Source organism: Sapajus apella, unplaced genomic scaffold, assembly GCF_009761245.1.
Source record: "Sapajus apella isolate SASKATOON/1434 unplaced genomic scaffold, GSC_monkey_1.0 scaffold20, whole genome shotgun sequence".
Classification (NCBI taxonomy): domain Eukaryota; kingdom Metazoa; phylum Chordata; class Mammalia; order Primates; family Cebidae; genus Sapajus; species Sapajus apella.
This window is the reverse complement of record NW_022436960.1, coordinates 11,146,285-11,199,291: the sequence shown is the minus strand read 5'-3', so window position 1 is coordinate 11,199,291 and position 53,007 is coordinate 11,146,285. Positions and strand designations below refer to the sequence as shown.

The following is a 53,007-nucleotide window of genomic DNA, read 5'->3' as shown; positions in this document are numbered from 1 at the left end:
ATAGGTTTGGGGTGGGCAGTGGAAGTTAGAGTAAGATCAGGTACAGTGGTGGGGTCAGGGGCAAGGAGTATACATTACCCTAAGCTCAGTTACAATGGTGGGTGGGGTAAGGCGTAAGGGTAAAGATGGTAGGGTAGCCGGGTGCAGTGGCTCACACCTGTAATCCCAGCACTTTGGGAGGCTGAGGTGGGTGGATCACCTGAGGTCAGGAGTTCGAGACTGGCCTGGCCAACATGGAGAAACCCCATCTCTATTAAAAAAAAAAAAGATGGTAGGGTAGGGCGGAGGGATATTCACATAGCAAGAACAGTTAAGATGGTGTGGTGGGGTGAGGAGTATTAATGTAAGAACAGTTAAGATGGCAGGGTGGGGTGAGGAGTAGTCACATTATTATAATAACAGTGAAAATCGCAGGGTAGGAAGGGAAGCTTAACGTCCCGGGGAAGCTCCGCTGGGTGATCAGGGATCATGCATGACGAATTCAGGTGGGGTTGGGGGGCGGTGTGGGGCGATCAGCAGGCAGGCAGGACTTCAGACTTTCTGGGTCCAGGCTTGCACATGGAGGCCTGACAGTAGTCAGTGTCAGCTGCTGCCAAGAAATCAAGCAATATAAGGACTTATAAGAGCCCACTACATTTTGTTGCTATGGAGACCATTGGTGACTTTGGGGACTGCAGGGTCAGAGGAGCAGAGTGGCCATGAAAGGTAAGGGAATGGAGACTGCCAGAGAGGACCAGATGAGGAAGCAAAGGCTTTGCTGCAGTTTGTTGAGCATCTCAGTACAGTTCATAGACTACTGGGGAAAGTCCATGTTCTTAAGGAATTGTGTGGCCTAACCAGGGAAATAAATCACAGTCTCACGAAGTGAAAATTGCAAGCCACCATTTCTGTTTCTTTTTTTAAGAAAAATGTAGTTGCCGGGCGCGGTGGCTCAAGCCTGTAATCCCAGCACTTTGGGAGGCCGAGGCAGGTGGATCACGAGGTCAAGAGATCAAGACCATCCTGGTCAACATGGTGAAACCCCGTCTCTACTAAAAATACAAAAAATTAGCTGGGCATGGTGGTGCGTGCCTGTAATCCCAGCTACTCAGGAGGCTGAGACAGGAGAATTGCCTGAACCCAGCAGGCGGAGGTTGCGGTGAGCCGAGATCGTGCCATTGCACTCCAGCCTGGGTAACATGAGTGAAACTCCGTCTCCAAAAAAAAAAAAAAAAAACCTACCATCTCCAGAAAAAAAAAAAAAAAAAAGTGAACAATGCTAATCCTTGGTTTTATGGGTTTTAAAGTCTATATGGAATAAAGAGGGAGAAAAAAAGTCTACAATGTGATAAATCTTGACACACGCATACATATAACAGATGGCATGTATACTACACCTGTGAAACCACCACCTCAATCAAGAAGATAAATATACCCAAGTTTCCTTTTTTTTTTTTTTTTTTGAGACAGTCGAACTCTTGTTGCCCAGTCTGGAGTGCAAGGGCATAATCTCAGCTCATTGCAGCGTCTGCCTCCCGAGTTGGAGTGACTCTCCTGTCTTAGCCTCCCAAGTAGCTGGGATTACAGGCGTGGGCCACCATGCCCTGCCTAATTTTGTATTTTTAGTAGTTTCACCATGTTGATCAGGCTGGTCTTGAACTCCTGACTTCAAGTGATCCATCTGCTTCACTGCTTTAGCCTCTCAAAGTGCTGGGATTACAGGTATCAGCCACTGCACCTGGCCCTTTTTTTTTTTTTTTGAGACATAGTCTTGCTCTGTCGCTCAGGCTGGAGAGCAGTGGCATGATCTCACCTCCCTACAACCTGTGCCTCTGCAACCTCGACCTCCCGGGTTCAGGGAATTCTCCTGCCCAGTAACTGGAACTATATGTGCAGGCCACCATGCCCTGCTAAGTTTTTTAGTAGAGACAGGGTTTCATCATGTTGGCCAGGCTGGTCTCAAACTCCTGATCTCAAATGATCCCACTGCCTCAGCCTCTTAAAGTGCTGGGATTACAGGCATGAGCCAGCCACCTTCTGGACTCTGATCTCTGAGGCAACCACTGAACTGCTTCGTTACTACAGATTGCTATTTATAACATTTTATATTTACATAAATGGAATCCTATAGCATGTATTCTTTATCTGGCTTCTTTCATTCAGCACTGTTTGAAATTCATCCATATTATGTATCAATAGATCATTCCTTTTCATTGCTGGGTGGTAGTTCACGATATGGATTCAACACAATTTACCCATTCATTTGTTGATAGACATTTGAGTAACCTCGTTTTTGGCTGTCATGAATCAAGCTGCTATGAATATTCAGGTAAGTCTTTGTGCAGACATATGCTTTCATTTCTCCTGGGTAAATAACTCAGACTGGGATGGCTGGGTCAAGTGATAGGTGTATGTTTAACCTGAAACTGCTAAACTTATTTCCAAGGTGTTAAAACCACTGGCAGCTACATTTTATATTCCTGCCAGCAGGGTGTGCCTTCTAGCTGCTCTACCTCCTTGCTAACAATTAGTAGTCAGTCTTTTAGATTTTAACCATTTCATTTTTTTAAATTTAATTTTTTTTAACACAGAGTCTTGCTTTGTAACCCAGGCTGGAGTGCAGCAGCATGATCTCCACTCACTGCAACCTCTGCCTCCTGGGTTCAAGCAATTCTCCTGCCTCAGCCTCCCAGGTGCGGGGTGAACGAATAGAGCAATGATGGCTGCCGCAGCCTTGGATAAGGGGGAAAGGGTACTTATGCCTGGAGCAGGGGAGGGTCGCCCCTGTTGGTGTGTCGTCCCTTATTGGCTAGGGTTAGACAGCACAAGCTAGACTAATCCTGACTGGCTATTTTAAAAAGAGCAAGAGTCCGAGCTGGAGTGGCAGGGTGGGTGTTTCCACGAGCAGGAAAGTGACTGGGATGAATCAGGATGGTGGGGAGGAGGAGCGGATGTGAACTACTGATTAGAACCTGGGGAGAAGGTTGTTAACTAGAATTATGAGGAAGTTAAACATTAAAATAGAGAATTAAAGAATAAGAGAGCTGAACATACTGACATACTGATTCTTTGAAGAGAAACTTGAGATTCACTATAACAACTACCTTCGTATGAGAGGAAAGACATTTCACGTTTTTATTTCTCTCAGAACTTTAAAATGTTAACACTGCATCCATCAGCCAGTCTTTACTTCCAGGTATATTCTTCATTGGGTCGCAATTCCCTGTGCGGAAAGCAAAAAAGGAAGAAATGGAAAAAGTGAAAATAAAATTTTGATAAGAAATTAAAGGGGAAGTCAGTCAAAATTTTTATTTTATTTTTTTGAGACGGAGTCTTGCTCTGTCGCCCAGGCTGGAGTATAGTCGCACAATCTTGGCTCACTGCAAACCCCACCTCCTGGGTTCAAGCTATTCTCCTGTCTCACCCTCCTGAGTAGCTGGGATTATAGTCCTGCGACACCACATCTAATTTTCCATTTTTAGTAGAGATGGAGTTTCACCATGTTAGCCAGGCTGGTCTTGAACTCCTGACCTCAAGTGATCTGCCTGCCTCGGCCCCCAGGGTGCTAGGATTACAGGTATGAGCCACCATGCCCGGCCAATATTTTATTTTCTATTAAACTGATCCATTTAAAAAATTTACATATTCAATTCATCATACTCATTCTTTTCTCTCATGATTTTAACCATATCAGCTTCATTTTTCTGGGTTAAAGAATTGTAATTACTGGCTGGGCGTGCACTGTGCCCAGCCTATATCATGTCTTTTTTTTTTTTTCTTTCTTTCTTTTTTTTTTTTTAAACCTCTGCTTTGCAAACTTCCTCTTCAATATCATGTCTTAAGTAAGATAATATATATGACAATGTATGTGGAAGCTGTATCTAAGTTAGGCTTTGGTCAACTGCTTTTAAACTGTTTCATATTAAAATGCACTTTGAATTAAAATAAGAGGATACTTTCAAAGACCTCAAATAGCCTATTCATAAAATGGAGACTGTTTACATTCTAGAGGGAATCATGTTGTTTTATCCAAGGATTCAATAATGAACAAGACTAAAAAACAGTATAATTTGAATCTAAGTCCTCAGGGGGGAAAATTACCCCTTCTATTTATTTTTGGCACCTATTAAAAAGAATATTCCCCAAATCTGGCCAATTGCCGATTTAAAAAAATGCAGACTAACCTTTTATATAACATACTCTTGTTCCGGAAGGCAGTTAGCTTTTCATCATTCTTTCTGTCAAGGTAACATCCAAGGACAAATCCCATAGGGACAAAAAGAATAACCCACTGGTCCCGCACAAGTTGAAGGAAGCTCACCATGATCGCTAAAAGAAAAAAAGAAAATATCAGAAATACAACCCCCGCTGCTTTTTTTGAGAGGGAGTCTTGGCTCTGTCACCCAGGCTGGAATGCCGTGATACTATCTCAGCTCACTGCAAACTCTGCCTCCCCAGTTCAAGCAATTCTCATGCCTCAGCTTCCTGAGTAGCTGGGATTAAAGGTGCCTGTCACCACACTGGGCTAATTTTTAATATTTTTAGTAGAGACGGGGGTTTTACTACATTGGCCAGGCTGGTCTTGAACTCCTGACCTTGTAATCTGCCTGCCTAGGCCTCCCAAAGTGCTGGGATTACAGGCGTGAGCCACTGCACCTGGACTTTTTTTTTTTTTTTTGAAATAGCTTTTAAATTGCACCCGGGCTGGGCGTGGTGGTTCATGCCTGTAATCCCAGCACTTTGGGAGGCTAAAGTGGGTGGATCACTTGAGGTCAGGAGTTCGAGACCAGGCTGGCCAACATGGCAAAATGCTGTCTCTATTAAAAGTACAGAAATTAGCCAACTGTGGTGGTACATGTCTGTTATCCCAGCTATTGGAGAGGCTGAGGCAGAATTGCTTGAACCCAGGAGGCAGAGACTTCACTGAGCCAAGATTGTGCCACCACACTCCAGCCTGGGCGACAGAGCAAGACTGTCTCAATAAAATAAATAAATAAATTGTACCTGAAACAGGAAGATGATAGACATAGATGTAAGAGACAGGTGTTAAAAGCATAATAAGCCTCTCTGCTTGCCTGGCATCAGAATGTAGTGTAATGCTTAAAAATCTAATTGAAGATTATATACGGGACAATGATTAATATAAAAATTACACTGTACCAAGTCTATTTATTAAATTTTACTTATAGCTTCACTAGTGATGTGATAAGATACAAAAACTGTACTTGCCAACAGTTGATTGTTTGCACCCTCCTCATGCTGTTTTGGAACCTTTTTTTTTGTAAAAGAGACAAGGTCTTACTATGTTGCCCAGGCTGGAGTGCAGTGCTATTCACAGGCACTACAGCTCTCAACTCCTGGGCTCACGTATTCTTCCTGCCTCAGCCTCCCAAGTAGCTGGGATTACAGGCATGCACCAGTACACCTGGCTCTGGTTACGAACTTTTACATGTGTAAAACATTTAGAATTTCTTGCAATGCAAAAACAAATTGAGTAATACAATTTTGCCAGAAGTGGAATTCTTTAGGTAAAGCTATAATTACTGAAAACTAATTTTAGAAGGAAAATTAAGATATGAGAGGAAAAAAAAAAATCTATATTCAATAATGTCACAGTAGATCTGAATATCAATTACTCTATAAAAGGTAAAGGGGCTGGGTGTGGAGGCTCACACCTGTAATCCTAGCACTTTGGGAGGCTGAGGCAGGCAGATCATGAGGTTAGGTGTTTGAGACCAGCCTGGCCAACATGGTAAAACCCCATCTCTACTAAAAATACAAAAGGTAGCTAGGAGTGGTGGTGCATGCCTATAATCCTAGCTACTCAGGAGGCTGAGGCAGAATTGCTTGAATTCAGGAGGCAGAGGTTGCAGTGAGCTGAGATGGTGCCACTGCACTCCAGCCTGGGGGAAGAGACTCCATCTCAAAAAAGAAAAACAAAAGGTAAAGGAAGAAAACTTCCTTTTACAGAATGACTACTAGGTGGCTCATGCCTGTAACCCCAGCACTTTGGGAGGCTAAGGCGAATGGACTGCTTGAGCCTAGAAGTTTGAGACAAGCCTGGGCAACACGGCAAAACCTTGTCTCTACACAAAGTCAAAAAATTATCTGGGTGTGGTGGTAGATGCTCGTAGTCCCAGCTACTCAGGAGGCTGAGGCGAGAGGACTGCTTGACCCCAGGAGGTGGAGGTTGCAGTGAGCTGAGATCACAGATCACCTGGGTAACAGAGAAAGACGCTGTCTCAAAAAAAAAAAAAAAAAAAAAAAAAGAATGACTGCTAGGTACCAGAGCCATCATACATTTCTATATGTAATGTGAAATAACTATTATCTACATTTTACAGATAAGAAAATAGCTTAATCCTTCAGACATAGACTCATGCCATAAAAAAAAAAAAAAAAAAAGAAAGAAAATAGCTTAATCCAAATAGCTATTCAAATTCAGCTTCACTCTACAGCTTTGGTTCCTATTATATTATAGCTCGTGCCTAAAAAACCCCTCCCTGAATTGATGTTTATGGTACTTAAAAGCTTTTAAATGCTGAGTTCGCAGGAGGTGGACGAGGCGGAATAGAACTATAGGGTTCTAAACTATAGAGTTTTCTGTATCTGAAATGCTTGGGACCTGAAGTATTTTGGATTTGTTCAGATTTTGAAATATCTGCATATACATGAGCTATCTTGAGGATAGGACCAAATTTAAACGTAAAATTCATTTGTGCTTTATATAGATACCTTATACACATAGCCTGAAGGTAATCTTTTTTTTTTTTTTTTTTTTTGTTTTTTTTGAGACGGAGTTTCGCTCTTGTTACCCAGGTTGGAGTGCAATGGTGCGATCTCGGCTCACCGCAACCTCCGCCTCCTGGGTTCAGGCAATTCTCCTGTCTCAGCCTCCTGAGTAGCTGGCATTACAGGCAAGCACCACCATGCCCAGCTAATTTTTTGTAGTTTTAGTAGAGACAGGGTTTCACCATGTTGACCAGGATGGTCTTGATCTCTTGACCTCGTGATCCACCCGTCTCGGCCTCCCAAAGTGCTGGGATTACAGGCTTGAGCCACCGCGCCCGGCGCCTGAAGGTAATCTTATATGCATTTTTTTGTGTGTGAAAGTTTCACTCTGTCACCTAGGATGGAGTGCAGTGGAGTTATCATAGTCCACTGCAGTCTTGAACTCCTGAGCTCAAGTGATTTTCCCACTTCAACCTCCTGAGTAGCTGGAGCTATACATGCTAATTAAAAAAAAATTCTTAAAAAAAATTTTTTTTTGTAGCTCTTGCTATGTTGCCCAGGCTGGTCTCAAACTTGTGACCTCAAGTTTCAGATCTGGGGGCATTTTGGATTTTCAATATTCTGATCAGGGATGCTGAACCTTTAATAATTATCATGTGGAAAATAAATTGCACTAATTCAATAAAAACATAGTTGGATTGCCAATTTTCTGTAAAAATTTGTATATACAGAGGAAGTCAAAACACACCTGTGTGCATTTGGACCTAAATTAATAAATCATGTACACTGACTGAGAAGACCTATCATCGTACAAAGACAATCAATACATTATTGTTGTCAACACTTGCTCAGCACTAAGCTGTGCTAGGACTATGTAGACTAAATTTCTGCCTCTCCTCCAACACTGGGTGGCATAGTTATCCAATTCATACTTCTTTCTCTCTTTTTTATTTTTTGAGACAGAGTCTCACTCTGTGGTGCAGGCTGGAGTGCAGTTGTGCAAATTCAGCTCGATGCAACCTCCGCCTCCTGGGTTCAAGCAATTCTCTTGTCTCGGCCACCATGCCCAGCAAATTCTCAGCCGCGCCACCATGCCCAGCTAATTTTTGTATTTTTAGTAGAGATGGGGTTTCACTGTTGGCCAGGCTAGTTTCGAACTCCTTACCTCGTGGTCTGGCCACCTTGGCCTCCCAAAGTGCTGTGATTACAGGCATGAGCCACCGCACACCTGCCTGGCCATACTTTTCTTTTAAAAGGAAAGGTCTTGCTCTGTTTCCCAGACTGGAATGCAGTAGCATGATCATACCTCACTGGAACCTCAAATTCCTGGGCTAAAGTGATCCTCCTGCCTCAGCATACTAAAGCTCTGGGATTACAGGATTGAGCCACAGCACCTGACCTCACAATTCAAATTATTTCTCAGACTTCCAAAGTGTCTGGTTTAGGAAGTGGTCATGAACTTAAAAGTCACATAATTATTATATACTGTATTTTATGAAGTGTAATGCTACACATGTTCCAGTATATCACTGGTCTAGAAAATTATGATAGCGGTTAAGGATATTTAAATAGTTAATTTACAACGGCCATCAATTTGTTTTATGTTCTAGTCTATTATTTACAGCTGGAGTTCTTAAACTTGACTGTACATCAAAATCACCGGAGGAGCCCTTTTCAGTCTAGGGATTTCTTGGCCTTACCTCCAGGTGAGGCTGCAAAATCTGTACTTAAAAGAACTCCCCCATAGATTTTGATGCAAATGGTTCTTGGACATATAAATGTAAGTGTAATCAACCTGACTTTATTTCCTAAAAGATGGTGCCTTCATTAAGCAACATTATTTGTATTTATATCTTTAGGTACTTTTTGTGATACAGACCAAGTGGCCACGTTAGCCGCTTATTTGCTTTATAATCTTGAGCCAGGCAAGTGTGGGAATAATGAGTGCCTCAAATAAGATAAAGTTGGAAGTACTAAACTGCAAAACACTAGACAATACATGTCTCTGTGTTCACAGATAATTTTTTGTATTTTTAGTAGAGACGGGGTTTCTCCGTATTGGTCAGGCTGGTCTCAAACTCCAGACCTCAGGTTGTCCACCCACCTCCGCCTCCCAAAGTGTTGGGTTTACAGGCGTGAGCCATCAGGCCTGGCAAGAGCTGAATCTTAAAGCACTGCCAGGCATCCTTCTTGATGCTTTTCATAATTACCAACTTATATAATCCTCACAATAACACTACATACATCTTAGCTAATACAATGTCCCCAAAGCAATAGGCTTATTTTTTTCATATGAAGAAATCCGGGGACAATCCTGATAAAGTAATTTGCCTATATTCACAGACGCAGGTAAGTGGCAGAGCTGTGATTAGTACCCAGGCAGTCTGGCTCCATGGTCTCAAACTCCTGGGCTCAAGATACTCCCATCTTGACCTCCCAAGGTGTTTGGATTACAGGCCTGAGCCACTGTGGCCCAAGCTCTTGTATATTACTGTCTCTCGTACTAAGCACAGAGATAAACATTCATATCAATCTCACTTTTTTCTTATTTTTCCTAATATTCTTCTTCAACCCCATGTTTTCCCTCACTCAACCACTAGAAAGAAAAACGCATCTGGTGTATACCTTTTTTATAAGTCACTCCAAATTCACATTGGAAACAAGGAGACACTGTCTAACCAGTCCCCGCAGCACTTTAGATGTATTGCTTAAAAACTGTCGATTTAACCTGTGAAAACTTTGCAAGATGCACGGAAGGAATAAAATTATTTGACGCCTGGAACTCCTTGAGGTCTTGGAAACCAAGATCGATTTTAAATACTACGTTTTAAAAAAAGCAAAAGGTTGGTCGGACGCGGTGGCTCACGCCTGTAATCCAGCACTTTGGGAGGCCGAGGCGGGCAGATCACCTGAGGTCAGAGGTTCGAGACCAGCCTAGTCAACATGGTGAAACCCTGTCTCTAGTAAAAATATAAAAATTAGCCGGGCGTGGTGTTCGCCTGTAATCCCAGCTACTCGGGAGGCCGAGACAGGAGAATCACTTGGATTCGGCAGGCGGGGGTTGCAGTGAGACGAGATTGCGCCATTGCACTCCAGCCTGGGTGACAAAAGTGAATTTCTGACTCAAAAATAAAAATTAAAAAGCAAAGCAAAAGGGTAAGCACATCATTTTGGTGCGACGAGTCGGTTCAAGAGGATTGCGGGGGAAGACAGCGAGGTTAGCGAGGAGACAGAAGGCTGGGACTTGGACGAAATTACGCTGCTCGCTTCAGGCCAGATGGTAGGATCGCCGCCGGTCTCCTCTCCAGTCCGGCTAGCGAGCGGTCACTGGGTCACATCTCTCCGGACGTTTTCTGCTATGAAAGCCTCAGAAAACCCTTTCCAAAAGCTCCGGCCTGGAAACCCCATCCCCCACCCGGAGAAAACCTTTCCCTTTCTACTCATCTTAGCTAGGAAGGCCCAGGGAAGCGCAGACTACCCCTCCACACACGCACAGCACCGAGGAACTGTCTAGAACCCTCCTCTCCACCCTCGCCAGGACCCCTCCACCCTCGCCGTCGTCGGTGGTACCGCGGCCGCCCAGGCTCCCCAGACCCACCTGCAGATCCAGTGGCAACAGCGAGCGGACACCCCAAGGACAACGGAGAACTCAGCCACCGGCTCCAGTAGAAGCTGCGACCTCGGGACTTGCCATTCGCCGCGTCCGCAGGGAGCAGAGGGGTGGCGCCGGCAAATCACACTACTTCTTCCTCCTCAGGGTTGACTCCTCTCATTTTTTCTTAGCTACTAAACATTACCAATAATTTCTGAATAAAACTTGGCTCAACGCCGAAGAGGCATGCAGGCCTGAGCGCCGTCTTCTTCCGACAGCCCTGTGCCCACCCCCCGGAGATGGTCTCGTCCTGGGTGCTCTTTGCTTCCGCCGCTCGCCTCCAGCTCCAAAATGGCGGCCGCCACTGCGGGGTTTCTGCCGGTCGGTGGTCCCCGGCGCTGCTGAGTCAGCATCGGCTTTTCTCCCTCTTGAACCTGGATTCGCCTAGGGGTTGGGAAGGGAAGTGGACGGCACTAGGGGAGGCCAGACGAGGCAAGTGAGGGCGGGAGAAAGGAGCGAGCCTCTGGCTGGGGGAGGCGGCGTCATCGGCTCTCCGGGAGTGGCGGGCCCTGTCTCCGACCCGGTCTCCCCAGAGTACGCGTCCCCCGGCTGCGACTGTCCCGGCCGTTTCCGGCAGAAGTGGTCAGCGAGGGAAAGAGAAGTGACTTCTCCATGGGTCTCAAGCTTCTGGCTGTTTTGCGGCAGCCCATGCGGTTCCCTCCCGGGATCTCCTTCCCTCCTTTCTGTTTCCCTGTGCTTTCCCCTTTCATCTCGCGGCGCTGGAGGAGTTAAACCGACGCCAGCTTTGGGTCCTTGGCCTCGTGGCTGCGGCGTTCTCAGCCTCCAGCGCTCGGACTCTTTCCGTCGTTTTGGGTTGAGAGACCATACCACGGAGGCGTCCTTTTTGTTCTTCGATTCCAGAGACCTTTCGGATATTTGTACCATGCTGTACTAAAAGGGTCTTGGCCCTCCCAGCCCTCCCACCATCGCCCTCAAGCGTTTCCACTATCACTGTGTAGTCCCAAGTCCTAATTATTTTGACTTCGTGCTATTTTACGTGCTTTTTAGAAAACAAGAGGTCAGATTAGCTCCAAGCCCGGCAAGTCTGGCCTCCTGTGACCAGGTGAACCTGAGCTATCATTTATACCCATTCCCATATTTATTTATTTATTTTTATTTTTAAAAAGTTTTAAAGAGAGATGGGGTTTCATCATGTTGGTCAGGCTGGCCTTGAACTCCTGACCTCGTGATCCGCCAGCCTCGGTCTCCAAGAGTGCTGGGATTACAGGTGTGAGCCTCCGCGCCCAGCCCCATCCCCTAATATTTAGTTTTGCAATCCTGTTAATCTCTCTCTCTCTCTCTCTCGCTCGCTCTCTTTCTTCTCTCTCCCCCAACCCTTCTTTTCTTTGAAACGGCGTTTCACTATGTTGCCCAGGCTGGTGTCGAACTCCTGGGCCAAGAGATCCTCCCATTTTGGCCTGTGCCGGGATTACAGGCATGAGCCACCATACCCGGCCTTGCAACCCTCAACTGACCGGGAAGAGACTTCCTGCTAAGTGAGCTCCGAGGCTAACCCAAACTCTTCTGTTTTCCCTTGGATTTTGCTTAGTTCACCTTAGTTGTCATCAACATGCTCAGTCATGATTTTTTTTTTTTCCTTTTCTTTTTTGAGACTGACTTTCGCTCTTGTTGCCCAGATGAAGTACTATCTGTCAAAACCAGGACCCTGAGGGAATTTATGATATGAGGCTGGAGTGCAATGGCGCGATCTCGGCTCACCGCAACCTCCGCCTCCTGGGTTCAAGTGATTCTGCTGCCTCAGCCTCCGGAGTAGCTGGGATTACAGGCATGCACCACCACACCCAGCTAATTTTGTATTTTTAGTAGAGGCAGAGTTTCTCCATGTTGCTCAGGCTGGTCTTGAACTCCCAGCCTCAGGTGATCTGCCTGCCACGGCCGGGATCCCAATGTTGGGATTACAGGCTTGAGCCATCTCGCCAGGCCACGGTCATGATTTTTTATTCTTTGAGATGGGGTCTCGCTTGTCTTCCAGGCTGGAGTGCAGTGGTGCCATCTCAGCTCACTGCAACTTCCACGTCTTGGGCTCAAGCAGTCCTCCCACCTCAGCCTCCCAAGTAGCTGGGGTCACCAGAGCAGCCACCGCGCCTGGCTACTTTTTTGTGTCTTTAGTAGAGATGGGGTTTTACCATGTTGCCCAGGCTGGTCTGGAACTCGAGTTCCCAAGGTGTTGAGATTACAGGTGTGAGCCACTGCACCCAGCAACATGCACGATCATTTGATCATTATTGAGAGGGCAAGTTAACTGTGATAGATATTTGCGATGAAGTACTATCTGTCAAAACCAGGGCCCTGAAGGAATTTATTATATGATGAGGTTTCATTCCTTCCTGCAATACCCATTTATGCCATCTTGACCACTGAGCTTGGCATTGGATATACAAAGATGATCACTTTTACTCCTTTATACATTGGACATCCATTCAACAAATATTGTTCGTGCCCCCTTTATAACAAAATAACTTTGCCTAGGGCAACAAAAAAGCTTTGTAAAGGAGTAAATATTTGAGCTGGTTCATTAGGATGAAAAGGAATTTGCTGAGCTCAAAAGGAGAAGGTAATTCTGGGATTCAGTGCAGAATACAGAGCTTTGAGAAGCTTTAGCATACCTAGGGAGAATGGGATAACAATCTGCTTGAGCGTTTAGTGCAAGAGTGATTGGTGAAGGAAGAGGTAGGTTAAGATCAGCTTTGGAGGATCTTGTTTTCCAGTAGGGAGTTGAGATTTTATTCAGTAGTTAGCAGGAATCCAGTGGATATTTTGTGCAAGGAGTGGGCAGGAGGATACTTGTTTTTTTAGGATGGTCTCTGACAGCTGTATGAAGGATCAACTGGGAACAGGAAATCTAGATGAAAGGAAATTTTCAATCATTCAGGTAAGGCAATGAGTGTCTCTGTGGAGGCACGACAGTGAAGGAGGTCAGAGAGACATGAAGTAAATGTCACATGGGATTCACCTGGTCACTGCCAAGTTGATGATAAGAAGGTGACTTGAGTTTTTAATCTGGGAGAGTAAATGTTTGGCAATACCCTTAAAATCCAGTCAGAGACGTACACAAAAATAGGATGGTGCCAACCTGCACCTGAGGGGTGACAGAACACGATGTTCTATCTAGTGGAAGGCATTGATTTTTATGTCTTGGAGTCTAGATCTGCACTATTACAGTAGCCACTAGCCACGTGTAGCTACTGAGCACTTCAGATGTGGTTATTAGTCTAATTCAAATGGGCTGTCAATATAAAATACACACTGGATTTTGAAGATTTAATATGAACATGACTTCATATTTATGTAAAATATTCAACATGATTACATGTTGAAATAATATTTTGGACCTATTGGGTTAAATACAATACGTTAAAATTAATTCCATCTGTTTCTTTTTCACTTTTCCATGTGGCCATGAAGAAATTTAAAAGTACATTTGTGGCATGTATTATATGTCTGTTGACAGAGCTGTTCTAGTCTATACTAGATGTGGGAATTTGTAAGGAGGTGGAATATGAGCTGGGCCTGAAGACATTGAGCAGTGATGTCAGGATGACTTCCTCCATTGCCAGTTAAGGCATTCGGTTTGTCTTTTCTTAAGCAGTACTTCAAAGATTTCTGAGCAAGGGGTGATATGTGCAGGGTGTTTCTGAAGATGAATCTGGTAGCAATGTTTAGGTTGGTTGAAGGGAGGAAAGACTGGAGGCAGAGAAACTGAGAAACCCAAATGTAAGGTAATGAGGCCCTTCCTGCATTAGGGTGCTGGCAGTAGAAATAGAAAAGGAACGATAGGCAAAGCGTTCCTGAGGGAAGAATGATCAGGAGCTGGTAATCGACTCTCAGAAGTGAAGAATCAGCATGTAGCATTTCAAGCCTTCATTATTTAGATAGCAACTAATGTATTGATGTCACAGAGCTATAAAATACATTTGAGACTGAAGAAATTTGGTCCCAGGATAGAATCAGCAAAGTTAGGAGGGAGTGGTCCATTAAATACTTTCTGTTTTTTTCTCCCTGCTTTCTGTATCATCTTATCAATCATACACACCAGCTAATTTCCCCAAAATACAGAATTACCTGTATCATACCATCTTTCTAGTTGGCAATGAATCTTAAAATGTTTCTGTTTCCTGTAGGACTAGGTTCAAAATTTCCAAGGCCCTTTATTATATGGCCCCTTACTGTTCATTAGGCCTTTTATTTTTTGCTTTTGTGAATGTGTGCAGGCTAGTTTTTCCACTGGTACTTTAAAAGTTTTTACTCAAAAGTGCAGAGATCTGAGGTTTCTGGTACTCTTAAGCTTTCGTTTTGTGGCTTTACTCCTGTTATTCCTGTTTTGAGTACCTTCTCTTTGTTTCTACCATGTCTTACCAATCCTTAGTGAGTAATCTTAAATCCCACCTCTTCTGTGATTCTCAATAACATAAGGTTATGTCAGCTTAACCTTCCTAAATATTTTTATGTCTTTTATTATTTTATCTGTTTATGTAAGCTTAAGCTTCCTAAAATTATGACAAATCTCTTTTTCAAAAAAGGACCATACGTTATACCACTTGCTGCTGCTCCTGATGTCTTAGGGCAAGATACAAGTTAAACACCATAATTATAAACAGTGAAATCATAATACCACATTCATAAGGCTCTTATTTATTTTTTAGATTTGTAAAGAACTCTGCAGAATTCCTGGTGTTTCATCATACATACGACTGATATCAGGTATCAGTAAGTAATGAATGTTTAATAAAGATACAGCTTTTTTAATGAACATTTGTAGTAAAAATATCGCTGTGTCTGTTGAAGTCTTGATCTGTCTGCAAATAAGTTTTAACATGAACTTACTCAGTTCTAGCTGCAAGATACTTTGCATGTTACTTCATAACCTAAATGAAGGAAGTAGGAATTAAGGAAGATTTAAGTAGAAAAGAGTTTCCTTTAGGCCATTAATATAATTGTGGCACAGTAAGCTTTTTGGCAAGGAGAATTTCCAAGGCCCTTCCCCAAATTTTATTTATGAACGTTTTTCATCAAATAGAGAATTAATGTCCCACACCTGTAAAGCATTTTGGGAGGCCCCGGTGTAGATCACTTGAGCCCAGCCTGGGCAACATAGTGAAACTCTGTCTCTACAAAAAAATTAGCTGAATGTGGTGGTGTGTACCCGTAGTCCCAGCTACCCAAGAGGCTGAAGTGGGAGGATCACTTGAGCCCAGGAGGCTGAGGTTGCAAATGAGCCATGATTGCACCACTGCACTCCAGCTTGGGTGACAGAAAGATCCCGTTTTAAAAAACAAAAACAAGTCAATATATTTTAAATTTTAACTTACCAACATTTATTGAACAAACACTATGTGCAGGGATGTGCTCATGTACTAAGGATACAAAAATGGATCAAGAGAGCTCTCTCAAGCAAGGGCAAATACATGTAAATAGGTTCCGGTTTATGGTGTGGTAAGGACAATGAGCTTATTTAATACTAGCCATGCCCCATTTCGTAATTTATCTACTACCACTGTCTGTTAGGCACTGTGGAGGCACTGGAATGTAACTGTGATCAAAATAGAGAAGGTCTTTACCATTATGGAGTCCACATTCCCGTGTGGGCACAGGTGGAGAGAAGATGACAGACAAAGCAAGTAAATAAATAGCAATTATAGAGCACTAAATATTTTGTAGAGACAGAGTCTCACTACATTGTCCAGGCTGGTCTCAAACTCCTGCCTCGGCCTCCCAAAGTGCTGGGATCACAGGCATGAGTCACCGTGCCTGGCCTCTAAATATGTTCATGTTATGTGTTCCTGAAATACATGTAGTAGGCTTCCCAATTTGCATTCCATCAGATATATGTTGATTGTATGTCAGGTTCTATTTGGGAGTTGCAAACATAAGATGCCACCTCTGTTTTTCACTTGCTCACATTCCAATGCAAGGATTCTTAATGTTAAACTCCCTGAAAAGATTGTGAATTTCTACATGTGTATGTACTCTTGTTTTTTGTTTTGGTGTGTTGAGAGTTGGTGGAGGAGAGGGGAAGGGCCATAGGTTTTTACCAGAGTCTCAAGGACCACTGGTCTAACTAATAGGAGGGAAAGGCATATAAACTAATCATTGTATTAACAGTGAAATGAGTGCCATCACAGAGCAAGATAAAAAGTAACAAATTCACCTTCAAGGATGAGATAATTAATTTCTAAACATTTATTTATTGAGGAACTTGGATGCAGTAGTATCTGTTATGGGTAATTTATACATCATTTGAAATACTTCAATATACTTTTTACATATATATTAATATTAATGTTTTATAGGCTAAGATACATAGGTGAGGAAAGGTTAATTAACTTGCTTCAAATGACATAGGAGTAGATTCATATATCGCCCTATTTGATTGCAACATTCACTACCTTTTATTAAACCCCACTGGGGGGCCACTAAAGGACTCATTGTGTCTAAGATTATGTTTGTGCTTTTAAACTTGACAGTGACTTAATAAGCTTGCTTTCAGTTAAAAAATAAATAAAAAACTTGGCAATGATGGAAATGGGCCTTTGAACTGCTTTTTGTGTTAATGGAATTTCTATGCACTTAAATATTTGAAATAACTTTAATCAATTTGTCTATTATATATGTCAGACTGTGCTTTTATGTTTAATTATGTTTTCATTTCCTTTGAAAGATCCTTTTAGCCTGCTGTCTCTGGACCAAAAAAAAAATGACATCTATTATCAAATTAACTACCCTTTCTGGGGTCCAAGAAGAATCTGCCCTTTGCTATCTTCTCCAAGTTGATGAGTTTAGATTTTTATTGGACTGTGGCTGGGATGAACACTTTTCTATGGATATTATAGATTCCCTGAGGAAGTAAGTTACATTTCATAATTTTAGGTTTTCATTAAATCAATTTTCTTTTCTCTAGTATAATACCATTTTGATGTGATAAATGTTGCCTTTTTACACTAGTTTATAGCAAAAGGCTTAATTTTACTTATGCTAAAAAGCTATAGTGACCATTTTAACTTGTAAAGTTTTGATTGAATTATAAGCTTTGCTTGTTGAAATTCCGCAAAATCTTAAGCTAATGGATTTTAGTAGAAATTGTTGTGTGCTAATTTTTGGAGAGAACAAGAATACCTAAGAATTTGAGAAGATGAAAACACTTTCCATGTGAAAGTTCTGTAGTCAGATCACATTAGCTTACTTTCTAGATCTTTTGATGTTAAACACTGTGAACTGGTTCTCAGAGTGACCATGAGATACTGATTTATTAAAAAAAAAAAAAATCAATTATGGGCCAGGCACGGTGGCTCCCGCCTGTAATCCCAACACTTTGGGAGGCTGAGACGGTCAGTTCACTTGAGTTCAGGAGTTCAAGACCAGCCTGGCCAACATAGTGAAGCCCCAGCTCTACTAAAAATACAAAAATTAGCTTGGTGTGGTGGTACACACCTGTAGTCCCAGCTACTCGGACTATAGGCGCACACCACCACACCGCCACCACCAATATAGGAGAATTGCTTAAACCTGGGAGGCAGAGGTTGCAGTGAGCTGAGGTTGTACCACTTGCACTCCAGCCTTGGCAACAGAGCAAGACTCTGTCTCAAAAAAATAAAATAAACCAATTATGTTTTCAGTATTATACTAATTTTGCAAGAAAAGAGGATTTAAATATGTATATATATACATGTTTTTTTTTTTTCCTGAGACAGAGTCTTGCTCTGTCACCCAGGCTGGAGTGCAGTGGCAAGATCTTGGCCCACTGTAACTTCTGCCTCTCTGGTTGAAGCAATTCTCCTGCTTCGGCCTACTGAGTAGCTGGGATTACAGGCATGCGCCATCGTGCCTGGCTAATTTTTGTATTTGTATTTGTATTTGTATTTATTTTTTTTGAGACGGAGTCTTGCTCTGTCACCAGGCTGGAGTGCAGTGGTGCAATCGCGGCTCACTGCAACCTCCGCTTCCTGGGTTCAAGTGATTCTTCCGCCTCAGCCTCCCAAGTAGCTGGGACCACAGGCACGTGCCACCACGCCTGGCTAATTTTTTACTTTTTAGTAGAGACAGGTTTTCTCCGTGTTGGTCAGGTTGGTTGGAACTCCCAACCTCAGGTGATCTGCCCACTTCAGCCACCCAAAGTGCTGGGATTACAGACGTGAGCCACCGTGCCCAGCCAGTTTTTGTATTTTTAGTGGAGATGGGGTTTTGCCATGTTGGCCAGCCTTTCCTGAACTCATGACCTCAGGTGATCTGCCCGTCTCGCCTCCCAAAGTGCTGCAATTACAGGCGTGAACCACTGTGCCCAGCCAATAATAATTTCTGAAATTCTAAGCTAAGCTCACGCCTATAATCCCAGTACTTTTGGAGGCCGAGGTCGGCAGATCACTTGAGGTCAGGAGTTTGTAACCAGCCTGACCAATGTGGAGAAACCCCGTCTCTACTAAAATTACAAAAATTAGTTGAGCATGGTGACACATGCCAGTAATCCCAGCTACGTGGGAGCCTGAGGTAGGAGAATGACTTGAACCCTGGAGGCAAAGGTTGCAGTGAGTGGAGATCGCACCATTGTACTCCAGCCTGGGCAACAAGAGCGAAACTCCATATCAAAAAAAAAAAGGAGTTAAGCAAGGCTGGGTGCAGTGGCTCATGCCTATAATCCCATAACTTTGGGAGGGGATCACCTGAGGTCAGGAGTTTAAGACCAGCTTGGCCAATATGGTGAAACCCTTCTCTACTAAAAATATAAAAATGAGCCAGGCCTGGTGGTGGGTGCCTGTAATCCCAGCTACTTGGAAGGCTCAGGCAGGAGAATCGCTTGAACCAGGCAGCAACGGTTGCAGTGAGCCAAGGTCATGCCAGTGCACTCCAGCCTGGGCAATAGAGCCAGACTTTGTCTCAAAAAAAGAAATAGCATGCAGGTTAGCTATTAAAAATCAATTTATTTGTGATATCTATTGTTCTATTTTGTTTTTGTTCTTGTTTTTATTTTTAGGCAGGGTTTCATTGTGTCACCCAGGCTGGAGTGCAGTGGCGTGATCTCAGCAAGCTCAACCTCCTGTGGTCAAGTGATCCTCCCATCTCATCCCTCTGAGTAGCCGGGACTACAGGCTCATGCCACCATACCTGGCTATTTTTTTTTGAGGGGGATTTTTTTTTTTTTTTTTTTTTTTTTTTTTTTTGTGTGAGACGCAGTTTCACTCTTGTTACCCAGGCTAGAGTGCAATGGCGCGATCTCGGCTCACCGCAACCTCCGCCTCCTGGGTTCAGGCAATTCCCCTGCCTCAGCCTCCTGAGTAGCTGGGATTACAGGCACGCACCACTATGCCCAGCTAATGTTTTGTATTTTTAGTAGAGACGGGGTTTCACCATGTTGACCTCGATCTCTTGACCTCGTGATCCACCCGCCTCGGCCTCCCAAAGTGCTGGGATTACAGGCTTGAGCCACCGCGCCCGGCCTGAAGAGGGGGATTTTTTTATAGCGATGGTATTTTACCATGTTGCCTGGGCTAATCTTGAACTCCTGAGCTCAAACAATTTGCCTGCCTTGGCCTCCCTAAGTGCTGGGATTACAGGTGTGTGCCATCACACCTGGCTTTTTCTTCTTTTTAAAATGTGTCTACAACCATATATTTAAGTGTGCCTTATACCACCGTTTTTATAGCTATGCAGAGCACAGGTAGTAATAATTGAAATTCACAGGTAATCATAATTTTAGGTCTTAGTTTTGCTCTTTACCCCAGCGTAGTCTTCAATCCAGAATTGGTGAATAATTTTGAATATCCTGCCTTTACCCTTAAAAAGATTCAAGAAGTAGTCCTTTGGATTGTGTTCCTATAGGCATGTTCACCAGATTGATGCTGTACTGTTGTCTCACCCCGATCCTCTCCACCTTGGTGCCCTCCCGTATGCTGTTGGAAAGTTGGGTCTGAACTGTGCTATCTATGCAACCATTCCTGTTTATAAAATGGGACAGATGTTCATGTATGATCTTTATCAGGTAATTTAAGCAGTTTGAAAAATTTGCTAGCGCTCCTTCAGTGGTTATTTTTCACCTTTATTTGTTTTATTCTTTTAGTCTCGACACAATACAGAAGATTTTACGCTCTTTACGTTAGACGATGTGGATGCAGCCTTTGATAAAATACAGCAGCTAAAATTCTCTCAAATTGTAAATTTGAAAGGTAAAAAGAATTTCCAGTAGTAAGTTGTTAGACGAATGGGGTTTAACTTGCTGGAAAATACTGACGAGAATTTGGAGTGAAAATTATAGGCATTATGGTCTGAAGAATAAAGAAGGTGGCACATTCTGCCTTGATACAGAACTCTTAATTTCCATTTGAATTTTAAAAATTTCAGAATAAATGCTAACAAAATGTTAATAGCTCAGGCCTTTTCATATTTAACTTAAGACTCATTTAGTGTTTACTGTGTATAATAAAAGTTAACGTGGTCATTTCCTCCTCCTCAGAGCTTACAGTTAGGTTGAGGAGACAGAGTAGCTGAGATGGCTAAATGTAGTGACTGGGATAAATGAAGTGCTATGGCAGCAGAGTAGAAAATGACTGAATTCTAGCATTGGACATTAAGAGTTTATTATTGAACTAACCTTTCTTTAGGGTTATAAAAGAAATCTGAGTATTATTATCTTGTTGACATAGGTAAAGGACATGGCCTGTCTATCACACCTCTGCCAGCCGGTCATATGATAGGTGGAACAATATGGAAAATAGTCAAAGATGGAGAAGAAGAAATTGTTTATGCAGTTGACTTTAACCACAAGAGGGAGATGTAGGTATATCAAGGCGAAAGCTAAAGGAAATACAATTGGTGTTATTTTTTTCTTTGGAGGGAAAATCAGAAACACAGTTTTGTTTTGTTTTTAATCAGAAATGTGGAGCAATTTAAAAACATCAAATAGGGGATGTTTTCAAAATAAATTATTTGCATAGTAAGGGGAAAAGTTTGGTATAACACATAAGAGATTTTAAAAATTTACATGTAAGTAGACACTCTACAAAACAGATATCTCCCTGGAGATGTTGCAAAGGAGATGAATTTTTACATATTAAATTACCTGTTCTTGACCTGCTGTTTAACAAAACTTTGTGGATGGGGTTGTTCTTTTGTTTTGTAACGTGATATGGGTTGGCTTTGTGTCCCCACCCAAATCTCATCTTGTAGCTCCCACAATTCCCATTTGTTGTGGGAGGGACACAGTTGGAGATGACTGAATTATGGGGACAGGTCTTTCCCATGCTGTTCTCATGATAGTGAATCGGTTTCACGAGATCTGATGGTTTTAACAACAAGAGTTGCCCTGCATGTAATGTAATTACCATCTAACATAACTGCCCTGTATATTCAAAGTCAGTTCCTTTGAGAGAGAACACAATGCTAGTTACTATTTTATATAGTTTATTTGGTACCCAGAGCATTACTATAAAATATTTTGGTGTTTAGTCTCTTACAGGCTTATTTTGTTTTATCTGTACATTAAGTTCCTAGGTATTTTGTGTTACATTACAGTAGCCTGAGGATCTGAAATGTTTAAGAGAAACAGACTAAATTTTAGACACTTATAACTGTAGATTAATGAGAGATGGCTATGTGAAAAAATGGTATTGAATTCAACCATTTTGGAAAAAAATCAATTTGTGTCTTTATATAACAATAAATTTCAGATGGATTAGAACTAAATAGAGACGAAGTCATATTGGTGAGTCTGAGCTCTGATTTGGAAAAGACTTTGTAAGCGTAGAGGTAATGGACGAAGTTATGAAAGAAAAGTTTGATAGGTTTGATGACATACAGGTTCAAATATCTGAAACAACAAATTAAAAAAAAAATCAAACTAGGAAACAAGTTGCCCCAAAATTTATAACGTAGATATAAGATCAGGTATTAATTGATTAATGGCTGGGTACGGTGGCTCATGCCTGTAATCCTAGCACTTTGGGAGGCTGAGGCGGGTGGATCATGAGGTCAGGAGTTTGAGACCAGTCTGACCAACATAGTGAAACCCTGTCTCTACTAAAAATACAAAAAATTAGCTGGGTGTGGTGGTATGCATCTGTAATCCCAGCTACTCGGGAGGCTGAGGCAGGAGAATTGCATGAACCTGGAAGGCGGAGGTTACAGTGAGTCAAGATTGCGTCATTGCACTCTAGCCTGGGTGACAATGCGAGACTCTGTCTCTCAAAAAAAAAAAAAAAAAAAAAAAAGAAAGAAAGGAAAAAGATTAATAAAAAATAAAAAATATACCAGTTGCAAGATAGACAAAAGTTATAAAGTCAAAAAAGAGAAAATGTAAATGATCTTTTTAATTAGATATCATTAAAATTACTATTCTTATTGATATTTTTATTTATTTATTTTTTTGAGACAGAGTCTCACTCTGTCGCTGAGGCTGGAGGCACAATCACTGCTCACTGTAGTCTCAACCTCCCAGCTTCAAGCGATCCTCCCACCTTGGCCTCCCGAGTAACTAGGACCATAGGTGTGCTCTACCATGCCTGGCTATTTTGTGTGAGATGAGGTTTCACCATGTTGCCCAGGCTGGTCTTGAACTACTGGGCTCAAATGATCTGCCCACCTCTGTCCTCCAAAGTGTTGGGATTACAGGCATGAGCCACTGCACTAGGCCAAAATTATTTTTAAATAGTGAGTTTCTTCAGGGAAGTATGTAGAGTTGGTTAGTCTTTTTGGTTGAACTTCTCTGGAAAAGATTAAATCTTTCTGGAAAGCCTTTTAGCGGTACTATGTATTGTAGTCTATACATTTCTAGGAGTGTGACCTAAAGAAATAATCAGAAATGTAATTGAAGCTTTTTCTAAAAATGTTCTTTGAAAGATTATAATGGCAAAAATAAATGACCTAAATATCAGTAAAGGGAAAGGATCAAATAAATACAGTGTAGACACAATAAAATGTTTTTGTAATTGTTAAACATTTAGTTTAGAAAAAAATTTTTGTGTCATGGGTAAAAACCAGGATATAGAAATGAGTATATAGGAATGTATATGGGATACCAGCTTTGTAAAATACATATGTATGTTAGTACCATAAGGCAGGGCGAAAAGAAAAATTAAAAATATATACGTGCATAGAAAAACATATGCTTAGAAGGGTGTACACCAAAATATTGTATCAGTTATCTCTGAGTAATGGTACTCTGGAAGATTTTTATTTTCTTCTTTATACTTTTTCTGAAGTATAAGAAATCTTGCTAGATTTCTTATCAATAAGCATGTCTAATTTACAGTTAGAGAATGGAACACCTTATAAATGAAGCTGCTTGTTTTTTAAGTAAGAGAAGCTATTATTGTTTACTTGAAATGATATTAAATATTCCTGTTCTTAAACTTTCTTATAGCCATTTAAATGGATGTTCCCTGGAAATGCTAAGCAGGCCCTCCTTACTTATCACAGATTCATTTAATGCTACATATGTGCAGCCTAGAAGAAAACAGAGAGATGAGCAGCTTCTGAGTATGTATTCTTTAATGTCCTTATTTTTATTATTATTATTATTATTTTGTAACTTTTTGTATATTTGGGGAATACAAGCACAGGTTTTTTGTTTTTTTTGAGACAGGGTCTTGCTGTGTCATCCAGGCTGGAGTGAAGTGGTGCGATCTCAGCTTACTGCAACCTCCGCTTCCCGGGTTCAAGCAATTCTCGTGTCTCAGCATTCTGAGTAGCTGGGATTACAGGTGTGCACCGTCATGCCTGGCTAATTCTTGTATTTTTAGTAGAGATGGGGTTTCTCCATGTTGGCCAGGCTGGTCTTGAACTTCTAACCTCAGGTGATCTGCCTGCCTTGGCCTCCCAAAGTGCTGGGATTACAGGTGTGAGCCACCACACCTGGCCACAAGTAAAGGTTTCTTTTTCTTTTTTTTTTTTTTTTGAGATTGAGTCTTGCTCTGTTGTCCAGGCTGGAGTGCAGTGGAGCAATCTCAATCTCAGCTCACCACAACCTCCATCTCACGGGTTCAAGTGATTCTCCTGTCTCAGCCTCCCGAGTGGCTGGGACTACAGGCTCACACGACCTTGCCCAGCTAATTTTTGTATTTTTAGTAGAGATGGGGTTTTATTATGTTGGCCAGGCAACTCACTGGCATATGTCTATATATAAAGACCTCATACAAATCTATTAGAAAAATACCCTCTAAAAGAAAATGAACAAAGAGATAAATGATAAATGAGGGTACAAATAGTCCACTAATTTTCAGGTGTTTTACACTATAATATAGTAGGCCATTGCTGCTTGCTTCATCTTATATTCTTTTTTTTTTTTTTTTTTTTGAGTTGGAGTCTTGCTCTGTTGCCTAGGCTGGAGTACAGTGGCATAGTCTTGGCTCACTGCAACCGCCACCTCCTGGGTTCAAGTGATTCATCTGCCTCAGCCTCCCGAGTAGCTGGGATTACAGGCATGTGTTACCATGCCTGGCTAATTTTTGTATTTTTAGTGGAGACGGGTTTCACCATGTTGGCCAGCTGGTCTTGAACTCCTGAGCTCAGGTGATCTGCCTGCCTAGGCCTCCCAAAGTGCTGGATTACAGGCGTGAGCCACTGCACCCGGCCTTATACTCTTTTTAAATAAGCTATATGGGATCTCAGCAGGGAAAATTAGATTCCATTTTTAAACATGTTTGCAACCATTGTTTTAGTTTATCTACTTTAAAGTATAACTATTAATAATACACTGTGTTGTGCTAATTTTAAGAAGCTCGAGCCAGACACTGTGGTTCATGCCTGACATTGTAGTCAACACTTTGAGAGGCTGAGGCAAGAAGATGGCTTGAAGCCAGGAGTTTGAAACCAGACTGGGCAACATAGTGAGACCCCATCTCTACCAAAAAAAATTTTTTGGCAGGCATGGTGGTACAGGCCCGTAGTTCCAGCTGCTTGGCAGGTGGGGGTGGGAGGATTCCTTGAGGCCAGGCGTTTGAGGCTGCAGTGAGGTATGATCACACTACTGCACTTCAGGCTGGGTGACAGCGAGACCCCGTCTTAAAAAAAAAATTAGCAGCTCTTTAATTCTTATTTTTGCTAGAGTTCAGTTTTATCACATATTTCCAAGGGGACTTTCATATAGAGCAAGGAAATTCATAAAGATAGACTTCTTAGAAGGGACTATGATCTATATTTTATTCTATAGGGATACATACATACAAACTATATATTATACATAGTTGGGCCTCTGTAGCCGCTATTCCACATCTGAAGATTCAATTAACTATGGATTGAAAATATTTGAAAAAAAATAAAAAATGATAATGCAATAATTTAAAATAAGTGAAAAAAAATACAGTGTAACAGCCATTTACATAGCATTTACATTGTATTAGGTATAAGCAATCTAGAGATGATTTAAAGTACATAGGAGTATGTAGGTAGGTTATATGCAGATACTTCTTTTTTTTAGACAATGTCTCTCTCTGTTGTACGTGCTGGAGTGTAGTGGTACAATCACAACTCTCTATAGCCTCAAACTCCTTGGCTCAAGCAGTCTCCCTCCAGCCTCCCACATAGCTAAGACCACAGGTGTGTGCCACCACGCCTGGCTAATTTTTTTTTTTTGAGGTGGAGTCTCACTCTGTCACCCAGGCTGGAGTGCAGTGGCGAGATTTTGGCTCACTGCAACCTCTGCCTTCTGGGTTCAAGTGATTCTCCTGCTTCAGCCTCCAATGAGTAGCTGGGACTATAGGTGCATGCCACCATGCCAGCTAATTTTTTGTGTTTTTGTATTTTTATTTATTTATTTATTTATTTTGAGATGGAGTTTTGCTCTTGTTACCCAGGCTGGAGTGCAATGGCGCGATCTCGGCTCACCGCAACCTCCGCCTCCTGGGTTCAGGCAATTCTCCTGCCTCAGCCTCCTGAGTAGCTGAGATTACAGGCACGCACCACGATGCCCAGCTAATTTTTTGTATTTTTAGTAGAGATGGGGTTTCACCATGTTGACCAGGATGGTCTCGATCTCTTGACCTCGTGATCCACCCGCCTCGGCCTCCCAAAGTGCTGGGATTACAGGCTTGAGCCACCGCGCCCGGCATTATTTATTTATTTTTAAATAGAGATGGGGTTTCACCGTGTTAGCCAGGATGGTCTTGATCTACTGACCTCATGATCCACCCATCTCCACCTCCGAGAGTGCTGGGATTACAGCTGTGAGCCACTGTGTCTGGCCAATTTTTTGTATTTTTAGTAGAGATGGGGTTTCACTGTGTTAGCCAGAATGGTCTCGATCTCCTGACCTTGTGATCTGCCCACTTCAGCCTCCCAAAGTGCTGGGACTACAGGCGTGAGCCATAGTGCCTGCCAGTTTTTTTATTTTTATAGAGATGTGATCTCCCTATGTTGTCCAGGCTGGTCTTGAACTCCTGGGCTCAAGCCATCCTCCTGCCTAGACTTCCCAAAGTGCTGAGATTACAGGTGTGAGCCATCATGCCTGGCCACAGTTTTATATGAGGAACTTGGGCATCTGATGTTTTTGGTATTTGTGGGGTGTCCTGGGGCCAGTACCCATGGATACTGAGGGATGACAGTATTATAATTATGTGAGTGTGTATATGTGTGTATATAAATTTCGGAATTTATCATAACAAAGTTCATTGGGGTGGATAGGCGAGATCAGGGCATCCCGGAAACACCAGGCTGGTTACATTTGGCCTAGTCATACAATTTCCCCAGTGATACACCATTTTCTATGTGTATTTTGATGTATAAAATGTTGAGGACTACTGATTTATAATTTTTCAATGAAAAAAGATTGAGCGTTAATGACACTGAATATATGAAGAGATATTCAGCAGAATTAAAAGCAGTTGTAATGACCTGAACAAAATTCTTTCATTTAGTACCTAGCTTAGTGTAGTTGCTTATTTGTAAATTACAGTCTTTCTAATTAAAAAAGGGAGATGAAATTTAGTTTTGTAGCATACTATTATGTACTATAGGGATTTTACATTCTTGTTTTCTAGCAAATGTCCTGGAAACACTTCGAGGTGATGGAAATGTTTTAATAGCAGTGGACACAGCAGGCAGAGTTTTGGAACTTGCTCAACTTCTGGATCAGATTTGGAGAACTAAAGATGCAGGATTGGGTGTTTACTCATTGGCACTCCTGAATAACGTCAGTTATAATGTGGTGGAGTTTTCTAAGTCCCAGGTTTGTTTTCATGTTATCACTTGTAATAAAGAAGTTTGGGACAGTGATTGGGTTCCTGGAAGTGAGTGTCTTAATTGTTTTTTTGATTTTATTTTTCTTTTGAAGAGATTGTTAATAATGGTGATAACTTGCCGTTAATCATTTACTGTTCTGTGTGCTTTAAATGTATTATTTCATTTAATCCTTATATATTCTGTTAAGTAGTTTTTGTTTTTGTCCCTGTTTTAAAGATTAGGCAAATTGCTTCTCTTCTAACTCTTAGTATCTCAATCTGTAAAATGGGGACAAAAATAGAACCTACCTCATAGCATATACATGTTAGAATTCATTTTTCTTTCTTTTAAATAAGCTCTTTGCCTTGAAGTAGCAGTCTCTGGGAGTAAGGTTTTCACTTAGAACATATACCTTGCCTTTTCAAAAAGATTTAAGGCAATTTATGCGTGAAATATAATGCAAAATTGGTTTTTGAGGGTATGAAAACTAGGGTGGGAGAATCTAAAGGGAAATTGAAGCAGAAAATAAGCTTCTCGTCAAAACAGTACAAATTTAAGCAAACAGTGGGGGTAAAAGATAGAACTTAAGTTCCTTGACTTAGATAATATATTGAAGTTATAATATAGTATTTATAATTATTGTCATCTTCCCCCCATATTAGGTAGAATGGATGAGTGATAAATTGATGAGATGTTTTGAAGACAAAAGAAATAATCCGTTTCAGTTTCGCCATCTCTCTTTATGTCATGGTCTTTCTGACTTGGCCCGGGTACCTAGCCCTAAAGTTGTACTTGCCAGCCAACCTGACCTGGAATGTGGATTTTCAAGGGATCTCTTTATTCAGTGGTGTCAGGACCCTAAAAACTCAATCATCCTAACTTACAGAACTACTCCTGGCACTTTAGCACGTTTCCTAATTGATAACCCTTCTGAAAAAATTACAGAAATAGAGGTAAGCACTTGCATGTGAACTTTATTTTAAAACTGTTTGGGGGATACATTATGCATGGTGTGTAAAAAATAGTGACCAAAAATAAAACTTAAAGTTGTTTTAGGATTTTTATCAGAATCACTCTTGAGAGCCAGGAGTGGTGGTGTGTGCTGTAGTACCAACTACTCAGGAGGCTGAGTTGGAAGGATCACTTGAGCCAAGGAATTTGAGGTCATCCTGGGCAACATGGCAAGACCCACCACCCCATCTCTAAAAAAAAAAATTACTGTAGAAGAGAACCTTTAATAGCACAAATTTCAGAGCTCCTTAACTGGAGATTCTCATTCTTCTTTTTTTGAGATGGGGTCTTGCTTTGTTACGTAGTCTAGAGTGCAGTGGTGCTATCATAGATTCATGCAGCCTCAAACTCCTGGGCTTAAAGGATCCTCCTTCGTCAGCCTCCCAAGTAGATGGGACTACAGACATGTGCCACCATGTCTGGCATTTTTTTTTTTTTGAAATGGAGCCTTGCTCTGTCGCCAGGCTGGAGTGCAGTGGTGTGATCTCGGCTCAATACAGCCTCTGCCCCCAGGTTCAAGTGATTCTCCTGCGTCAGCCTCCCGAGTTCAAGCGATTCTCATGCCTCAGCCTCCTGGGACTACAGGCATGTGCCACCATGCCTGGCTAATTTTTGTATTTTTAGGAGAGATGGGGTTTCATATTTTTTGTATAGAGACGTTGTCATCTTATGTTGCCGTGAGTGGTCTCAAAAGAAGCTCTCATTCTTAAACTCTTCTTTGGTACAGTCTAGTTTACCCAGAGGGTAAGCATATACAATGTTTTCTCAATCTCTGAAAGGTTCCTTTCCTGTTTCTTGCTTAATTTGAATCAGACTGTTTCCTAAAGACGTTCTTTATCCTGTAGCCCCCTGAGGTAAGCGCTCTTTCTGTGTTTCATGTACTTTGAGTGAAGTTCTTGTCTTCCTTGTTCTGTATTGCAGCTTCCTAGCTATTTATCTTCCATTTGCAGTTTTTGCCTTCAGACCTGCTGGTATGCTGGCCCCCTCCTTGTTTCTGACATTTAATGATCTCTTGGTCATTCTGTTACTCATTGGTGACATTTAACCCTGACTGACAGTATTCCTGTCCACTGGTATTCAAGACTTCATTCTCATTGACTTTAGCATTCATGTGTACAACCTGTCCAATTCTCAGTTATGTGACACCCTGTTTCTTAGTCTTTTCCTTCATCTTACCTCATTCCTGCTATCATGTTGTCTGCTCCTATGGTTATACCTGAAATCTTCTTATGGCTAAACAGTCTCCAGATCTCCACCTCGAGCATCCCATTCTGACTTTCCCTGTTATTCCCATGACAACAACTTTTCGGTTCCATTGGGACTTTCAGTTCATGAACCTCACCTTTTACTGTCCATCATCCTTCCAGCCTTAAAGTCAGTAGTCCATAATTAATCATAATTTTGCAAATACCTGTAACTCTCTTACACTTTTATTTTAGTCATCTGGAAAGGCTTTGACCTCAGTTAAACCATTTGCTTGGTTTGTGCCTGTACTTAGTAGCTTTATGTTACTGAAGTTAAGCACTGTGGTATATACAGATTTGTTTTCACATTCATGACTTCACATCTCAAAAGGGGACCCTACACCAGTGCTCAGCATTCGGTAGGATGTTCCCTTTCTCATGGTTAGGCAATTTTATATCTTCTTTCTCCCCAAACATCCCCACAGCTCATTCTTAGCCTTCATTCATAGCACATGATCTTATCTCAAACTTAACATAGAAGTCGAAGCAGTGAGTCAGGAATTCCTTTATCTTTCCACCACTAAGTTTACTAACTTGATTCTGCATCTGCATTTGCTGCCTTATCTCCTGTTATAGGAACAAGACAATTAGCTGAATGACCAATATACTGAAAGATCATTTGCTTAATAACCAGCCCAACAAATCTATCGATTTTTTAAAACTAGTATATCATTAAAGTTTGTAGCAATTGATATAATAGGATGGTTAATAACTGCCAGAGTTGTGCAAAGATTTAGGTGACTAAACCTTAACATAAAGCTTTAACATAAAGCCAGCATCATAAAGCTGCTTCTCATTTTGTTTTTGGAGCACTCTTTTTTTTTTTTTTTTTTTTTTCTTTTGAGACAGAGTCTCACTCTGTTGCCCAGGCTGGAGTGCAATGGCACGATCTTGGTTCATGCTGCAGCCTCCATCTCCAGGGTTCAAGCAATTCTCCTGCCTCATCCTCCCCAGTAGCTGGGATTACAGGTGCCCGCCATGACGCCCATCTAATTTCTGAATTTTTTCTTTTTTTAGTGGAGACAGGGTTTTCATCATTTCGGCCAGGCTGGTCTTAAACTTCTGACCTCAAGTGATCCACCCACCTTGACCTCCCAAAGTGCTGGGATTACAGGTGTAAGCCACTGTCCCCAGCTGTAACACTCATTTAATTATTTAATTAGAGACAGAGTCTCACTCTGTCACCCAGGCTAGAGTGCAGTGATGCCATCATAGCTCACTGTAACCTCAAACTCTTAGGCTCAAGCTGTCCCTGCCCCCACCCCCACCTCATTCCACTTTCCAAAATGCTGGGATTATACATGAACCACCACACCTGGCCCTTAGCAGTCATTTTAAGGAAGGTTTAGTTTGTTAAAAGCTATGTGGTAGGGTTATCTGTCTTCCAACTCTACTTAAGAAAAGCATAACATCAGTATCTAAAATCTGAGATACATGTACTGTAATTACAGAATTGTTGAGCAAGGATTTTGAGCAAGTATAGAAAAGTAAAATGGTGTCTTTGGGGTTATTTAGTAGCTTAGAAATACAAAGTTAAAAGAACTCAAGTACTTGAAACGATTTCATCAGACATGAAATACTGAATTTGAAAATTTTAATTACTAGAAATTCAGTTAGGTCTAATAAACCATTTGCGGAATTAGTAAAAGAAAAATGATTTAAGTTTGGAAAAAAGTAGGAAATGATGTTCAGAAGCATGCTAAGGAAATGAGAAACAGCCAAAACATCAAGTGTTAAGCTTTTGATCTTTTTAATAACTAATGCTGATGCTCAGGGACCTTTTCTTGCTCACTTTCTCAGCGATATTTCTTTTACAGTTATCCCTCCTGTCTTCATTATCTATCAGTTTTTCCCTCTACTTGATACATCCAAAACAATTTTTACTCTTTTCCTACTCCCAGTACTGTTCTTCTGCCTTAGAGAATGCAGCACTTCCCACATATTCAAGCCAAAAATCTGGAAGTTTAAAAAATGTTCACTCAAGTATAATATATACTGAAATGTATGTTAAGTGTATAGCATGATGAATTTTCACAAATTGAATATACCTGTCTAGGCTGTACCCTGATTAAGAAATAGAATATTTCTGTAGCATGTTGGGCAGAGCCAACTAAGATAAAGAACAGAAATGATAAAAAAGAAATAGGATATCACCAGCACCCCACAAACCCCCCTCTGACCCTCCTTCCCTCCCCTGAAAGGGCAAATACTGTCTTGACTTGTAATACACAGATTATTACAACTTATTCTTTCATTTTTCTTTAAACTTCACAATCCATCTGCAAATCCTCAGACATATTCTAAATTTGTCAGCTCCTCTCTCTCCACCATAGTTATCCTAGCCCATGCTAAATGGACTTGCCTGGACTTATGCAGTAGTTTCCTAACTGGCTTTTCTATTTCCACATTTTTTGTTTGTTTATTTTTTGAGACAGGGTCTCACTCTGTCACCCAGGCTGGAGTGCAGTGGTGTGATCATGACTCACTGCGGCTTTGCCCACCTGGGCTCAAACTGTCCTTCCACCTCAGCTCCTGAGCAGGCACTACAGGCACACACTACCATGGCCAGCTAATTTTAAAATTTCTTGTAGAGATTGAGTCACATTATGTTTCCTAAGCTGATGTGTTTTTACTTTTTTACTCCCTTAATCTTTTCTTCTCACAGCAAATGAAGAGATTTTTTTTTTTTTTTTTGGTGGTGAAAAACACATACATAGCCAAGTGTGGTGGTGTGCACCTGTAATCCCAGCTACTTGGGAGGCTGAGGCAGGAGAATCACTTGAATCTGGGAGGTGGAGGTTGCAGTGAGCCTGGATGGTGCCACTGCACTCCAGCCTGGGTGGCAGAGAGAGACTCTGTCCAAAAAAAACCAAACAAAAACACATGCGGTTCACTATCTTAGCCATTTTTATGTGTACAGTGTAGTAGTGTTAACTGTATGTACATTGTTGTATGACAGATCTCTAAAACTTTTTCATGTAGCAAAACTGAAACTCTACCTATTGGATGGCAACTCCCAGAGATCTTTTAAACATTCATCATTTCATGTCATTCACTTGCTTAAATGGCTCCAAAGCCTTCCTTCTTCTCTTTGAATAAAATTCATGCTACTTACCAGGCTTTTGAGATCCCACATGATCTACTCCCCACCTACCTTTTGACCTTAGCTTATTCTACTTTCTCTATGCCGTACAGTGCATCAGGATCTTTGCACTAGCTGTTCTTCTGCTTATAGTGTTCTTTCCTGGCTTTGCATGTGGCTGGCTCCTGGTCATTCAGGTCTCAGGTTAAACCTGAGGCTACTCCCTCAGGTGGGTCTCTGACTACAGATTTAAAATACCTGCCTGGTTTAGCTGCCCATCACCTTACTTTAATTATTCTTCCTAGCACTCATCACCACCTGACATGTTCCTTGTTTGTTGTCTTCCTCTTCCCACCATCAACTGCAGTATGAATTCCATGAGAAAAAGGCCTTGTTTTTTGGTATCCCTGGCACCCAGAACAGTGCCTGACATATTGGAAGCCCTCAATGAGTGTATTGGTTTCATTCATGGATGATCAAAAAAGTGCATATGGAATAAACCAGATTTCTGATTGTGTTAGACAAGAAAAGTTTACTAAGTGTGGTATTTTTTCATCTGTGTCTGATGCCCTTCTAAATCAAGTCTTACTCATTTAGAAAGCAAAAATGATAAACGAATAAGGATTAATAGGTTGGAGTAGTTTTGGATTAGAAAAAGGAGTAAGTTGGAGGTAATATGGTAAAGGAGAAGGAAGAAAAGTATTTTATAGTTGGTTATTCTAGAAATCTGTTTCTGAATAAGCTATTAATCTTACATATTTTAAATGAAAAATAAGATGGAGAGCGAAATGTATTACAGCAACAGGCATAAACTAAATTGAGAGATAAATACATTGTTAAAGATTATTTTTGGGTAAAAGGCATCTATGTAAGTTGCTAACTGCAAAAAAACCCACTATTTTCCTTTTTTTTTTTTTTTTTTTTTTTTAAGATGGGGTTTCACCATGTTGGTCAGGCTGGTCTTGAACTCTCGACCTCAGGTGATCGGCCCGCCTTGGCCTCCAAAGTGCTTGGATTACAGGCATGAGCCACCACGCCCTGCCAAAACCCACTATTTTCTAAATGAAGCTTATTTTCAAATAAGATAGTAGGCAAATGTGGGATGCCAGATATAAACATGTATTTATTTTTTTATTTTAACTTTTTTTTTTTGAGACAGGGTCATGTCATGCCCTGTTACCCAGGCTGGAGTACAGTTGCATGATAATAGCTCACTGCAGTCTTGAACTCCTGGACTCAAGTGCTCCTCCAGCTTTAGCTTCCCAGGTAGTAAGCACTGCAGGCATGTGACACTATGCCCAGCTAATTAAAAAAAATAATAATTATAGAGATGGGCTCTTGCTGTGTTGCCAAGGCCGGTCTTGAACTACTGGCCTCAAACAGCTCTCCCACCTTGGTCTCCCAAATTGCTGGGATTATAGGTGTGAGCCACTGCTCCTGGCCTTAAACATATAAATCACCTATTTATTTTCTACATGAAAATCATCTGATTTTGGCTTGATTTTTTTGTTTTTACTTGTCTCCCCTTCTCTTACCCCACTGGGCAGCCCCTGAACCAGAATAGTTTCAGAGAGATTCCCCTTTTTTCATTACTTTCAATTTTGAAAAAAAAATCAAACTTAACAGGAAAGCTACAAATATGTTATACTCAGATTCCCCAGCCGTCAACATTTTAATGGATTTGCTTTTCACTTATATATCCATAGACACAATATTATTTTTTCTGAACCATTGAAGAAAAAAATGCAAATATTTAATAATTACCTCTAAACATTGCCAGTGTGTGTTACCTAAAAACAACGGCAATCTCCAGCAAAACCATTTTACATCTATTGAAATCAGGAAATAAACACCATACTACGATTTTACCCACTGACCCCCTTCAACATTCACCTTTTACCAATTACCACAATGTCTTTATAATTACCCTTACCTTTTTTGTCCAGGTCACGACTACATACTGCATTTAATTATCATGACTGTTGACATTTTTGAAGCATATATATTCTGGTTTTTTTTTTTCTTTCTTATTGATATACTAATATCTGGTTTTTATTTTTGTTTTTGAAAAAAGCTGGGAGCAAGGTATGGTGGCATGTGGCTGTAGTCTCAGCCGCTGAGGCAAGAGGATCGCTTGAGCCTAGTCTGGGCAACATAGCGAGACTCTGTCTCTACATAGTATAAATGTATATTAAACAAAATAAATTTTAAAGAGAATGTCTTTGAGGGACCAGACGTACTAGCTTATGCTTGTAATCCCAGCACTTTGGGAGGCTGAGGTGGGAGAGGGTTGGTTGAGGCTAGGAGTCTGAGGCCAGTCTGGGCAACATAGCAAGACCCTGTCTCTACAAAAAAGAAAAAAAAATTTCCTTAAGGGAGTAGTGAAAGTTACTAAGTAATAAAAGTTACTAAGTTCTTTTAGTGAAAGATTTTAAAAAATAATTTGGGTGGCAAGATGGGAAGTATTAATAAAGAACTTGTGTACTAAAGCATAGTGGCTGTTTCCAAGAAAAACATTTGTATGTTTATTTGAGTCATGAGTTAAACTAGCCACTTTTTTCCTGGGAACACCTTTTTTTGTTTTTTTGAGTTTCGGTCTCTGTTGCCCAAGTTGGAGTGCAGGGGCACAATCATATCTCACTGCATCCTTTAACTTTTGGGTTCAAGTGACCCTTTTGCCTCAGCCTTCCTATCAGCTAGGACTACGGGTGTGTTTCACCACATCTGGCTAATTTTTAATTATTTTTTGTAGAGACTGGTTCTCGCTATGTTGCCCATAGTGGTCTTGAACTGGCTTCAAGCAATCCTCTCACCTCCGGCTTTCAAGGTGTTAGAATTACTGGCATCAGCCACTGTGCCCAGTCTGGAACACCATTTTTATGTGAAATAATGACAGCGTTATTCAGATTTGGGTGTTTGGCAGACATTTTCCTGAAAATTAATAAATTGAGCCTGTCACTCTAAAGAAAACAATTGACAGCATTCGTTGGCTTAAATCTGATAAAATTCTAACTTTCAAATGAAAATTAGAATTTTGGAAAACTTATACCCAGCACTGACATTGACAACTTAAACTGAAAAGACTTTTGATAAGATTGGTGGTGATATTTGTAAATGTGATTTAAAAAATATTGTCAATGTTTGTAAGATCTGGTTAACTTGGTGAACTGGTATTTTCCAAATAACCAATTAATTATGTCATAAAATAATGTACAAATTAAAAGATCCATTCAAAGTTTAAGATACCGGGTAGGCACAGTGGCTCACTCCTGTAATCTGAGAACTTTGGGAGGCTGAGGCAGGAGGATAGCTTGAGTCCAGGAGTTCAAGACTAGTCTGGATAACATAGCAAGACCTTGTCTCTACAAAAAATAAAAAATTAGCTGGGTATGTTGGTGCACATCTGTGGTCCCAGTTATTCAAGAGGCTGGGAGGTGGGAAGGTTGCTTGAACTGGGAATTTGAGGCTACAGTGAGCAGTGGTCACACGACTGCACTTACCATAGGCAACAGAGCGAGACCCTGTCTCAAAAAGAAAAACAAAAAAACCCACAAAGTGTGGATGCATCAAAAAAAATCTAACGTAACAGAGTACAGAAAGTCTATCGGTATGGTTTCAGATTCTACATTAAAACTAATCTTTAGGAAACAACCACTCTCTGAGTTTTAATGTAATATCAAAGAATAATATTCATGAAAGGACTAATTACATATTTTTCCCTTTCCAACTATACATGTCTGTAAGCCTGAACTTTCTTCGTATACTTTAACCAAAACAACATATTGCAAGAGAGTGAATGGAGAAGCAAATGTGAGAATCCAGCTGTCTTTGGTTGAGCTAGACATTAAAGAGATTTGCAAAAATATAAAATCATCCTACAGGCCAGGTGCAATGGCTCATGCCTGTAATCCCAGCACTTTGGGAGGCTGAGGAGGGCAGATTGCTTGACCCCAGGAGTTTGAGACCAGCTGGGGCAATATGGCAAGATCCCATCTTTAACACACACACACACACACACACACACACACACACACACACACACACTCACTCTCTCTCTCTCTCTCTCTCTCTCTCTCTCTCTCCAAAAAATTAGCTGGGTGTGGTGGTGGGTGCTTGTAGTAGTCCCAGCTACTCAGAAGGGTGAGGTGGGAAGATTGCTTGAGCCTGGAAGATTGAGCGCAGTGAGCTATGATTGCACCACTGCACTCCAGCTTGAGCAATGGAGCAAGACCCTGTCTCCAAAAAATAAAATAATACCATTCTTACCATCTTTTTTTTACTTTGGAAAATGTAATTTTTTTTTTTTTTTGTAAGAATCTGTTAATGTTGCCATGTGATTTTATTTGTATTATTTATTTATTTTTATATATTTTTGAGACAAAGTCTTGCTCTGTCGCTCAGGCTGGAGTGCAGTGGCGCAATCTCACTGCAGCCCCTGCCTCCTGGGTTCCAGCGGTTCTCCTGCCTCAGCTTCCTGAGTAGCTGGGATTACAGGCACGTGCCACCATGCCTGGGTACTTTTTGTATTTTTGGTAGAGACAGGGTTTCACTCTGTTGGCCAGGCTGGTCTCGAACTCCTGACCTCAGGTGATCCACCCGCCTTGGCCTCCCAAAGTGCTAGGATTACAGGTTTGAGCCACTGCGCCCAGCCAGCTTTGTTATTTTTTAATGAACAGATAAATATTTTAAAATTGCTTAGTTTTATTTCTGATAAGGTAAACATTGATAAATATAACCCACAAAAACAAAAAGCTCTTTGGGACTGTCTAATTTTTAGGAGTCTAAGGCAGTCCTGAGATAAATATATGAGAACTACTGATTTAATCATTCCATTTGGATGGATTTTAAAGTTTTATCCAGTTTTTTTTACTATTATAAACATTGCTGCAATGTACTATTGTACTGTTTTTTTTACACATTTATGCTTGTTTCAGTAGGATAAATTCCTAGAAGTAGAAATACTGTGTCAAATGACAAGAAAATTTTTATTTTCAGATGTTAGCAAATTGCCTTTTAACATAGTTGCACCAATTTTCCCACAGACAATGGAGGAAGTTACTCTTTCCTCATGTATGTCATTGCCAATCTTATAGATTAAAACAATTATGTTTTTTATATTTTGTACTTTTTGAAAATTAGTAAAATTAAGTATCTTTTCATGGCCCTTAGTTATTTGTCTTTCTTATTTTGTAAATTGCCTTTTTAAGTATTTTGTCCTTTTTCATGTGTTGATTATCTTTTTCTTAACTAATTTAGAAGAGCTCTTAGGAAAAAATAGTTTTTGTTGGTCATAGTGCTGAAAATATTTTTCTTTTTCTTTTTTTTCTTTTCAGTTTCTTATTTAATGGATTTAAAATGTCAAAGGGAGATTTTCTTTATTCATGTTGCTGCATTTATTCATCTTTCCCATTGTGGCTTTTGGGCCTCACCTACTCCAAATTATAAAAATATGTATCTTTATTTTCCTTTCCTGATTGGTGATTTTTAACCAGTTTGATGTCTTGTTCTGTCAGACTCAAGTGATCCTCAGACTCAGCCTTCTGAGAAGCTGGGACTATAGGTGTGTGCTACCACTCCTGGCTTTTTTTTTTTTTTCTGAGACACGGTCTCACTTTGTCACCCAGGCTGGAGTGCAGTGGCCTGCAGCCTTGACCTCCCAGGCACAAGTGATCCTCCCACTTTAGCCACCTGAGTAGCTGGGACTACAGATGCATGCCACCATGCCTGGCCTTTTTTTTTTTCTTTTTGTGGAGATGAAGCCTTACTATATTGCCCAGGCTATTCTCAAACTCAAGTGATCTTCCTGCCTTGCAAAATACTAGGATTATAAATGTGAGCCACTGTGCCCAGCCTCCCAGCTAATTTTTAAATTATACATAGAGTCAACCTGTGTTGCCCAGGCTGGTCTTGAACTCCTGACCTCAAGGAGTCCTCCCTTCTTGGCCTCCCAAAGTGCTAGGATTATATAATAGGTATGAGCTACTGTGCCTGGCCAACCAGTTTGATTTAAATCAGACCCATCCTAGATGATGCGTGACAGCTCAATTTTAATACTAATCTAAATAGGACCTATAATTGCATGTAATGGAAACTTGATTAATTTCAGAGGAAAATCAGTTTAAAGATGATGGCCACTGTTTTAACCCCTGATATTAACATTTCCTTTTGTCTGTTATTTTTCTTTAGCTGAGGAAACGTGTGAAGCTTGAAGGGAAAGAACTTGAGGAATACTTGGAAAAAGAGAAACTGAAGAAAGAAGCTGCTAAAAAGCTTGAGCAGTCAAAAGAGTGAGTCATTTTCAGACGATTATAAGTTTATGGATGCAATTTGAGAATAATGTGTCTTTGACTTAAATGTTTCATTGAAAATATTTTTTAAATTTTCATAAGACTTAATTTTGTTCCAGGCATCTTTCAAATGGCTGGTATACCAGATGCTGTCAGTGCTAATATTATTATGCATTTATTTGTTATGCTTTATAAATTGTCAGTCCAATAATATTGAATGTTATTTCAGTCATGCGTCACTTAACGATGGGGATATGTTCTGAGAAAAGTGTCGTTAGGGAATTTAGTCATTGTGTGAACATTAGGATGTGTGTTTACACAAACCTGGATGGTATAGCCTGCTATGTATCCAGGGTATGTGATATGGCCCATTGTTCCTAGGCTACAAGCCTGTACAGCATGTTACTGTACTGAATACTATAGGCCATTATAACACCGTGTTAAGTATTTGTGTATCTAAATGTATCTAAGCATAGAGAAGGTACAGTAATCTTATAGACCACTGTTGTATGTGTGGTCCATTGTTGTTGACTGACATAACTGTATATTATCATTTGAGTTAATATTGAATTTTAGTATTGATTCAGTAATAAATTTATACATATTAATTTAAAATATCTTTGAAACTTTATGACCTTGATCTATTCTAAAATCCTCCTAGGGCAGATATAGATTCCAGTGATGAGAGTGACATTGAGGAAGATATTGACCAGCCATCAGCTCATAAGACGAAGCATGACTTGATGATGAAAGGTGAAGGCAGTCGTAAAGGAAGTTTTTTCAAACAGGCAAAAAAGTCTTATCCTATGTTTCCTGCCCCAGAAGAAAGAATTAAATGGGATGAATATGGAGAGATTATCAAGTATGTGAGCAAAACAAACTTTTCTCTCTTACAAATTGGAGTTGTTAACTGTGTTATTTCCGTTCAGTGGATTTGATCTTTCTAGTCATATGTACTTGGTTAATTTCTGAGTACCTCAGCCTGAAGACGCAGAAGACTTGTAATTTGAAACATAAAAATAGAGATGCTGAGGAACGTCTAGAGAATATTAAGAGAAAACTGGCAGTGTTATTACTTAGTTGTGTAAAAAGTTTAAAAACGTGATCAAGACGTTTTTTCCCCACTTAAAAAGAGAGGAAGATGTAGGATAGGAAGAACTTTGGCACTGTAAGTGGTGGCTCATGCCTGTGATCCTAACACTTTGGAAAGCCAAGATGGGAGGATCACTTGAGCTCAGGAGTTGGCAATATAGTGAGACCCCCATCTCTATCTTCAAAAAAGTAAAAGAACTTTGGGTGGCTGGTATCACATTACCAATGGATTATGTCTTAAATATTATACAGGTTTTTTGAGATTAAGAGAAATATGAGATAGTATGAGTGGAACCATGGAAAATCTACAAAATCTGTACTTAGCATTAGAAAAACAACTGAAATCAGATGTTGTCATTGCAAATTTGAAAACACTGCCATCCTGGGTAAAAAAAGTCTTTCAGAGGTCTTATTTCCCTGGTAAATGTAAAATGTATAATGCAATGTTTTTCACTATCTGGTTCCTCCCTAGTTTTCCATCATGTTTCTGTATATTTCAGTGTGTGTTTCCTCTCTGGTGGTATCTGCCTTCTCTGTTTCCTTCTGCTTGGTTTCTTTTTTTCCTTCTGCTTGGTTTTTTTATGTCATGCCTTTGCACATGTTTTTTCTTCAGCCCTGTTTCACCTTCCATCCCAGATTTCCAGGTGCCGAATCTGGCCTCAGAAACCACTAGAAACTTTTCCTGTCTTCCAACACAATCAGTTCCCTCTCTTGTATTTTGTTTGTACACCTATAATGCCCTCTAGAGCATGTAGTGGATTTAGGTCATTATTGGGTTTAATTAGGAAATTTCCAGCCAAGCGTGGTGGCTCACACCTGTAGACCATTGCTTTGGGATGCTGAGATGGGAGTATCAGTTGAGCCCAGGAGTTTGAGGCTGCAGTGACCTACGATTGTGCCACTGTACTGTATAGCCTGGGTGACAGAGTGAGACCCTCTCTCTTAAAAACAAAAAAAAAGAAGAAAGAAAAATCCACTGTCTATTTGGCCCTGAAACAATAGGGAGGAAACATAACAACATTGATTGAGCTTGCTTACCATTCCACTTAACAAGTGGCCAGTCTGTTTAACATATGGACAGTAATCTTTAGCTTCAATTCCCTTAGCTAAAAAATGGGGATAAGAATTAAATGAGGTCATGTTTTTAAGGTACTTAGCCTAGAACCTGACTCATGGTAAATGTGCTTTAAGTGGTTGCCACTGCTCTTGTTATTATGTGGATTACACATGGAGATACTGGACTCCAGGGACTAAGAAGCTGCTGCAGCAATCTGGGTCTTGGGAAATAGAGGCTGGGATTTTCAGAGAGGAATGTGTGAGTGGATTTGTGAGTGGAACAAAGGCAATTACAAGAGGCTAAAGGATGTTAAAGTGTGGTTATATTAAAAAGTAGAACACTCTGATATTGGAAGTAAATATGGAAAGATAGATGTGTTAATGGAACATTGAAATCAAGATGAAGGCTTAGGAGGAAGCTAATGATTTTGTGTCTTGGTTTTCTTGATAATGTGGAAATGGAGAAGTATCCACTTTCTTTGGATAGAGAGGAAATAATGGGGTCTTAAGGACATGAGAGGAGTTCTGAGATTTATAAGTATTGGGAATTGGCAAAGGAAACCACAGAAATCAAGAAAATTAATTGAAAAGTATACAGGGCTGGTTGCAGTGGCTTGTGCCTGTAGTCCCAGCTATTTGGGAGGCTAAGGTAGGAGGATTGCTTGATCCCAGGACTTCGAGACTACAAACCTGGGTAACATTGTGAGACCTTGCCTCTTTAATTAGAAAAAAAACAGGACCAGATTGCAACAGTACTTGTGATAGCCACTAAGAGCATCTAATGACCTGCCCATTGTGTGGGCAAGTGCTTTTCGCTAGCCCACACAATGTATTTTAAAGAACACTTGTACATGGTTAATAAAAAATGTAATAAATACAGTTACCTGGTGACTGATATTATGAAATAGCATCAGCTTTGTATCAAATGTATATTTAAATCTTGAGATATATGAGGACTCCAAAAATTATACCACCTACTAGTTAGTTATATATGTTATGTAGTATTAGCTTGGTTTTTACTACTTCTAATTAGAGACTTATTATTTAGACCAGAGGATTTCTTGGTGCCAGAGCTTCAAGCTACTGAAGAAGAAAAAAGCAAATTAGAATCTGGTTTGACAAATGGAGATGAACCCATGGATCAGGATTTATCTGATGTTCCTACTAAATGTATTTCTACAACAGAGTCTATTGAAATAAAGTAAGTGGTTTTGTGACATTTTGAAAATAGATTATAAGATAAAATTTCAAGCAATTGAATTATGTAATTTACATTATTTCAAGCAAAATTTCTGAATATTCTTTAGTAAGTTTGTGCTTTTAAAATTTCATTTCTTTTTGTGTGAAGAGACTTGTGAAGTATGGTGGCATGGTATTTTCTCTTCATTAATGGTATGTGAATGCCAAAGTAATTGAATTGGTGATGCTGGGGGTGGGGTGTTTAAATTGTAACATTAAATTGTACATTTATATGAAGAAATATTATTTCTGGCCTGTTTAGTCTGTAAGTAGGTGAAAGGGAATAGTGTATGTAACTCACAATTTAATTTTTCTGAGTAATTGCTTGTTTCATAAAGTATACTCCTGGAATTAAACATCTGTAGTACCCTAATGTCTAGAAAATACTCTTGTGATCTGAAGTAGTTAAGAAACCTTTTTTCCCCCTTCTACTTGGTTAAATTTTACCAGCAAGTGATCATTTTGGAATCTTTTTTAAATCATCAGAGAACAAATCATTTAGTATATATTTTTGAGTGTGGATAAGTTCTAAATAATACAGATAGGTCCGGGCGAGGTGGCTCACGCCTATAATCCCAGCACTTTGTTAGGCCAAGGTAGGTGGATCACTTGAGATCAGGAGTTTGAGGCCAGCCTAGTCAACATGGTGAAACTCCATCTCTACTAAAAATTCAAAATTATCCCAGCATGGTGGAGCACGCCCATAATCCCAGTTACTTGGGAGGCCGAGGCAGGAGAATTGCTTGAACCCAGCAGGTAGAGGTTGCAGTGAGCCAAAATCATACCACTGCATGCTAGCCTGGGCAAAAGAGTGAGACTCCATCTCAGAAAAAATAAATAAAAATAAATAAATAATACAGATAATATAACGTGTATTTCTCAAATCCTAGTTTTATATATTGTATACATCATAAAAGCCATCTTTTTTAGAATTATGAGAAAAGTAATACTGAATAATCATATTTAATTACAGAGCCCGTGTTACCTACATAGACTATGAAGGACGCTCTGATGGGGATTCCATTAAAAAAATCATTAATCAGATGAAACCACGACAGTTGATCATCGTCCATGGCCCACCAGAGGCCAGTCAAGATCTGGCAGAGTGCTGTCGTGCCTTTGGTGGGAAAGATATTAAAGTGTACATGCCAAAGCTACATGAAACCGTTGATGCCACTAGTGAAACTCACATCTACCAGGTAAACATGCCAGGAGTTGCCATTGAGTAGAAATAAGTACTTTTTGTTGCAGGTTAGGACAGATACATTAGAAATACAGAGTTGTGTGAGACAGGCATGGATGGTCTCCTGCCCTCTCAGACTTGATAGGGTAAGGGGCTTAGAACAAGGAAACACCATTTATCATGTTGTCGTGCTGCTACGAGAAGTAGTATAGCATGCTATAAGAGTATCAAGAGGGGAAACCACTTGCATTTAGAGGTTTAGAAAGGGTTTCCTGCAGAAAGTGATAACTAATCCTATGTGATGTTTAGATGGGTTGCCAGAACAAATGGAGTAGGAAAAGCAGGGAAGAATATTCTAGGCAGAAGGAACCATATTTGCAAAAGTACAAAGGTGAGGAAAATAAAAGAATTCAAAAGTTTTAGAAAAATTCCCAGATATCAGAGTTCTACTCCTAACTGGAACAAATGGAGATGGACACCAAATAGAGGACTATCACAGTACAGAGATGAACTCTGTCTGATGATGGTAGCTGGTGTCAGTTTAAGGCTGGAGTGATGTCTATATCTGGAAGAAATGGCTGTGAACATACCAGACAGGAAATTTATTCTGGGGAGAGTAAGAGGAAGCAACATTCCAAGAATATGGAGATGTGAAACAGTATGGTATATTCAGGAAAGGACAAGCAGTTCAGTAACTACTGAAGTATGCCAAGTACCAGAGGATGGGACCGGTCAGTGGTTCTCAACCTTGACTGCACATGAGAATCATCTGGGGAGCTTTGTGAGGGTCAGAGGGACTCAGTGCTCTGGACTTAATCTTACCAGTTATGTTAGAGGTCCTGATTTAATTGTTTTAATTGCTGTGTGATTTCATTGTGTAGTCAGGGTTAAGAATCTCTGTTTTGGAAAGTAGACTGGGGCCCAGTGATCTATAGGTAACGAGGTCATTGCAGGTCATTGTGAGGCTCAGATGAGTGAAAGATTTTCCAATTTTAATATATTACCAGTTAGAACATGATAATAGGTTATATTTAAGTTGTTAATCTGTATTCTGTGGGTTTTATTTTTCTCCCCCTCCTTTGCATATCTAGGTGAGATTAAAAGACTCACTTGTCAGCTCTCTTCAGTTTTGTAAGGCAAAAGATGCTGAATTGGCTTGGATAGATGGTGTCTTAGATATGAGAGTTTCCAAAGTGGACACAGGGGTTATTTTAGAAGAAGGAGAACTAAAGGATGATGGAGAAGACTCAGAAATGCAAGTGGATGCTCCCTCAGATGCCAGCGTTATAGCGCAACAAAAGGCCATGAAAAGTCTGTTTGGAGATGATGAAAAAGAAACAGGTGAAGAAAGTGAGATCATTCCTACTTTGGAACCCTTGCCACCTCATGAGGTAAAAAAAGCATGTGCTTTTTTGATTTCTTCCTGAATTTGTCATCCTTCTAGTTTTCATGCCTTTTGGGTTTCTTCCCCCACTCCAAAACTAAGTGCGTCTATGGAACCGCTTATATTTTTAACCGTTTAAAATACATGTCAGCTGGGAGCAGTGATTCACGCCTGTAATCCCAGCACTTTGGGGAGGCTGAGGTGGGAGAATTGCTTGAGGCCAGGAGCTCTAGATCAGCCTGATTAACACAGTGACACCCTGTCTCTACGAAATATGGCAAAAACCTAGCCGGGCATGGTGCTGTGGGCCTTAGTCTCAGCTAAGTAGGCTGAGGCAGGAGGACTGCTTGATGTCAGGAGTGCAAGACTACAGTGAGCCATGATTGTGCCACTGCATCCAGCCTGTACGATAGAGCGAGACACTGTCTTGAAAATAAAATATGTCTCACATGTAGGCTGATTTTGGAGTTTTAAAAAGAACTCGCGACATGTTTCTGTGTATATGTCTTTGTATATATATCAATTGTATATCAATTCTGTACAGCTAAGGAATGAAATATCTTTAGCAAGTCTTTTAAGGTACATAATTGTTTCATGATTTTTTTGGTATAGATTTTTAAATATTAAGTTTGATGATTGTGAGGAGCACCTGCCTGCTTCCAATCAGGATATTTATGGTTTTCTTTTCTTTTTTTTTTTTTTGAGACAGAGTTTCACTCTTGTTGCCCTGGCTGGAGTGCAATGGTGCAATCTTGGCTCACTGCAACCTCTGCCTCCCAGGTTCAAGCAATTCTCCTGCCTCAGCCTCCCGAGTAGCTGGGATTACAGGCATGCGCCACCACACCTGGCTAATTTTTGTGTTTTTAGTAGAGATGGGGTTTCACCATGTTGGTCAGGCTGGTCTCGAACTTCTGACCTTGTGATCCACCCGCCTCGGCCTCCCAAAGTGCTGGGATTACAGGCGTGAGCAACCCCTCCCGACCTGAGATTTATAGTTTTCTAAGAGAGTCATACTATTTTGTTTGTTTGTTTGTTTGAGAAGGAGTCTCGCTCTGTTGCCCAGGCTGGAGTGCAGTGGTGCAATCTCGGCTCACTGCAACCTCCACTTCCAGGTTCAAGCGATTCTCCTGCCTCAGCCTCTGGAGTAGCTGGGATCACAGGCACCTGCCACCATCCCCGGCTAGTTTTTGTATTTTTAGTAGAGATGGGGTTTCACCATGTTAGTCAGGCTGGTCTTGAACTCCTGACCTCAGGTGATCCACCCACCTTGGCCTCCCAAAGTGCTGGGATTACAGGCGTGAGTCACTGCACCCAGCCGAAAGTCATACAGTTGTACTCCATTTTTTAATGTTGTTCATTCAGTTGAAATAACTTTTGGTTTTGATATAGTTAGCAACCTTTAATTAAGTTTAGATATAATTTAGTCTAGCATTTACATATTCTTGAAAGATATCTAGTTAATTAGCAAAGGCTCTAGGTAATTAAACTTGGGAAAATATTAAAGCTATGAATCCTACATGCATGTCAAGTGATGTCTTTAGCCCTACTATGAAATTCAGAATAGAGAAACAGTCTCTGTTGCCGGATTCCTTTCTAGTACAACCCTCAAAATTGGGAGGAGGAATTAGAATATTTTTTTCTTCTGTGCTAAAGTTAGTGCTCTTCAAAGTATTGTCAAAGCAGAAAGCAGCAGCATTAGGTAATAACACTTTCCTTGCTGATTGTAGAACCTGTGGCATCCATTGCATTTGCTCTGAGGAAGGAGAGACAGGGAAAACGGGATTAGGGAGGAACTGGCCTTTGAAGTAAGCACACAACTGGGATCTAGAAAATGAATTTTTGGTTCAGTCCTGCCCATGGCACTCTAGTTGACCCCCTTAGGCAAGTGGGTGAGTGAAGCATAACATTACGAAATGTCTCTGTTATGATGAGGCATGACTAATAAAACTGATTGTGAAACAGAAAATGCGAAGGGCTTTGTAATGTTAAATAATGGGGTAAAATTTAGAATAACAACTTGGAATGTGATTTACAGTCTTGAAATGATCTGTCAGAGGACTTCAGAGAAAAATAGAAAATCTCTTAGAGATCATGTAGTATTTTACTTTATTCAGTACAGTTGTGTGTCTGGTGTTTTACTTGAAGTTATTCTTTCCCCTTTGACCTTACCTAAGGTTCCTGGACATCAGTCAGTTTTTATGAATGAACCAAGACTGTCAGACTTCAAACAAGTTCTTTTACGGGAAGGAATTCAAGCTGAATTTGTAGGAGGTGTACTTGTTTGCAACAATCAAGTAGCAGTCCGTCGAGTAAGTGTGTTTCAATAAGGGCTGAATTGAACACATACCTCTGATGTTTTGTCATTTTGAAATTCTCTAATTCTTGACTGGTATTTTCACAAAACTGAAGATCAGTAATTTATATTCATGATGATGACCTCAAAGGTTTACAAAAGGCTGATTGACTTGAAGGCTTATGAAAGACTCTTGAAGAAATGATACATAATTTTATTGTAAATTTTAATTATTTGAATCCTCTGACATTTATGTGTCTATGTAAAATTCATGACTTCAATATTATATCCATATGCTGTGAATCAGAGAAACCCATGTCCCGACCAATCATAAAGTAATCTATTTCATATTATTTCAGTTACTATGTCTGCATATTAATGAATAGAAAATGTACTAAAGAATTTTTTTTATTTGGTTTCTAGACGGAAACTGGACGCATTGGATTAGAAGGCTGCCTTTGTCAAGATTTTTATAGGATAAGAGACCTTTTATATGAACAATATGCCATTGTGTAAAGGACATGATGTCAAGAAGTATCTGCTTGACCTTTCTAAGGAAAAACGATTCTTATCTTACTCTGAGCTTTTGATGTTTTGTAACATACGAAAAGAATCTGCCAGAAAAACTTACATGTATTAGATTTTTAAAAATGTAAATAGAGAACATTTTGCAAATGATCATAAGAGCATTCTATCTTTTGGCCTCCAGAGTGATAGAGCTCCAGCAGGTATACAGGCCCAAGAGTTGAAGGTGATTGGTTTTCTTTGCATACTCCTTGTTCTAGAAGGGCTTTTTACTTGAATAAAACAATGCAACCTAGCAAACCAATTCATGGCCTTAGAGAAACATTTTTGCATGGGTTCTTACAAACTGTTATATTTTCTGGAATGATAAGTGAGAATTATTTAGAAAAGATATGCTCCAAAAAAGAAAACAAAACTGTTAAAACAGTTTTTTGAAGCTTATTTTTAAAAGTGTACGTGCTGTGACTCCTTCCAATTTGAATATGCAGTTGTTTTCACAGCCAGGATATCTGTTTTCTGCTTATATTTCCCAGTGATTCACTTGAGGGTAAGGTAATACACATTTCGTTCAGAAATCAATTTTTATTTCTCCTGTATCTTGTTTTATCAAGATTTTGTTGCATTTTAATTTAAAGTATAACACCATCATTTCAATATGCATAATTTAAAAGAACTCCTTGGTGCAATATAGTCTTAAGAGTTCTGCATACATTTTAGAAACATCTTAACCATCAGTTAGGTTCTGTATTAAACTGTTTAGTGCTCTGTTTTTGTTTTTTTTTTGTGGTGGAGTCTAGCTCTGTTGCGCAGGCTGTAGTGCTGTGGCACGATCTCAGCTCACTGCAACCTTTGCCTCCTAGCAATTCTCCTGCCTCAGCCTCCCGAGTAGCTGGGATTGCAGGCACCTGCCACCACCTCCAGCTAATTTTTGTATTTTTAGTAGAGATAAGGTTTCACTGTCTTGGCCAGGCTGGTCTTGAACTCCTGACCTTGTGATCTCTCCACCTCAGCCTCGCAAAGCGCTAGGATTACAAGCATGAGCCACTGTGCCCGGCCAAGTGCTCTGTTTTTAGGAAAACAAATGTTGACCCTCACACTTTTATCAGGTGACGGTATAATTTAATTAAAAGGTGTAAATGTTTTCGTCTCTTAGGCTCGCTGCCTCCTAAGGTCACCCATGCAGTGGTTGGATTTTATATACATTACTACTAAAATAATACTGAAGTTGGATAAGGTTTTTCTTTCTGTGTTTGTGTCTTTCTTGTGATTAACCACTCTGATATAGTATAAACCACTGTGTTCAAGAGTAAAAACAATATATATAATTTTCATTGAACTTAAGCAGTGAAAACCATGTTGCCCTATTGTAATCCACTGATGCTTTTTTAGCAAGTAGCTTAATCGTGGCAGACCTTGATGTTTATTTCTCAAATGGTTAAGCCCTCCTCTTTACCCTTAGTTTTTTTTTTTTGAGACAGAGTCACCCAGGCTAGAGTGCAGTGGTGAGATGTTGGCTCACTGTAACCTCTGCCTCCAGGGTTCAAGTGATTATCCTACCTCAGCCTCCCAACTAGCTGGGACTGCAGGTGTGCACCACTACACCTGGCTAATTTTTGTATTTTTAGTAGAGACAGGGTTTCACCATGTTGGCCAGGCTGGTCTTGAACTTCTGACCTCAAGCAATCCATCCACCTATGCCTCCCAAAGTGCTGGGATTACAGGCATGAGCCACAACGCCTGGCCTACTCTTGGATTTTTGGGAGAATCAATCTTCTTATTTAACTATGTATAGAACAACCCAGTAATATCAGACTTGAATTACTATTTGATTCTGTTTCAAATGCTTCCAAAGCTTCTATTGTAGATTATAGTGTTAATGCAAAGTTTACAGACTTTTGATATGGAAAACCAGATACACAAAACAATGTTATAATAGGCAAATATAAAGAGTATAATTTTTTTTAGTGCTTTGAAAACATTTCACTTAAATTCTTATTACTGTATAGATTAAGCCCTATAGTGCTATTTATATTCCAAGGGAAAGGAAATCTGAATTTATTTTATGGTTTAAAGTATCTGGTTTACATATTATATTGTAATACTGATACGGTTTGGTTGTGTTCCCACCAAATTGAATTGTGTTAATAGTTTCCATAATCCCCACGTGTTGTGGGAGGGACCCAGTGGGCAGTAATTTAATCATGCTGGCGGTTACCCTCATGCTGTTCTTGTGATGGTGAGTTCTCATGAGATCTGATGGTTTTATAAAGGGATTTCCCCCCTTTGCTTGGCACTTCTTCTTCCCGCTGCCATGTGAAGAAGGACATGTTTGCTTCCCATTCCACCATGATTGTAAGTTTCATGAGGCCTGCCCAGCCCTGTGGAACTGTAAGTCAATTAAACCTCTTTCCTTTATAAATTACCCACTCTCAGGCAGTTCTTTTTAGCAGCATGAGAACATACTAATATGAATACCAATATTGAAAAATTGTTTCTTGCCTAACTTTTTTGTTGTCCTAGGAAGAGGAATTAAATTTTAAAGTACTGCTTTAAGATGGCTGTGCTAAATAATAATCATTTCAAGAGCAATGCATTTTACCTGTTTCTAGATGACAATATTACTAAAATTTCTTAAATGAAAACTTTGTTTTAGCTTCAGTTACTTCAGAAAAATATAAATTTTAAAAAATGACTGAGGCTGGGCATGGTGGCTCATGCCTGTAATCCTAGCACTTTGGGAGGCTGAAGTGGGTAGATCACCTGAGGTCAGGTGTTTGAGACCAGTCTGGGCAACCTGGTGAAACCCCATCTCGACTAAAAATACAAAAATTAGCTGGGTGTGGTGGTGGGTGCCTGTGGTCCCAGCTACTTGGGAGGCTGAGGCAAGAGAACCACCTCAACGTGGGAGGAAGAGATTGCAGTGAGCCAAGATTGCACCATTGTACTCCAGCCTGGGCGACAGAGTGAGACTCTTGTCTCAAAAAAAAAGACTGTGAGATAAATCATGAACTCAGAGGAATTTTCAGATCTTTATTATTTAGAAGCAAGAATAGGTATAACATTTGGGCTATCAACTGATAACTGCAAATAATTTGGCTAAAAATAAATTTGATTATAGTATTTGTTGCGGTAGAATTATAAATGTCAAATATCATTGCAAACATTTCTGTATTTTTAGAAATCTCTTAGGTGGCCTGAAATAGAAGTGAGGAAATCAGTTTTTTAAGGTGAGCCATTTGCCTTTTTAAAAAAATTGAGATACAATTTATATACCATAAAATTCACTCTTTTAAAGTGTACAATTCAATGGTTTTAGTGTATTTACAGAGTTGTACAACTATTACCACTATATAATCCCATAACATTTTCATCATTCCAAAAAGAAACACCATACCCACTAGCAGTCACTCCTCATGCCCCATTCCTATGACCCCTGGCGAACATTGATCTACTGTCTCCTTGAATTTGCATTTTCTGCACATTTCATACAAATTGAATAATACAATATGTGATCTTTTATGTTTGACTTCTTTCACTTAGCATAATGTTTTCAGAGTGTATCAATGTTGTAGTATATATCAGTATCCTTTTTGTGACTGAATATTATTCCAGTGAATGGATCTATTATATTTATTTATCCATTCATCCATTGATGTACATTTGAGTTGATTCCAAATTCTGGCTGTTATGAAGAATGCTGCTCTGACCATTCATGTTCAAGTTTTTTTTGTACAAACGTGTGTTCAGTTTTCTTGGGTATATATCTAAGAATAGAATTGCTGGATCATATGGTAATTCTTTTTAACCTTTTGAGGAGCTGCCAGGCTCTTTTCCAAAGTGGCTACACCATTTTGCATTTCCACCAGCATGTGTTTGAGGGTTCCATTTTCTCCTCATTCTTGGCAACATTTATTACTCTCTTTTTAAATTTTAGTCATCCTAGTGTGTGTGAAATGTCTCATTGAGGTTTTGATTTGCATTTACTTAATGACTGATGATGTGGAGCTTCTTTCCGTGTGCTTATTGACTGTTTTATATCTTTTTGGAGTAATGTCTGTTCAAATCCTTTGTCCGTTTTTAAACTTATCTTTACTGTTGAATTGTAAGTTTTTTATATATTCTGGATACTAAACCATTATATATTGATTTGCAAATATTTTATTCCATTCTGTGGCTTGTCTTTTCACTTTCTTGATGGTGTACTTTGGAGCACAAAAGTTTTTAATTTTGACAAAGTCTAGTTTTTTCCCTTTAGTTTTTTGTGCTTAGTTTTATATCTTTTTTTTTTTTTTTTTTTTGAGATGGAGTCTCACTCTGTCACCCAGACTAGAGTGCAGTGTTGCGATCTCAGCTCACTGCAACCTCTGCCTCCCAGGTTCAAGGGATTCTCCTGCCTAGCTGGGTTTACAGGTGCCCACCACCATGCCCAGCTAATTTTTGTATTTTTAGTAGAGACATGATTTTGCCATGTTGGCAAGGCTGGTCCTGACCTCAAGTGATCTGCCCGCCTTGGCCTTGCAAAGTGCTGGGTTTACAGGTGAGAGCCGCCTTGCCTGGCCTTCGTTTTGTATCTTAAAAAGCCATTCCTTCATCCAAAGTCATGAAGATTTACACTAATTTTTTTTTTCTATCTAAAAAACCATTCCTTCATCTAAAGTCATAAAGATTTACACTAATTTTTTTTCTAACAGTTTTATAATTTAGGCTCTTATAGTTAGGTCTTTTATTTATTTTGAACTATTATTATTTTGAGGCAGGGTCTCGCTCTGTCACACAGGCTGATGTGCATTGGTGCAGTCACAACTCACTGCAGCTTCAACCTCCCGGCCTCAAGCGATCACCCCACCTCAGCCTCCCAAGAAGCTGAGACTACAAGTGTGTGCTACCATGCCTGACTAATTAAAAAATTTTTTTTGTGAAGACAGGTTCTCGCTATATTGCCCAAGCTGATCATCTTACACTTCCAGACTCAAACATTTCTCCCACTTTAGCTGCCCAAAGTGCTGGGATTACAGGCATGAGTCACCATTCCTAGCTTTAATTTTTGTATATGGTGTGAGGTAGGGGGTCCAGTTTCATTTTTTTTGC

The 53,007-nt window shown here is 40.2% G+C and overlaps 2 protein-coding genes across 4 annotated transcripts; one reads left to right on the top strand and one right to left on the bottom strand.

The window, feature by feature from the left end:
• Positions 1-3,088: 3,088 nt before the first annotated feature.
• On the bottom strand, positions 3,089-10,617 carry NDUFB1 (NADH:ubiquinone oxidoreductase subunit B1). Of its 2 annotated transcripts, none has more exons than XM_032287602.1 (3): positions 10,310-10,617; positions 4,164-4,308; positions 3,089-3,202 (listed from the first exon to the last, which is right to left on the bottom strand). In XM_032287602.1, exons 2-3 carry the CDS (start codon positions 4,301-4,303, stop codon positions 3,166-3,168), a joined length of 177 nt encoding a protein of 58 aa, XP_032143493.1. In that variant the 5' UTR covers positions 4,304-4,308; positions 10,310-10,617; the 3' UTR covers positions 3,089-3,165. The 2 variants fall into 2 exon arrangements, with proteins under 2 accessions (XP_032143493.1, XP_032143494.1); XM_032287603.1 differs by lacking the exon at positions 10,310-10,617 and adding an exon at positions 5,942-6,002.
• An 8-nt stretch (positions 10,618-10,625) lies between these two features.
• On the top strand, positions 10,626-48,223 carry CPSF2 (cleavage and polyadenylation specific factor 2). Of its 2 annotated transcripts, none has more exons than XM_032287601.1 (16): positions 10,626-10,795; positions 15,028-15,091; positions 17,043-17,227; positions 20,195-20,354; positions 20,433-20,538; positions 21,016-21,145; positions 23,730-23,845; positions 27,343-27,530; positions 28,186-28,476; positions 39,047-39,147; positions 39,809-40,009; positions 42,344-42,496; positions 43,508-43,733; positions 44,809-45,108; positions 47,276-47,410; positions 47,818-48,223. In XM_032287601.1, exons 3-16 carry the CDS (start codon positions 17,079-17,081, stop codon positions 47,908-47,910), a joined length of 2,349 nt encoding a protein of 782 aa, XP_032143492.1. In that variant the 5' UTR covers positions 10,626-10,795; positions 15,028-15,091; positions 17,043-17,078; the 3' UTR covers positions 47,911-48,223. The 2 variants fall into 2 exon arrangements, with proteins under 2 accessions (XP_032143492.1, XP_032143491.1); XM_032287600.1 differs by having other exon boundaries at positions 10,668-10,795; positions 15,028-15,085.
• The last annotated feature ends 4,784 nt before the right edge of the window (positions 48,224-53,007 follow it).

Coding starts and splice junctions, on each gene's coding strand:
- CPSF2 (XM_032287601.1), top strand. CDS start 17,079: ATGACATCTATTATCAAATTAACTACCCTTTCTGGGGTCCAAGAAGAA. Junction 40,010..42,343: donor GAATATGGAGAGATTATCAA/GTATGTGAGCAA, acceptor CTTATTATTTAG/ACCAGAGGATTTCTTGGTGC. Junction 42,497..43,507: donor ACAGAGTCTATTGAAATAAA/GTAAGTGGTTTT, acceptor ATTTAATTACAG/AGCCCGTGTTACCTACATAG.
- NDUFB1 (XM_032287602.1), bottom strand. CDS start 4,303: ATGGTGAGCTTCCTTCAACTTGTGCGGGACCAGTGGGTTATTCTTTTT. Junction 3,203..4,163: donor AAGAGTATGTTATATAAAAG/GTTAGTCTGCAT, acceptor CTTTCCGCACAG/GGAATTGCGACCCAATGAAG.